At 41.2% G+C, this 72089-nt stretch overlaps 3 protein-coding genes across 3 annotated transcripts; all 3 read right to left on the bottom strand.

The window, feature by feature from the left end:
• Window positions 1–21176: 21176 nt before the first annotated feature.
• Window positions 21177–24800, bottom strand: LOC306888230 (extracellular calcium-sensing receptor-like; the record flags this gene model as incomplete). Its single annotated transcript, XM_079446434.1, has 6 exons — window positions 21177–22099; window positions 22264–22387; window positions 22962–23189; window positions 23345–24100; window positions 24215–24497; window positions 24595–24800. The coding sequence occupies 6 exons, from the start codon at window positions 24798–24800 to the stop codon at window positions 21177–21179; spliced, it is 2520 nt and encodes an 839-aa protein (XP_079302560.1).
• A 13266-nt stretch (window positions 24801–38066) lies between these two features.
• On the bottom strand, window positions 38067–41511 carry LOC306888530 (extracellular calcium-sensing receptor-like; the record flags this gene model as incomplete). The annotated part of the gene is made up of 6 exons (XM_079446884.1): window positions 38067–38965; window positions 39122–39245; window positions 39547–39774; window positions 40083–40838; window positions 40919–41207; window positions 41378–41511. The coding sequence occupies 6 exons, from the start codon at window positions 41509–41511 to the stop codon at window positions 38067–38069; spliced, it is 2430 nt and encodes an 809-aa protein (XP_079303010.1).
• A 6001-nt stretch (window positions 41512–47512) lies between these two features.
• Window positions 47513–51172, bottom strand: LOC306888528 (extracellular calcium-sensing receptor-like; the record flags this gene model as incomplete). Its single annotated transcript, XM_079446883.1, has 6 exons — window positions 47513–48417; window positions 48587–48710; window positions 49346–49573; window positions 49691–50428; window positions 50499–50787; window positions 50964–51172. The coding sequence occupies 6 exons, from the start codon at window positions 51170–51172 to the stop codon at window positions 47513–47515; spliced, it is 2493 nt and encodes an 830-aa protein (XP_079303009.1).
• Window positions 51173–72089: the final 20917 nt, after the last annotated feature.

Genomic DNA, 72089 nt, shown 5'->3' with positions numbered 1-72089 from the left:
ATATATTTTTGTAATAACAATAAGCTTCTGTTTCATAAACTGATAACAGCTTAACATTATTTACCTCAGCCTACATTTTGCGTCTTTGCTATTATATTCCAATATCATTATGCCTCAATTAGCTAGATATAAATTAAGAGTTGATGTTTTATATTTACAGATGCTCACTGTTGTGTTTAATATTTATTATAAAAAGTATGACTTGTAATAAAAGTACAATTTTGATTAATATTTATGTTGTTAAAATAACATTCTGTTCTGTAAATGCATTGTCTGCTGGTTTATTTAGCTACTTTTCAGCACATTAAGTATGCCACTTAATACTTTAACCCCCGGTTTCTTGTTTCACAGACAAGACTTAAGCCTATTCCTAGACTAAAATGTAAATATGAGCTATTTCAACTGAAAGAAACTTGCACTGACTGATCTTAAAACGTGTCAGTGCTTTTGTTTTGTCTTATGATGAACACCAGTAATTATTTTTTTTCTAAGGCATGTTTATAAACATCACTTAAATGTCCTAATTGAACTATGGTTTAATCCTGGCTTAATCCTGGTTTAGTCTGTCTGTGAAACTTTGACCTAAGACTTTGAATGTTAAAGTGAAAATTAACACTTGACCACTGTTGTAAGTTTGCAACTATTACAATTATAAATCACAGAAAGGGTAAAAACATGCAGTATGATGTAAAAGGAAAGGGAAGTGGTCTGTGGCCAAGTATGGGGACCCATACTCGGAATTTGTGCTCTGCATTTAACCCATCCAAGTGTACACACACACTGTAAAAAAAAAAAGTTGACCTAACTCACAAAAATAAGGCAACTTATCACATTCAACTTTTTAAGTTAACTCAACTAGCAACCGACAACTTAAAAACTTCAGTTCATCTAATGCATAAAAGTCAGTTTACTGAGTGTTAAAAGATCTGTTAGAGCAATCAAAGATGTTTTAGCATTTAGCAATGCTATTGTTAATCGTGTTTAACAATCCTCTTTCTTTTAAATAAAGAAAGCCTTCTTTTCAAAGCCTTCTATATAATATAGGTAGCATTTGTTTCTTAAAACGAAAGGCAAACATTTATGATAATAGACAAATGTAATTAACAAGTTGCAATGAGATGCACATATACAGTACCTCAGCACACGATTCTCAACCATGGTGAGGATCAACAAATTTTAAATCAGTAAAATATGAACTCTAATCCACATGACAGCTAACTGACAGTGACAACAGCAGCAGGAGCATACATTAAGCCAGTAAAATGTAAAACAATGATAATATTTTAGTAATAATTAACATAAAATGTTTTCAAACTGCAATGCATGCTGGGAACTTGTGCAATGTTGTTCAATGTAAAATTGTTTGTTCAGATGACTCAATTTGAAAAGTTGGGAGAACATTTGGATATGTTGTGAATACTTACAACAAATACTTGAGTATCTAAGTAAGGTAAACAAAACAACTTTTGCTAGCGACATGCTTAGAGTATTTTTGTTCAGCTCACACAAAACATTAAACTGACTTCTCCTACTAAAAATTCTTTGTTCAGGCTACTTTTTTTACATTGGTTAGTAGAACTTTTCGAAAGTTGGATTTTTTACAGTGCAGTAGTGAACATACACCCGGAGCAGTGGGCAGCCAATGCTGCGGCGCCCAGGGAGCAGTTGGGGGTCCGGTGCCTTGCTCAAGGGTCTCACCTCAGTCGTGGTATTGAGGGAGGAGAGAGTGTTGAGTATTCACTCTCACCCCCTACAATCCCTGCTGGACCCGAGACTCAAACCCACGACCTTCAGGTTATAAGGCCAACTCTCTATCCATTAGGCCACAACTGCCCCCTAAGCAACACAGCTACAACAAACACTGATAATGGGTGTGTTAGATTTATAGTGTGTGAATAATCAAGCTTTGACAATAACCAGTCATATTGGCGGCACCAAGGGGCCCCCAAATAAAATTCTGCTTAGGGCCCCATAAAGGCTTGGGCCGGCCCTGATTGCAGTAATAATAAATAATAATAAAAATAAAATAAGAGCGACAGGCGCACAAACATCTCAAAGCATCAATAAATCCACAACCCTACCTAGTATGTTTTCCTCCATGTTTGTAATTTCTGTGTCAATCAGCTGCTCAAAGATCTTACCATTGGAGAGGATTGTTGATTTTACTCGAAAAATGTAAGTATTACTACTTAGAAATTACGATTCCTTCAGAATGCATTGGTTGCCCAACACTTATGAACAATAATAATGATAAATGCTGACCAATAATTAATTATATTTTTTTAGTGAAACAAGCAAAATGTAATTTTCTTTTTCATATGCCATAGCTATGCATGACTGTACACTAGACAAATGCAGCCAAGGTGAATACATCTCAATTTTCAGTCAAGTCATGAATTAATGCATATGATAATGAAACAATTATATTTTATTTACTGACAACAAGAAACATGAACAAATGAGTAAAATGTAAATAAAAGTAACCATGACAATAAATAAACAAGTCAACAACACATGAAAAAGCTTTATTCAAACAACATTGTTCTAAAAAATCACGTATTTACAGGCAGTGAACCACATCTACTGCATCTCAACACAGCTGAGCCAGTTCTGCAGCTTTATTCTGATGAAGACCACCGTGTCCAGCTTCACCTGTCTCTGCTGTCCATCACGTCCCTCACTGCAGCAGTCAGACTTTATATTTGTGTTATCCTTTTTTTCCCACAAATACCGCGGTCATCTGCTCCACCACAAAAACTCTGCATCAAATGCACAGAAATCAAGAATCAGGAAAGCGCTGTAACAGCTTCGTTTGAAATGACAATAATTAAAATAAACTAAACCTTAAGATTTAAAATAATTTGTTATTCATTTCAGTAACTGAAAGGTTTTCAGCTCACTGTGAGCCTTTGAATATTCTTGTAGAATATGTTCCTGTCTCTTATTAAATAGACATTTAATGGTCTTTAAGATGTAGTTATAAGGTTTATGTAAATGCACTTTGGAGACGCAAGTGTTTACTGGAGCTGTTCACTATAATAATACACTGTAACCTTACTGTCTAGCATCTACACCTTCAGCAAATCAACAGTTTACTATACAGTAGCTCAAGAAATGCGATTTTAACACATGTAACCGTGTTTTTGATCGATAATACTCACATTTGTAAGCACCCGCGTCGCTGATCTCCGTCAGGTTCGATGATGACGTTTCCTCTCGCGGGGGCTTCTGGGATAGAAAAGTGTGCATCCGATGAACACTTCAGAATCTGGGCAGAAGCAGTAGGACATCCGGGAACTTCTCGACTACTCTTCTATGAATACTGAGGTTTCGGACATACTTATTCGTTCACCTACTGCTTTTCCCCTACTATATAGTAGAGAAGTAGGCATATTCGGACGCACTTTAAGTAGACGCACGTCCGAATCTCGCGAGAATTAGTACGTCACCCAGGTACTTCCTGCCTACTTTTTATGAATCCGAAGGATTCGGACATACTTATTCGCTCGCCTACTGCATTTCCCCTACTATATAGTAGAGAAGTACGCGGTTTCGGATGCAGCCCTAGGCCGTTTCTCAATATGCGTACTTGTCTGTACTTGTGTTCTTGTGGACTTGTGAAACGTCATCAGTCGCTGCCCAAGTACTGTTCCAATTCGAAGTTCACATCTAGCCAAGTCCAGTTCAAATCCCCGGATGTGTTCTTGATCCGCCCCTTTTACCGAGGATGCATCGAGAGGTGACTTGTGCGGACTTGATACGGGCCATAACCCAGAATTCAGTTCGTCCTCCCGTCCTCGAGAGTTCGTTCTTCTGAGTCGAACTTGGCAAGTCCAAACTCGAAAGGACGGAAGTCCAGACTCTGCGAACTTGGTATTGAGAAACGGCCCTAGTGTAACCGAATGAATGAGAGAAGTAGTGGTGATTGACATTGGCGAGCACCTATCAGCGAGGAGTTCCTCCTATTTAAGAGCTGGTTGGCTATAGCCTGTGATGTCATGTCCGGCCCCTCCCCTTTCTGTCGTTGACAGTAGCTGCAGGTATGTACTGTTAGCATGTACTGCTAGCAGTTTTGCTTCTAGTTGTTGTGCGTGTGGCATTAATGATTCATCATTGCGTTCTAGCTCGTCGGTCCGTGTACGTTTTGATAGTTTGTTTTCCAATTTGAAACGAAATAAGCAGAAACGAGAAAACGGCACCTTTATTCGTTTTTTCGTTTTTTTTAAAAAAAACGAAAAAACGAGATTTCGGCTTGATTTTTCGTTTTTTAGTTCAGAGGCATAAAACGAATAAATAGGCTTGTTTGAGATGCGCCTTGCCTCGCCTGTAATTTAGTCGAGAGTAGGTGGCTGCAATGAGGGGAGGAGTGAAAAAAGTGCAGGCAAGCCTCGTTGTGTTGTTGGACTGCAAACGTCAGCAATGGAAGAGATCGCGTTCGCGTTCTTTATCGCACTTTGTGGATGCCTTTTATAATCAAAGCCATAATGAGAAATGAGGAGCACACAGATGCTGCACTAAATTTACACTGTTATCCCTAATTATGGGCTAAACATTTCAGAGTGGGATATGGCACAGCTGATTAACCTAAGTTAATTATGTGTATCCTACTTAAGGGACAGTTTACCCCCCCAAAAAAAATCTTTGGGTGAACTATCCCTTTTTTTACATTAAACATATTCCATATAAATATATTACACAATTGTTTGTCACCTTAATGTAAATTTGAATTTCATGTTTAATGATTAGGAAAAGTGTGTACAGCAAATTATTATTTAAAATTAATATGAAACAAAAACACATTCTAAATTAAGAAATTAGCATGCATGTGTGGGCTTTGTTTACTGCACTCCTGAAATAAGACATACCCAGATAAAGATCTCAGATAAAAACACACAAACATGAGGCCTAATTGCAAAACCGTCACATTAGATGTAGCCTATGCATGCATGTATTGATGGATTGACTCATTTATTTAATGGAATAATGTTGTACAAAAATGTAAATGTACAAAATTAACACCAGCATACAATACATAAAGAGAAAATTACAACAAACAGAACTTCAAACCAAGAAAATAAAAATAAAAGGGTAAATAAATAAAGCACATGTCCTAATTACTAATAAATTACTATAGAAAAAGTAAATATTATTAGGCTATAGCTAATGGACTTCTTAGGATTAAGGGGGAAAAAATATCAGATGACATTCGCAGCCAATGAGCATTAAGCTGTGTCGTCAGCAAGTCGTTTCCCATGATGCTTTTGATCAGCGCAGTTGGTGGAGAGCAACTGCGCTCGACTGCAGAATCCGACACGTGCGCCTTGCGCTCGCGAGAGATTTTTGACATACGTCAGCATAACATCAGAGTAAGGCGGACCGCACTCGGACACATTTCTAACCGGCATGCATCTCGCGCTGATCACCGGTGATCGGTTCTGCGCAGATTTTGCTCATCTCAAACAAGCCTAATGACTTCCAAATTCGTTTCCACATGTGGGCGGTCCTTAGACGCCCCCTTCCGCCGATTGGTCAAGCAAATCTGAGCATGTGACGTCATCAGTAGTCGCTCAGGTCTGTTCAACAAAATAATAGTCCTCTAACGTTACGATGGCTACCGATTCTTAAACTGTACAGGGCAGGTCCTGTTGGGCTTTCCTCTGTGCAACTTTACGCGTTTCACAGAAATCTGTACATCAGAAATATTAAATATTAGTCTGCCACCAGCCCGTTTTATTTAGCTGTGCAGAGTTAAATCTGTGTGGTGAAGCTGCGCTAGACAGCGCCGAGCGAGAGAGGATCACTGACCAGTGTTCAGTCAGCAGTCAGAACTTGGGTACCTATGATGGTGAAATACATGTTTACTGAAAATGACCCGCGAGTATGATTGACAGGACGATAGCGGAGGCAATTAAAAGCACAATATAACTTCTGTTAACAAAAACATATATATTTTTTTTAATATAAGTGGCTATGTCTTTGTTTTAATCAAATAATTGTGAACCACAAACCGAGCCTTCGTTTTAAAGGGCGATTTCCAAATATATTTTATTTATTTGTTATAATATGGGTATTTTATGTCACCCGTCTTATTAGTTTGATTATAGTAGGCTATACGGGAGTTTTTTATTGTACTATTTTACTGTTGTTTTTTAATTAACAATATATCATAACAACTTATAAAGATCAAAATCTACAGAAGAGATTAACAAATAACATTGGTGTTGTCATAAGTTAACTAATCAATGGGAAAATTTCCTCACCGGCACAACCCTATTCTTAATGTTGGCTACATGTTACAGATTTAATGTTGAGCACATAATGTTAAAGGCTTCTTAAATACCATTATACTCGGTTAAAGAGTCAAGAAGGATGTGTTAATTTACTGTAGATTTCAATCTGTCATTAGTTGGTGACCCGGTGTAATTATAATAGCATAAATAAAAACAAATACACGTAATAGGCTATGTATGCCAATAGGCAAAACACATCTGCTTTTCCTCTAGATCACTTTACTATGGAAGCCCGTTTCCGCCAATGAATAAAAAATAAAACAAGGTAATTGCGACTTTTTATCTCACAATTCGGACTTTTTTTCTCGCAATTCTGACTTTATAACTCGCAATTCTGAGATATAAACTCGCAATTCTGACTTTATATATAAAATCTTAGAAGCATATTCAGGAAAACGTTTATGAAAATGTCCAAACGCCTATATTCCAGATAAATGCAATCTAATTCAGGGGTGCAAAATTCAGTTGCTTGAGGACCACAGCCCTGCAGAATTTAGTTCCAACCCTGCTCAAAAACACTGTTTTTTTTTTTTATTCAGATTTATAGCTGAACCGTGTGTATTTGGGTTGATGCTAAACTTTGCAGTAGCTATAAATGAAGTATGAATGAAGTATTATGCTCTCGAAGGACAGTCGGATTCTGCTGTACCAGCACATAAAGGGATTTCTGGAAATAAAGCTGCCGATGAGCTATCAATAATAGTGTTACAATAATACGTTTTTGACTTGACAGCTGTTATTAAAATAACGCAATAGAAGCTGCCTCAAACTCAGAACTATAAAGAAATGAAGAATGTTGTGTCTGAAAGCCCGGCGGTAATGGGCTACTGTCCAACCGCGTCCAAAAGCCTTACACGGAGAGTGGTTTGCTATGGTGCGAGAAAGTCAGAGTTGTGAGATATAAACTCGCAATTGTGAGAAAAAAAGTCAGAATTGCGAGTTTATATCTCAGAATTGCGAGTTATAAAGTCAGAATTGCGAGTTATAAAGTCAGAATTGCGAGTTATAAAGTCAGAATTGCGAGTTTATATCTCAGAATTGCGAGTTATAAAGTCAGAATTGCGAGTTATAAAGTCAGAATTGCGAGTTTATATCTCAGAATTGCGAGTTATAAAGTCAGAATTGCGAGTTTATATCTCAGAATTGCGAGTTATAAAGTCAGAATTGCGAGTTTATATCTCAGAATTGCGAGCTATAAAGTCAGAATTGCGAGTTTATATCTCAGAATTGCGAGTTATAAAGTCAGAATTGCGAGTTAAAAAGTCAGAATTGCGAGTTTATATCTCAGAATTGCGAGTTATAAAGTCAGAATTGCGAGAAAAAAAGTCCGAATTGTGAGATAAAAAGTCGCAATTACCTTGTTTTATTTTTTATTCATTGGCGGAAACGGGCTTCCATAGTAAAGTGATCTAGAGGAAAAGCAGATGTGTTTTGCCTATTGGCATACAAAGCCTATTACGTGTATTTGTTTTTATTTATGCTATTATAATTACACCGGGTCACCAACTAATGACAGATTGAAATCTACAGTAAATTTAACAACCTTCTTGACTCTTTAACCGAGTGTAATGGTATTTAAGAAGCCTTTAACATTATGTGCTCAACATTAAATCTGTAACATGTAGCCAACATTAAGAATAGGGTTGTGCCGGTGAGGAAATTTTCCCATTGATTAGTTAACTTATGACAACACCAATGTTATTTGTTAATCTCTTCTGTAGATTTTGATCTTTATAAGTTGTTATGATATATTGTTAATTAAAAAACAACAGTAAAATAGTACAATAAAAAACTCCCGTATAGCCTACTATAATCAAACTAATAAGACGGGTGACATAAAATACCCATATTATAACAAATAAATAAAATATATTTGGAAATCGCCCTTTAAAACGAAGGCTCGGTTTGTGGTTCACAATTATTTGATTAAAACAAAGACAAAGCCACTTATATTAAAAAAATATATATGTTTTCGTTAACAGAAGTTATATTGTGCTTTTAATTGCCTCCGCTATCGTCCTGTCAATCATACTCGCGGGTCATTTTCAGTAAAAATGTATTTCACCATCATAGGTACCCAAGTTCTGACTGCTGACTGAACACTGGTCAGTGATCCTCTCTCGCTCGGCGCTGTCTAGCGCAGCTTCACCACACAGATTTAACTCTGCACAGCTAAATAAAACGGGCTGGTGGCAGACTAATATTTAATATTTCTGATGTAAAGATTTCTGTGAAACGCGTAAAGTTGCACAGAGGAAAGCCCAACAGGACCTGCCCTGTACAGTTTAAGAATCGGTAGCCATAGTAACGTTAGAGGACTATTATTTTGTTGAACAGACCTGAGCGACTACTGATGACGTCACATGCTCAGATTTGCTTGACCAATCGGCGGAAGGGGGCGTCTAAGGACCGCCCACATGTGAAAACGAATTTGGAAGTCATTTATTCGTTTTATGCCTCTGAACTAAAAAACGAAAAATCAAGCCGAAATCTCGTTTTTTCGTTTTTTTTAAAAAAAAACGAAAAAACGAATAAAGGTGCCGTTTTCTCGTTTCTGCTTATTTCGTTTCAAATTGGAAAACAAACTATCAAAACGTACACGGACCCTCGTCCTTTCCCCTCCTTGCTTCCTTCGGCTTGTTTCGTTAAGTGGATTCTAAGACTGCTCACCGGTCCGTGTACGTTTTGATAGTTTGTTTTCCAATTTGAAACGAAATAAGCAGAAACGAGAAAACGGCACCTTTATTCGTTTTTTCGTTTTTTTGAAAAAAAAGAAAAAACGAGATTTCGGCTTGATTTTTCGTTTTTTAGTTCAGAGGCATAAAACGAATAAATGACTTCAAAATTCGTTTTCCACATGTGGGCGGTCCTAAGACGCCCCCTTCCGCCGATTGGTCAAGCAAATCTGAGCATGTGACGTCATCAGTAGTCGCTCAGGTCTGTTCAACAAAATAATAGTCCTCTAACGTTACTATGGCTACCGATTCTTAAACTGTACAGGGCAGGTCCTGTTGGGCTTTCTTCTGTGCAACTTTACACGTTTCACAGAAATCTTTACTTCAGAAATATTAAATATTAGTCTGCCACCAGCCCGTTTTTTTAGCTGTGCAGAGTTAAATCTGTGTGATGAAGCTGCGCTAGACAGCGCCGAGCGAGAGAGGATCACTGACCAGTGTTCAGTCAGCAGTCAGAACTTGGGTACCTATAATGGTGAAATACATTTGTACTGAAAATGACCCGCGAGTATGATTGACAGGACGATAGCGGAGGCAATTAAAAGCGCAATATAACTTCTGTTAACAAAAACATATATATTTTTTTAAAATATAAGTGGCTTTGTCTTTGTTTTAATCAAATAATTGTGAACCACAAACCGAGCCTTCGTTTTAAAGGGGCGATTTCCAAATATATTTTATTTATTTGTTATAATATGGGTATTTTATGTCACCCGTCTTATTAGTTTGATTATAGTAGGCTATAGGCGAGTTTTTTTATTGTACTATTTTACTGTTGTTTTTTAATTAACAATATATCATAACAATTTATAAAGATCAAAATCTACAGAAGAGATTAACAAATAACATTGGTGTTGTCATAAGTTAATTAATCAATGGGAAAATTTCCTCACCGGCACAACCCTATTCTTAATGTTGGCTACATGTTACAGATTTAATGTTGAGCACATAATGTTAAAGGCTTCTTAAATACCATTACACTCGGTTGGAGAGTCAAGAAGGATGTGTTAATTTACTGTAGATTTCAATCTGTCATTAGTTGGTGACCCGGTGTAATTATAATAGCATAAATAAAAACAAATACACGTAATAGGCTATGTATGCCAATAGGCTAAACACATCTGCTTTTCCTCTAGATCACTTTACTATGGAAGCCCGTTTCCGCCAATGAATAAAAAAATAAAACAAGGTAATTGCGACTTTTTATCTCACAATTCTGACTTTTTTTCTCGCAATTCTGACTTTATAACTCGCAATTCTGACTTTATAACTCGCAATTCTGAGATATAAACTCGCAATTCTGACTTTTTTTCTCACAATTGCGAGTTTTTATCTCACAACTCTGACTTTCTCGCACCATAGCAAACCACTCTCCGCGTAAGGCTTTTGGACGCGGTTGGACAGTAGCCTACCATTACCGCCGCTTTCAGACACAACATTCTTCATTTCTTTATAGTTCTGAGTTTGAGGCAGCTTCTATCACGTTATTTTAATAACAGCTGTCAAGTAAAGCGCGTATTATTGTAACACGAGCGTGGATATATATGAATGCACGCAGGTGGATTTCCTTCACTCTCGCATAAAGCGCGCTTTCATCTCTATCTTGCTATAGAATTATCTTATCTCCTGTATTTCATGTTGTAAGATATCAAGCAAGACATCCCCAATGAAAATTATAAATAAATTATAAATAAATGACAATTATTTAGTCAATTATATATGAAGAGTTCAGATGCAAAAGCTTAAATGCCATCTGAAATTCTCTTCTAAAATTAGTATTTTTCGTTTATATTCAGTTATTTTAATTTAACCCTCTGATGGTTTAAATCTCTGTACCCTATAGTTTTTTTGGGGTCTCCAGAGACCCCAGACAATAACATTTAATTTTGTAACAAGATAATAGTTTTTTTTTTTTTTACAAATGTAATTTTACTCTGTTTGTTAATGTTTTTACTCAACATTTGTGCAGTTTTTGGAGGATTTATGATATATTTTAAATTTCTATAAATAAATAAATATTTATTTAAATTACAAATTTACAAAAAAACAGCATTTGATGTAAAATTCACTTTATAAAAGGCCCAGATTTCTAACTTTCATTCTTGGGGATAACATGGATCATTTTAAATGATTTAATGTAACATTTATACCCATTTTTTGGAAAATGCAGTTTTAAAATAAAAAAATATCACTTTAACCACTAGATGGCCATAGAGCTCCACTATATGCTATTTGCGAGACCTGAAAGATATCTTTTCACAAGTTGGATTCATTTGGATTCATATCTAAATATTATAAAATCACAATTATAACAAAAATAAAATATTTTTTGTCAAAGTTTAGTATTTTTTGTACTGAAGAACCCCCAGTTTTTCAATAATGTTACATTATGATTAGAATCAAACCTGAACAAAATGTTACAAAGAGAAATGTTGGAGTCTTAAGATTTTATCATTTATTTCAATTATCTATTTTTAATATAATTCTACAATTTTAATCAATATTTCAGTTACTAACTGTAACAGAACAAAAATGCACAGAAATTAACAGTTATATTACATATGAACACATGAACTGAACAGCAATAACAAGTGAGCAAATAAAGCAGTAAAAAGATAAAATTTAGTAAAAATCAAACAACGAGGAACAATAAGTGTGTGTGTGTGTGTGTGTGTGTGTGTGTGTGTGTGAGTGTGTGAGTACACATTGTCGGTGTCAGTGTCACCTCTTTATATTTGTGTTGGTTCTGCATTTTGGATGATTTTATTTGACAAATTATAGCCTTACAAATGTGTGTGTGTGTGTGTGTGTGTGTGTGAGTGTGCACATTTTCAATGTGTCAGTGTCACCAATTTATTTTTGTGGTGGTACTGCATTTTGGATGATTTTATTTGACAAATTATAGCCTTACAAATGTGTGTGTGTGTGTGTGTGTGTGTGTGTGTGTGTGTGAGTGTGCACATTTTCAATGTGTCAGTGTCACCAATTTATTTTTGTGGTGGTACTGCATTTTGGATGATTTTATTTTACAAATGATAAGAGAACAGTTTTTATAGTCTCAAAAATGTGTTCCTCTATGTGTGTGTGTGTGTGTGTGTGTTGTGAGCAATATAATTTAGCATTGTGGATGTTTTTTGCATTGGTGGAAGTGTGCCACTTTATTTGTGCCATTTCTGTCGATGTGTTCTGCGTTGTTTCTGATTTTGATGATGAATTTTGTCTATTTTGATTGCGGGGTCTCCAGAGACCCCGGAAGCCACGAGTGTCACAAATTTTGTCACGCTAACATAAAAACAGATATCATTCCAATTAATTTTTTTTTTTGTAGATTTAGAAAGTGTTGAGAGCCATAGAAGGTTTCATATATACCATTTGGACAAAGGGAACATTTTTTAAAAATTGAGCAAAAGTCATTTGGGGTAAAAAAAGACCCCGTAAACAATCAGAGGGTTTTAATGACAATGAAAAGAACCTGTACCTGAGAAAAATGCTCATTTTAGAATAAAATTTCAGATGGCACTTAGAGGCTTTTGCATCTGAACTCTTCATATATAATTGACTAAATAATAATAATAATAAAAAAAACTTATTTCAAATTAATGAATCCTTAATTTATTTATAATTTTCATTGGGGATGTCTTGCTTGATATCTTACAACATGAAATACAGGAGATAAGATAATTCTATAGCAAGATAGAGATGAAAGCGCGCTTTATGCGAGAGTGAAGGAAATCCACCTGCGTGCATTCATATATATCCACGCTCGTGTTACAATAATACGCGCTTTACTTGACAGCTGTTATTAAAATAACGTGATAGAAGCTGCCTCAAACTCAGAACTATAAAGAAATGAAGAATGTTGTGTCTGAAAGCGGCGGTAATGGTAGGCTACTGTCCAACCGCGTCCAAAAGCCTTACGCGGAGAGTGGTTTGCTATGGTGCGAGAAAGTCAGAGTTGTGAGATAAAAACTCGCAATTGTGAGAAAAAAAGTCAGAATTGCGAGTTTATATCTCAGAATTGCGAGTTATAAAGTCAGAATTGCGAGTTTATATCTCAGAATTGCGAGTTATAAAGTCAGAATTGCGAGTTATAAAGTCAGAATTGCGAGAAAAAAAGTCAGAATTGTGAGATAAAAAGTCGCAATTACCTTGTTTTATTTTTTTATTCATTGGCGGAAACGGGCTTCCATAGTAAAGTGATCTAGAGGAAAAGCAGATGTGTTTAGCCTATTGGCATACATAGCCTATTACGTGTATTTGTTTTTATTTATGCTATTATAATTACACCGGGTCACCAACTAATGACAGATTGAAATCTACAGTAAATTAACACATCCTTCTTGACTCTCCAACCGAGTGTAATGGTATTTAAGAAGCCTTTAACATTATGTGCTCAACATTAAATCTGTAACATAGCTAACATTAAGAATAGGGTTGTGCCGGTGAGGAAATTTTCCCATTGATTAATTAACTTATGACAACACCAATGTTATTTGTTAATCTCTTCTGTAGATTTTGATCTTTATAAATTGTTATGATATATTGTTAATTAAAAAACAACAGTAAAATAGTACAATAAAAAAACTCGCCTATAGCCTACTATAATCAAACTAATAAGACGGGTGACATAAAATACCCATATTATAACAAATAAATAAAATATATTTGGAAATCGCCCCTTTAAAACGAAGGCTCGGTTTGTGGTTCACAATTATTTGATTAAAACAAAGACAAAGCCACTTATATTTTAAAAAAATATATATGTTTTTGTTAACAGAAGTTATATTGCGCTTTTAATTGCCTCCGCTATCGTCCTGTCAATCATACTCGCGGGTCATTTTCAGTACAAATGTATTTCACCATTATAGGTACCCAAGTTCTGACTGCTGACTGAACACTGGTCAGTGATCCTCTCTCGCTCGGCGCTGTCTAGCGCAGCTTCATCACACAGATTTAACTCTGCACAGCTAAAAAACGGGCTGGTGGCAGACTAATATTTAATATTTCTGAAGTAAAGATTTCTGTGAAACGTGTAAAGTTGCACAGAAGAAAGCCCTACAGGACCTGCCCTGTACAGTTTAAGAATCGGTAGCCATAGTAACGTTAGAGGACTATTATTTTGTTGAACAGACCTGAGCGACTACTGATGACGTCACATGCTCAGATTTGCTTGACCAATCGGCGGAAGGGGGCGTCTCAGGACCGCCCACATGTGGAAAACGAATTTTGAAGTCATTTATTCGTTTTATGCCTCTGAACTAAAAAACGAAAAATCAAGCCGAAATTTCGTTTTTTCGTTTTTTTAAAAAAAACGAAAAAACGAATAAAGGTGCCGTTTTCTCCATTCTGCTTATTTCGTTTCAAATTGGAAAACAAACTATCAAAACGTACACGGACCCTCACCTCTCAGGTATGTGTGAACCGTTCTGTGGAAGGCAGATTGTTTAGCTTCGGCTTGGCTGATGTTTTGAGTTATGTGCAGTACCCCAGTTAAACGGCGGTTTATATGAATGCTGTGTACCCGTGCTTGTGAAGGGATAATAGATCCCATTGACCTTTCCGGTAAGTGTCGTCGTGCATGTAGTTATGAGCTGAGAATTTTAGCAGGTGATGCATAAATTTTAGTAATCGTTTTGTTTTTCTTTTGTTTGTGTTTGGCTCAGGATCCTCTCTCTTGTTCGTGGCGATTGGTTTCTCTGCCGTCATTGTAGTTACAGCTTTGTCGCTTCTCTGCTGCCACACGGTGAGAACGTTACTTTTCAACTAATATGGGATTGTTGCTGTCTGGTTTCATTGGTTTATAGTTTGTTTTTATTTTTGGGGTTGACGCTCACTGATTTTTGGAACGGGAGCACGAAACTATGTGTTTGCTCAGTGCAGCTTGTCTCCCCTGTTGTTTGCGTTTAATTATAATTTTTTTTCTTTATCGTTTGAATATTTCTATATTGTTTGTGATTCTGATTTGTGACTGCTCGTTCATTATTATTATTATTGTTTGTTTTATGACCATACTGAGAACATCAAACTGTGGTTTATTGTAACTTATGTTGTGAAGTTTGTTTATTTATTTTTGATTTCCTTTCAGAAGCTGGGGTCCCACGGGTGAGGGGATCTCTTGTGGTGGTGGTTTTCATTCAACGTTTGCCATGTGACACTTTTGAAGTGCTTTGATTGTGTAATCTGAGGGCACGGTGGTGTGTGTGAAAGTGTGCTTTTGGATAACTAGCTCGGTGATCACTCCTCCTGTGGTAAACCTCAGCCCTGTAAGTGTGTGTAATTTGTGTTTTTGGGAGTTGTGTAAATATTAGTTACGTAAAGTGTTGTGTACGTTTCTTTTTGTGTCTGTTTATTTGATCCCGTGGTCAGCCATGTCCCTCTAACAAGCCGACAGATACTGCCTTGTACCACGCCACTATTTTAATGTGACTTTGTTCTTTCTTTAAATTTAACTTTGTATTAATACAATTTGTATATTTTTATATGATATCCACGTTTCTGCCTACCTTCTTAAGAGTCGAACCTGTGTGACCTAATTATCATCTTTTTAGGTGTCATTCATATTTCCCTGGGTGAAATTCCCAAGGGTGGCGTAGTCGAAATTTCTGGTGTCTGAAAACTGTACCACTCCGTCACACTAGCTTTGTTTAACAAACTAGTTATTCCAAAATTATTTGTATTGTAAACCTTAAATAAAAGTTAAGAAGTGAATATTTGTTTCATGTTATTTGTAATGTTTTCGGCTTTCCTATACTCTTAAAACCATTCCACAGATTTTTCAAAAACTTCTGCACAGAAATCGCCAAAAAAGTCTGCAGATTCCGTCTGGCCGGGGTTATTACCATTTCAATGTTGAATTTTTGAACTGGTGGTGGCGCTATAGAGTTGGATCTAGAGACCCCAAAGTTGGTCCGATCACTATTCATGTCCATCTCTACAAGTATGCCAAATTTCATAATTTTCCTCTGTTCCGTTCATAGGGCTGCCATAGACTCCCATTGGGGAAAAATAATAATAAAAATAAAACCTACAATTACAATAGGGGCTACAGCCGTTTGGGCTTGGCCCCTAATTAATAACCTTATTAATAGCATTACTATCAATAAAGCAGATTGCCATGAATGCAACGTTAAGCTTTTCCTCCCCAATAGAAAACGCTTAAGGGAGGCTATAATGGACGAAGACGGTATAAAACCAAAATATGATAAACGGTTTATTAATAAAATATAGCCTATTTTGCACAAGTAGAAAAGCCCAGAATAGCTATAACAAGCCAAAACCTAATTTAAAGCGAAACTGAATGTATGGGCTCATATTGCGCTCATTCAGCACAAATCCAAATGTTTCCGTATTCGCAATGTATTTGAAGCTAAACCATTATTTATAAAATGAACTGGGCTTTGTACGCTCCAATATCGTGGGAAAAAAAATCATAATGAACAAAAATGTGCTTCAATTTTTAACGCGTACAATCACACCGGTGTGGTCAGTCTTGCCTGGTCCCTGAAGCGGTGGGAACGTTCAGTCCGTCGCGTCATCAACTGCAGAATTCAAATCTGCTTTCGCGCGGAGCCAGATCAGACGCGCGAACGCTTGTCATTTTATCACAACTATTCAGTGTTTTCAACCTCATAATGCTTATTTTAAGTTTCAGACATTTAAAGACACATAAGTACTAGCGAAACTATTTATAGTTTAAAATATCGCTTATGTCTATGGAAGCAGCAATAATGTTCCTTACAAATATAATCTCACCACATTATTAATAGGCTATAATATACAGATTTTTGTAGGTAACTTTAAAGTTTACTCTGCTCTTCTCCAGATTTTACCGGGTGAATTTACATGTTTATCCAACAGCTCGGATTCAGCGTGAGCAAACATGGCAGCGCCCTTCACCCGGTATAGATCAACTAACACGGTCATTATAAAAGTGTTTAAACTACCCAATACATTTACTTGCACATATTTCAGAATCAGAATATCAGATGTTTCATAATATAGTGAGTATGTTTGTGAATATTAATAATAATAAAGGAAAAACAAAAAAGCGATCCATATGTCATACAGCGCTATTGTGGCTGCAGTGTGTCACATGACAAGCATGTCGCGTCGCCATGGAAACAATAAGGCTATACACTCTAAAATAATGGTCGCCTAAATAACTCACGCTGAGGGTTAATGGAAAAGATGTGACTGCAGTCTAAGTGGGGGTACTCAGAATAATGTTAGGCTAAATGCCCTAGGGGGTACGCCACTGTAAAAAGTTTGAGAATAACTGGCTTAATGGATTACTTCATTGATTGCCTGTAGTATATTTGAATGACAGCATCTAAAAGTGTATGAGAGATGTCCTTTTTTGCACAGTACTGTGTGTGCTTTATTTGCTAGTGTAAGCTATTTTAAGATATTGGTAATTGACTAAGAGGTCAAGTCTCATTTATTGTTATTGCTATTTATTGCTATCTTAATGTTGTTTTACATTTCATGAAGTATTTTATTCTACTTGAATCTGATACTCAGTTTAAATTGGAACATTTTAGTTTAAGACAGTTGTTTAGGCCTTTCAAAAATGTTTAACCAGAATACCTGTTTTGTGCATTGAATTTTCTTATACTTGAGTTAAACATTATATAATATTGCTTTACACTACTTAAGTCTGATAAGCTTTTTATACTAAATGCACATTACACAGATATTGATGCTTCAGAATGTTTAGCACTGTTCTACTTGATTATACTAAACTATTTGAATCGGATAAGCTTTTTTTATACTATTTGCACATAGCATGTTATGATAGTGGTGGGCATGGGGAATATTGATGTTTCTATTCAGACTGTTATTTTAAAGTTTACACACTTCAAAAACGTGTCTTGAGTATTTATCAGAATGTTTTGCACTGTCCCCACATACATACTTGATTACACTGTTTTTTAAACAAAGCTTATTAGATTCAAATAATGTTTGCAATGTTTACTTTGTTCTACTTGAATCTAAATCCCAAATATCATAAATTACACTAGATTGTTAAGATTTTATTAATGTCAATTTAATGTTATTGACTTAATGCACTTACTTGACAGATGTATGTATTTGTGTAATGTCTGTTTTTTGTTGTTAAAATAAATATGCTGCCATTTTGTGCCATTGTGGTTATACTATGTGAATATTTTTTGTTTTGTTTAGTTTTTTTTATATTTTTTGGTGGTTTTTGCCTGTATTCAGACTGGGCAGATTGGTGACTGTGGTGGGATTGGCAAATAATCCCAGATCTAATTTAACCCCCATGTAAAGAGGTTTGTCTACTGTTTAGTTTTGAAATGATTGTTCTCTCTTCTTTTCCAGGGTTTCTAGTTGCATCTTCAGTGATTTTTCAACTAATGTCTTGTCCCAAAGAGGTGGATTTAGAGGTTTTTGCAAAGAAAGCACAAGGGGATTTAGCTGGTTTTGACACAAAAGAAAATCTAACTTGTTAAAAACCAATAAATTGTCTAAAGTGACATTTAAAAAAAAAAAAAAAAAGTAATTTTATTCACTAACTAATTACCTTATCATAACCTTTACAATTAAACGACTAAACCTGATCATAAGAGCCTGATAGAAAATTTTCATTTAAAAGAAATGAAGTCTGATGGATTTAGTGGGTTTTGCATCCGAACTCTTCATATTTACTTTGAAAGCTGAAGCTTGTGATTATGGTAAGGGGCGTTACATTTCCGATGTGCGCTTGTGGTGTTTGGCCAATCAAAATGCACTGTCAGCTGGCCAATCAGAGCAGACTGCACTTGTCGGAAGGCGGGGCTGTGTAGAAAATGACACATTTGAGAGAGGCGGGGCATAGAGGAACTACAGTAATGTACAGTATTTGAAAAATGTGTTTTCTGAACATTAAAGCATGTCAACATGTTCTGTTACACCAAATACACAAAATAGTGATCTTTAAAATAGCATCATATGACCCCTTTAAAGCTGCAGTCCGTATGTTTTGCCTCTTTGTCGAAATGTCTGTTTGAAACCTGCAATTGCAGTCAGTTGTGGAATTATTTTCTTCACCTATATACGATATAGACTACTAGCCAGGACTCCTTCATGTTTACAAACGTGACATAATAACGCAGCGGCATGCTTGAATTTTCTGTGAAAACCTACCAGTACCACTCAAATTAGGGAAAAAAATTAATAAAATAATAATAATAATAAAAAAAAATATATGTCACGAATCCGGTCTATGAACTTCCGTTAACTCACCACCAGAGGTCACTTGCTCACCACATGGACTCTTGCACCACACTAACTGTTGCACCCCACCTCAGACTACAATTCCCATCATCCATTGCACTGACGACACACACAGCTGATTGCACTGATCACACACCCTACATAAACCATGGACTTCCTCTTCTTCTCCGCTGAGTATTGTATAGCGTATATCACTCTCCTAGCGATAGCTACTCTACGGAGCCCACGCAGTTATCATAGTCATGCCTTGTGTGTTTTCTCGTGTTTTGATATCTGTCCGTGTTTCCTGGATTAACCCTTTGCCTTGCCGTTCTGACTCTGTTTACTTCTCGTTTGGATTATTGCTCGTGTACCTGGATTATCTCTCTGTTTTGCCCTGTTGGATATTGTCTATGTCTCGTCTATGTCTGTTTGTTGTTTACCGACCAATGCTTTTTTCATGACCACGCCTTCTAATAAAGCCTTGCAAATGGATCCTCATGCCTCACGTCTCGTTACAATATATATATATATAGGGGTGTAACGGTTCACAAAATTCCTGGTTCGGATCGATACGACACAGTGGTGCCACGGTTCGGTATGTTTTTGATACGGGGGGGCGGGGTAATTGGTTACGTTGCAATGTTGGAAATATTTCTGTTTTAAACCATGAAGGCGAGCCAATGGATATCACAAAAGCACATGTTTATACCAGGGTTTGCACATGTGCAAACTTTGCGCAAGATTTATGCCGGTGAACATCTTAATCTCAGTCAATTCACTTTAAACAGAAAGTAAAAATGGAATGTCGGAGTAATGACGGAGCTTTCGGCATCTGACACCGCTTATTCTCTCAGAAAGACGAATCTACTTCAACATATGCTGATAACAGTATAGCCTGTAGCTGTTTTCATTTATTTCCTTTATATTTCTCTTGTGGCCCATACATAGTTTTTTTTTTCACTATTTTGTGTTAAACAGGTTGTTTTTGAAAGTTGATGTTTGAAATAAAAGCTTTTTATTTTATTGATTTCTACTGATGACTGCAGTGTTAATATTTTAATTATAGGACTATAATTCATCGTAGGTAGCCTAATAGACCTGTTTTAAAATACCTTTTTCAAAAACATTTTAATTGAGGAGTAAATATAGCCTAATCTTATCCTAGCAGCACATCAGTTTTGCGTTAATTATTGTAGGGCAAATTAACTGTACTTTTAATTTAATAATAAAAGTAACTTTATAATAATAATAGGGCTAAAAAAATAAAAATGTGACAGGCCTACATTAATGGGAAATGCCAAGTCCTCTTAAGGTTGTCAATAATTGCCAATAATGTTTTTGACAATATCTCTGGCTATCGTGGATACAAGATCATCATCTTTTGACACACTCCAGCTAGAGGAGGTGATCGCGGGGCAGACAGCACGCTGCCTGTTACGTTGTTTTACGTCACTTTACATTGTGAGGGGGATCTACTCAACCACAACCAATGAGCAGCATCCAACTGGATGATGCGAAGGCAGCCACATTGCACAAGAATGCACCATACACCAACTTATTGGTGGAGAGGAGACAGAGCGAAGAAGCCGAACAGTATATCGGGGGGCCATGATGGTAAGAGGCCAATGGGCAAATCTGGCCAGGATGCCAGGGTTACACTCCTACTCTTTTTCGAAGGAGAATCAGGACCTTGATTTAACGTCTCATCCGAAGAGAAATAAAATTTACATCATTTTTTTTTTTAAATGAAATGTTTCAGTGTTTATTATAAATGATTTAGCCATACACATCATTGTTTATGATAAAAAATAATGTACCCTCAAAATCTTTATTCAAAAACAGTAACTTCCGCTTTTCCCTTCCCATTTTCGACTTATAGATGCATGACATGTAAGTGTTTACTTTCACACTTTTTGAATATAGACATGTTGTATCATTTTTTCAGAATGGTTTTAGTTGGTGCTTTACCCATCATATGTTGTTTTGAATTTTGTTCAGGCTTAAACAGGATGATATGACATTTAGGTGCAAATATGCAGAATAGTAAACCAAAACTTGAGGCTACAATGGCAAATATCTCCACAGCTACAGTAAATTTTCCAGGAGAACTAACATAAGCTGGTATAAATGTGATCCATACGGCACAAAATATCAGCATACTGAATGTGATGAATTTAGCTTCATTGAAGTTATCAGGCAGTGTGCGAGCCAGAAAAGCTAGAATAAAGCACAAGAAAGCCAGTAGGCCAATATAACCGAGCACAGCAGAGAAACCTATAGTAGAACCCAGGCAACATTCAAGAATGATTTTTTCTTGATAATATTTTATGTTTTTGTTGGGAAATGGAGGATGTATTGTTAGCCAAAGCACACAAATAAGAACCTGTATTAGTGTAAAGGTAAGAACACATAGTCGTTGTTGTGCAGGTCCAAACCATTTCATGACATTACTTCCTGGAAGTGTAGCTTTGAAGGCCATTAACACCACTATTGTTTTCCCAAGAACACAAGAAATACAGAGGACAAAAGTGATCCCAAATGCTGTGTGACGCAACATACAGGACCACTCAGTGGGTCGACCAATGAAAGTAAGGGAACAGAGGAAACACAGAGTTAATGAGAAGAGCAGCAGGAAGCTTAGCTCTGAGTTGTTGGCTTTTACTATGGGGGTGTCCTTCTTGCTGTAAAACAGGATGGCCACAAGCACAGTTAATCCAGCTCCAAACAGTGAGAAAAACACTAACACTATACCCATAACTTCTGTGAATGACAGAAACTCTACAGCCTTTAATATACATTTATTTTTCTCAGCATTAGACCAGTATTCCCCTGGACACTGCTTGCAGTTATTTGAATCTGGAAAGGAAGTTGTGATTACTAGTTAGAGAAAAAAGGACAATGGTTTATTTATTGTTTATGAACTCCTTTGATAAGAAAATTCACCCTGAATAGTAGAAGAAGAATACAAAAAGAACAACTAACCAGTTTTCTTTGGGAATGTGAGATGGGTTGAAGATTACCTGTCTCATTACTGATTTCTCCTTCTGCACATGGAATGCAATTATAACAGCAGACAGGTCTTCCTTTCTGTGCAGCCTTCCTAGTGCCTGGAGGACAGCTCTCACTGCATACAGACTTTGGCTTCTACATGGAAAAACATACATATAGTTATTTATATCTACTCTGAAGAATAAAATGCATACATAAATATTATTGAAAGAGTACAGCAGCTTTCATGCATAACATTTGCAAATGTGCAATATGAGCTATTGTAGCTGGTTGTAAATACTTCTTGAGAATAATAATAAAAAATTATAATAATAATAATAATATTTAATTAAACAATAAAATGCTGTTATACAAAATAAGCAACATTACTCAGCACCGAGACCCTCAAACTTTGAATTGATTCACTTTGTCACTAATTGCTCAGAATTTCCAATGGTAATCATTTTCTTAAGGTTTTCTTAAAGTGAATTCTCAAAAATCATATCAGAAATAAATATTATCCCCGACATATAGGAATTAATATGTGTCTGTTAATGTTTGACTTCCAATTGATTCACAGAGTTCACTAACAAATGTATATCACATTTTCTTCTTACAAGCCAACCTTCAGTCATACAATATTGAAGTTTTTTTTTTTTTTTTTTGCTGCACCAGTTAAAACAAATCCTGCAGGATAAAGAGATGCCATTTACAAACAACTGCCATTTACCTCCAGCTGTCCTCCAGCCCAAACTATGTTTTCAGTGTTGAGTACAATGCGCTTGTCAGGGGGGAGTGATGCATCATAGTATCCCACTGGGTTAAATTGGATTGATCCATCAGAGTCCTGCTGCCAGTTCACAATTTCATACTGGGCCACTGCACCACCAGTGCTGTCAAACCATACATGATCTCCAAACTTTACGGTGAAATTTACATTTTTCAAAGCCTCAACCACCTAGCAAAAGACGGATTTGTATTATCTTCTAATCATTTAGCACATTTCCAGACATATACTGTAGGTTTAAACTCTTGCTTTCCCTCCCTGCACATCTAGTACTGCATTTATTTATTTATTTATTAATTAATTAATTAATTAATTTATTTACCTACCTGCTGTGGTTGTATTGCCACACCTTTCTCACACCTTTCTTGTTCTCTGCATTTGATTAGACTGTGCACTGAATGAGCCACAGCATAAACTGCTTTATAGACATTGCTTGCATATCTTTGTTCTGGCACATCTTCATTAAAGTCTTTCAGTGGAAGCAGATCCTGATATCCACTGCAATTTAGTGCATATTGAGAGGAATTCCTCTCAGCCTGTGAGCATGGAAAAGCTGTGTCCCAGAATTCTTTTATAACATAATCTGAAAACCCTTCAATGTTGATTTTTCTCACCGCAAATCCCAGTGACCCTCCTAAAAATCGAAAACTATTTGGAGTGATCAAACTCTTTGCAGTTATCCATGCTTCCACACCAATCATTTGTAGGCCTGTAATGTTCTGAATACTTAACTGTTCAAGTAGGTTGTTCATCTCAAAACTGGTAAGAAATGCAACAATAACTTTCGCAGTGCCTTGTTTTATTATGTCTACCACTTTTTTTATTTTTTCAATCTCTGTTCGGTAGAATTTCACAGAGTACTCCACACAAATTCCCTCCTCCTGGGCTGTATTGAGGAATATATTCATTCCATAGTTTCCATAATCATTGTCAGTGTTCACAGCTCCCACCCAAGACCAGCCAAAGTGCTTGACTATATATGCAAGTGCTCTGCTCTGGTGGTAATCACTAGCAATAGTCCTGAAGAAAGAGGGGTAATCTTTCCTATTACTGAGGCATTCACATGTGGCTGACTGACTTATCTTACAGAGAAAGAGAGGGAAGGAAGGAGAGAGAAAAGAAAAGAAAGAACAAAAAACAATGAAATAGTCATCAGAATGGTAGTTGTGTCAAAATGTAGTGTTATTGCTCCTTACCACAGGAATTTTAAAAGGTCCTGTGGTTCTTGACAGAATTACTGTGGCCGAAGACTCTGATTCTCCTATGATAGCATGAATTAGTGATCCATTGCATGTATCCATGACAAACCCATGACCATTCATCAATGCCATAGTTGAATTCATAGAAACCAGTCTTGAACCACAGTTATCATAAATTTGGTAGCCGATAGAAACATTTGGGAGCAAACTCTCACTTCTATTAATTTCCTCAATGGCAAAGATCATAATCTGAGCCATCCGGAAATCTCTTAGATTTACACTGTGAAAGCAAAAAAAAAAAGAAAAGAAAAGAAATGCAGTAAATATATATAAAAGGTTAATAATATTTTCAGTACAAAGTTTTCAATATAACAAACCTGGAGCATGACAGAGGCTGAGGTTTTTCTGTAAACTCAAATGAAGATAATGTTAATTTACTGTGTACTGCAAAAATTCCTCCAATAGTTACGTCTCCGTCCTTGGAAAGTAGTGGGTAGTTGGGGTATCCCATCAATCGGCAAAGTGTGTTTACCTTTGTCGGAAGGTGATGGAAAAGCAGGAGTGTGTAGAGAAAGAGAAGCATCCTAAAGATTGAGCTCCTGTCACGGTGCACACACGAGGGAGGAACCAGGAACACGCAGACGAGGATATAAACTCAAATAACATACTTTACTGAAGAACATCAAGGCAGGGCAAGACAAGGCAGGACCAAAACACAGACAGGAACACCGGGGAGTAACGAGTCGACCAGACAAAGTTTAACGGAACAGACAGGACTAATATACACCGGTAAATCATAGCTAACGAGACAAACACAGCTGAACAGAATGAACTACTAATGACATGACAGGAAACAAACCAAATATGGACACAAGGGGCAGGAACACATGACAGACACACAACAGTTCCCTGACATAACTCCCCCCTCCCGAAAGGCTCGTCCCGAGCCTTAACAGTTCCATCGGGGAGGGGGGGGGTGGGCGCTCTGGAGGCCTCTCAGGACAGACACGGACCACAGGACGGGGACCTCCAGAGCGGAACAGACAGACAGGACCCATGGCGGAGCAGGGAGCTCAGGAGGCCATGGCAGGTGGTAACTGTGGCCATGGCATCCTTCTTCGGCCCACCCACTCCACCCAGAGCTCTACTACCCCCCCCCAAAATTTCCATGGGGAATCCAGGGGGTATCAGGAGCCCTCCGGGGCTAGACAGACAAAACAGTACAAGACACGACAGAAACCCTCCAGGGTCAGACAAACACGACAGGACATCCCACAGGAACCAGAAGCCCTCCTGGGCTGGCTAGGAAGCTGAGTCTTCCTCTGGGCATGACGAGGAGTCAGGGGCCCTCACAGGGTCCCTCAGCGACCTCCTCCACTTCTGCGACAGGGGGGGCAAGCGGCTGCGACTGGCCTCAATGGCCACAATTCAAGGAGCCGCCTGCCCCAGACGAGTCTCCATGGACAAGACAAGACATGGCATGACAAGGTGTTTAAAATGTTCCTGTGGGCACAACGAACACAAACACGGCTCTCCTGGCCGTGACATGTGGACTTGATCCACGGAGAGGGTATCGGCGACCGGCAGGCTTGAGTCAGCGGCAATCCGGTGGGCTTGAGTCAGCGGCAATCCGGTGGGCTTGAGTCAGCGGCGGACCGGCGGGCATTGAGTCAGAGGCGGACCGGCGGGCATTGAGTCAGAGGCGGACCGGCGGCGTGAACAGGGGGAGCCGCCGACGGCGGCGTGAACAGGGGGAGCCGCCGACGGCGGGTTGGCTTTCCCCGCGGACGGCAGCGTTGATCTCCCGCGAACGGCGGGCACGGTGAAGCCGCCGACGGTGGGTTGGCTTTCCCCACGGACGGCGGACTTGGGTGAACCGCAGGTGGCGGCGTGAACTCCCGCGAACGGCGGGCTCGGTGTGCCGCGGACGGCGGCGTGAACTCCCGCGAACGGCGGGCTCGGTGTGAGCGGCGAGGTTGGGATAGCCGCGGGCAGCGGCGGACATCTCCCGCGATCGGCGGGCTTGACTCAGCGGCGATCCCGCGGGCTTGACTTCAGGGCTCGCGGCCAGCGGACTCGCGGCACTCGCGGTGATCCCACCAAACTCCCACGCCCACTTGACGCGGGCTAAGGCAGGATGACGAGCGGCGACTTCCATGCCGCGAGGGACAGACAAAACAGGAACAAACAAAAGACTTTTCAAAAACTGAAAACAAAACGAGGTGAAGGGGCGCCGCTTACTGTTTTGGTCTGGTCTTCTGTCACGGTGCACACACGAGGGAGGAACCAGGAACACGCAGACGAGGATATAAACTCAAATAACATACTTTACTGAAGAACATCAAGGCAGGGCAAGACAAGGCAGGACCAAAACACAGACAGGAACACCGGGGAGTAACGAGTCGACCAGACAAAGTTTAACGGAACAGACAGGACTAATATACACCGGTAAATCATAGCTAACGAGACAAACACAGCTGAACAGAATGAACTACTAATGACATGACAGGAAACAAACCAAATATGGACACAAGGGGCAGGAACACATGACAGACACACAACAGTTCCCTGACAGCTCCACTGCGCCTACCAATGCAAATGATCTGATATAGTATTTGAACTTTTATAGACACAATTAATATGGATGAATGATTTTGAACACAACCACTAAACTCATAGGACTTACAGTGGTAATGAGATGGAGAATCAACATATTCTTAAAATTTACACATATAGATTGCTCTACAGTAAGAACAAGCTGCAAATTTTAGAACTCAAACCTAGTTGTGTAAAGTATTCAAGGGAATTTAATTAGTTACTGTACTTAAGTATCTTTTTTACCACTTAGTAGTACTTAGTAGTACCAATGTATAAAATATATTAACAACATTTACTCAATAATTTTATCTAAGTATATGCACTTTTTTACTTCAACATTTGTGATGAGTAATGCAGTTACTGCATGGCACCTTTTTTTTTAGTAGTGATATAGTTGTAGTAGCAGGTAGTTGTGAGTCACAGATGTTTTATATATGAATCAAAGTCTTCTAAGGGGTAATTAAATGTAACAATTAATGTAAAAAATTATATTTTATTATATTGTATTAAAGATTTGTATTAAACTTCGATTATTGCCTTAATCTTTCACACAACTGAGCTTTCAATTTCAGTGAGTGAAGAACAAATTTGTGCTCATGAAACTGATGAATCAGTAGCTTTTAGACGTTGATTTATTGTCATTTTGAGGTGCCCAGTTTTATTTTTATTTTAGAAAATTAACATTTGATTGCTCTCCTCACAAATCAACTGTTTCTTGTTTTTCAGTAGCATTTCTCTCAGGTGTTAAGGACTAGTGCATGTTTGAGGCTGCATTAAGTACAAGTAAAATACTTAAGTACTTTTAAAAGCAGATACTCTTTAATAAAATAAAATACTCTTTAATAAAATACTTTTACTTAAGTCGTATTGGCGACTTGTAATGGTGTCATATTTGCTCTATGCTATCTGTACTTTTACTTACGTATGGTTCCTCTTCAGGAACTCGAGCTGCGTCGAAGAACTATGGGAACGCCTCCAGCGTGACCGCGCTCTGAATTACATGTTGTGACGAGCATCCCAAGTTCTCATCAGCGTTGCCCTGGAAACGCACTCGGAACACCTGCACCTGCTCATCAAGGCTGAAGCGGCTGCACCTGTTCCCCATTTGCCCGCGACCAGATAAGCCGCGTGAGGCCAGGAGACAGGAAGAAACCTCTCCGCTTCAGCTGAGAAACTAACTGTCTACCTCTCCGTTCTCTTTTTTTCCAGACACGAGCGTTTGAGCGACCCAGCCTGCACCCTGACCCGCGCTGGTCCACCACGCCTCAGAATCACACGGAGAGCACCCAGAGTACCTCAGCACTTACCTTCACCTCTCACCGCTTCAATTGTGAATAAATCCACCCTCCAGGGTATTTATTTGAGCCCTCCTTGTTGTGTGATTCTTCCACCCCGCCACACTGTGTAATATGTCCAATGGATGGGCGAGACGTCATGGGCAGGTGACGTAATCAGCCAGGAAGCATAAAAGTATGTGTGGTGGAACCAGCGTCAGCTTTTTGTCATTCTGCAACCGCTACTCTGTGTGTGTCTTTCGATCTGTGTTGTGAATCTTATTTAGTGTTGTTTGTCCCTACACAATCACTTGAAATATGCTCCACAATGTCTAAGAGTGCAGAGAAAACGAAGCACTTGGGCGAGAGTAGATCGCACTACAGGCTGCGTGTTCCTCCCTGCAAACGCTACACATCACTGCTGGGGATACAAACAGTCCATGTGTAGTTAGCTTAAGAGCAGAGCACGCAGAGCCCGCTTTGTAGCGTTTATCACTGTGTATGCTTGCTCTCAGAGGGCTCTCCTTGAGTAGGGAGCTTTCACCAGCGTTCCTCACGGTGCCGGCCCCGCTTTCGCCGAGGCGGAGCGGCAGCTGCGCTCGTGGGAATCGCAGATGGATCAGGTGGAGGCAATGAAGATGGGCAAGCCCCTATCTTCTTCCTTTCCCATCAGATCAGCGCCCGCTCTCTGGGATCGGAAGCCCGCCCTGCGGTTTCTTCTCCCAGGGAGAGAGGGCTCGACGCTCCGCCTGTCTTCCTCCTAGGAGGTGGACGTGAAACACATCGATGAGCTTTGTAAGCTGCAGTGTTTGCACAAGCATATTATGAATGAGGATATCATTTTAGCAGCGTTCCTGCATAGAAACAGAGTTCACGCTGTCAGCTCTAAAAAAGGTCTCCTTACAGGATGTCAAGCGTGTGGAGCGTAGTAGACCTCCTCTCGATTGGAGAGTCGGTATGCAGAGGTCTTCGCTCTGAGAGCTCGACTGTTTGGCGAGTGTCATCAGGTCTCCTCTCGCTTAGAGAGTTTTAGAGATCTCCGCTTGCCAGAGCTCCGCTAGGACAGTTATGTGAGTGGTAGGCTCTAGGTGAGTCTCCTTACAGGATGTCCAGCGTGTGGAGTGTAGGAGACCTCCTCTCGATTTAGAGAGTCGGTATTCAGAGGTCTCTGCTCTGAGAGCTCGACTGTTTCGGCGAGTGTCATCAGGTCTCCTCTCGCTTAGAGAGTTTTAGAGATCTCCGCTTGCCAGAGCTCCGCTAGGACAGTTGTGTGAGTGGTAGGCTCTAGGTGAGTCTCCTTACAGGATGTCCAGCGTGTGGAGCGTAGTAGACCTCCTCTCGATTAGAGAGTCAGTATGCAGAGGTCTCCGCTCTGAGAGCTCGACTGTTTCGGCCAAGCACGAGGCCAGAGAGCTTATGCCTGTGGTGGATGAGGGTGCTTTCAATAGCCTCGAGTCCTATGCTCTCCCCTCTCTTGGGGAACATGACTCACTTCTCAGAAGTTGGCCTTCTGGACGCAAACCCCACCCACTTAGCCTCTCGTGGCCCCTTTTTTCTCTTGCCCTAACTGTGCTCCATCCACACTGGGCAGGGATTTGGAAGTCCGGCGTCATGGGCATCTCGTTCCCATAGCGCTTTGACGCAGCTCGAGTTCCTGAAGAGGAATGTCTCTTGGTTACGTATGTAACCCTAATTCCTCGAGGGAACGAGACGCTGCGTCTCAGGGCCATACTTCCGGCATCCCTGCAAGCGGTTGCTTTATTTCCTGAAGCTGACGACGGTTCCACCACACGTGCTTTTATGCTTCCTGGCCGATTATGTCACCCGCCCGTGACGTCTCGCCTATCCATTGGACAGATTACACATGTAATTCAGAGCGCCGTCACGCTGGAGGCGTTCCCATAGTGCTTCGATGCAGCGTCTCGTTTGAAACGATGTTTCAAAATGACTCTCTTGTGTGCTTTTCCTAGGTACCAGCACGAACAATAAATGCAAATGAACTATAAACGTGGATAAATGCACAAATGCAATGACTGTAGATTTTCGCTTAATAGATTACATTTTCGATTTGTTTAGGCAAACCCTATCATATGCCTTAAGAACACTTGGAATATGGAACGAGTTGCATGGGATAATTTTTATAACATATTAATCCTTTTTGGGAAAATATTGAAGAAGTTTACAATTCATTAAATGGACAAGTGCAAGCATTTTTTTTATACAATGTCTTGTTATCCGAAAAAAATAAGGTAGCTTAATATGGCTTTAGAACAGCATTAGGTTGACTAATTATTTAGGCTACTTAAGTTGTGAAGGGGTAATAGTTACAATAAATTATATTTATAGCTATAATGAGAGCTAGTGAGCAAAATAAGGGTTACGCGTAAAAGAGCAATATAATTGTGTTGGGGCCCCTACCTGAAATTTGTTTGGGGCCCCCAAATCACTAAGTCCGCCCCAGTCTTTGGGTGCTTCTCAAATGGAAGGCTGCATCCTACCGAGGCTGCGTCCTTCCTGGTTCAGTCCTTCAGAGTCTTGTAGGCTAGAGTCCTCCTCAGCATATAAATGCTAGAATAAGATGGTTTAGTAAGTGCGCGTGCTACGTCACATATGTTCCCGTCCTCACCATCATGACACGAAAAATACTAAAACTTAGTTTTGGGAAAATACTTTGTATTACAAACCTTTATATTATTTGTCTTTCTATTAATGAATAACAGCTGAATTTACAGTCTCCCCGTGGCAAAATCATTTGGCAGTTTAGCGTTTATTGAGTAATTTACACCAAAACAAAAAAATAACATCTGTTTTCATGTCCGAAAACAATCTTTTTGTCTAACATTTCATATTAAATTCAGACAAGCTCATTAATGACTCGTTTTTCGTAAGTTTATTTTCATGAAATGGAATTGGTACAAAGGATTGTGAGTGATTGAAGGTCGCAGAGTATCGCTTTCTCCGGAGGTAATTCCCCCGTCAAAAATGCCTCTAATCAACACTCGATCTCTGGTGAATAAGACCTTTCTGTTAAACGATTTCTTCACTATGCATTGTCTGGATATTATGTTCATCACTGAATCCTGGACCAAGGTTGGTGATTTAACTCCCTTCTCCGAGTTAGTTCCGGCTGACTGCACCTTTTGTAATTCTCCCCGCCCGAATAGGAAAGAGGGTGGACTAGTAAAATACTCCTTTCTTGAACGCTGTCACTCTCCACTTTTAATTACGCCCCGACTGCAAGCGGCTACTCTCGCCAGCCAGTGGCAGGCTAGTATAGTTAATCTCGAACAAGCATTTTGTCTTAGTGCGGAGGTGAGTGGTGATGAACAAAAGACTATGCTACCTAACTATGCCTTGAATTTACAGCCAATTATCCAAAGGACAAAGGGGAAATATAGTTAATTTGTCTTGCTAACATCCATGACTGATGATAGCTACCATGGATGTAAGTAGCTAAAGTTTAGCTATAGTTAAGCCAATAGGAAGTCTAGTAGACCTGTGTGCTGTAGCAAATTAGCTTAAAAGGGGAATATTAATAATTAATCAAAACTTGTTATAATTAATTATAATATTTGGATGAGTTAATAGAATTAGCTTGATAAAGTAGAGTTTACAGTACAATCAATTGGCCAGACTGTCTAGCGAACGCTCAGTATTGATTAATTATGAATTCAAATAAATCTTCATTTCCAGGGTAAGGGAAATACCCTTTTTAAGGTACTGTACTACTCAGAGCATGTAACAAGATCAAAATTGTTAAATTGAATCAGAAACCAATACTGATATGTATTGTACACAAAGTTTTATCAACCTGTTAACCTTTGCCCCCCATTGTGGGCCTCACAGGTGAAAATAACCTACGTAAATTAAAATGGTAACAGTTCCTGACAAAGTGTGCTACACAAACAAATGAGGCATCTTTGGAAAGAAGACACTAGGCTTTACTATCTATCATCCAGAGTTGATAATGTTCAAAAAGATAAAAAGTTATAGGCACTAACGTGCCTTGAAAAATATTTTTCCACACTGAATGTTTGTATACGAATATCTCGTATACAAATACATGAAATAAGTCCTGGAGCAATCCAGAAAAGTAATGGATTGAAAGCCACATGTCTCATGAGTTCATATTTCAAATTTGAAGAAGATACCATGAAAAATTAGATTCCTGCAATATTTTTTTCTGAAACTATTTATAGTCCTCCCACCCGCCTGTTTGAGGAAAAATAACCACCAAATGGATTGCAGAATTATACAAGCTATTTTAGTCATTATACATATTCCTGCATAGTTTTTCAATTATAAAATAATAGACCGATTTATTTGAGCACTAAAAAATACAAAAATAATTATTTGAGTAATAAAAAAGGAAAAAAAAATAAATAAATGCTTTGTATATAGTATGTATACTGAAGTATTCTGATTGCCAGACATGAAGTGATATTGGCAGACATGGTCATAAAGTCAGTAATCACACGCTCATGTGCTTCCATTCAGATGATAATCATACAGATGGGCCATATAATCAATAATAGCTGATCATTGAATCACAATGATAGCCGTCAGTAATCACACGCTGATGTCCGTCCATACAGATGATAATCATGCAGATACGGCCACAAGCAGCAATAGTACCCCCGCCAACCCTAAAAAGGCTTGTACCTGTGTTTTGGTTTTGGGTCTCGGGGCGGAGCGTACCGCTTCCACCTTCTTCTCCTGTGGCAAGGTGGCATTTGTGAGGGTTGGCGGTGAGCCCAGCCCTCCGGAGCTCCGGGAGCACCCTCCATAACCAGTCCAGGTGGTCTTCCCATGCCTCGGAATGGATTACGACGTCATCCAGATAAGCGGCGGCGTAGGACTGATGGGGCCGCAATAGGATGTCCGTAATCCACTGGAACGTGGTGGGTGCCCCGTGAAGGCCGAAGGGAAGGGTCCGGTACTGTCAGTGGCCACTAGAGGTGGAAAAAGCAGTCTTAGGTTTGAGGCATTCTCAGAGAGGGGTACCTGCCAGTAGCCTTTGGTGAGGTCCAATGTCGAGATATACCGGGCCCTTCCCAGGCGGTCCAACGGCTCGTCTACCCGAGGCATGGGGTATCCGTCGAACTTGGAGACCTCGTTGAGGTGACGGAAGTCATAGCAGAAACGGAGGGTGCCGTCCGGTTTCGGGACCATCACGATTGAAGTTAGGGGTGGTTCTATGCTGCAGGACGCTGGTCCGCCCAGGGAGAGACGAACTGACTGATCAGGTGCTGCAGCTCCCCCTTCTGGGCAGCCGAGAGATGGGAGTTGACGTCAACCACCATGGGATCAGAGGTTCCCTGACTAACTTCCCTGTCGATCCTTTCCCTCATTTGTTTCACGTGCTCGATCACAGAGCGATGGGCTGCCGGCTGTTGTTCCCAGGCCTCTTTCGCCACATCCAGGAGGCCGCGGGGTTGCCGACCAAAGAGGAGCTTGAAGGTGGTAAAGCCAGTGGAGGCCTGGGGAACTTCGTGGATCCCGAAGATCATGAGGTCCCAGTCGCGCTTGTCCTCCGCGACCACCCGTCTCAGCATCTGCTTCAGAGTCTGATTAAAGCGTTCGACCAGTCCGTTGGTCTGGGGATGGTAGACGGTGGTCCTTAACTGCTTCAACCGCAACAGTCTGCAGAGGTCAGCCATTAGTCGGGACATAAAGGGGGTACCCTGATCGGTCAGGATCTCCGCTGGGATGCCAACTCTGCTATAGAGCAGGAAGAGTTCCTGGGCGATGGCTTTGGCAGTGGATTTTCGGAGGGGAACTGCCTCTGGATACCGGGTGGCATAGTCGACAATCACCGGGATGTGTTCATGTCCCCGGGCAGACTTAGGCAACGGCCTCACAAGGTCCATCCTGATGCGCTCGAAAGGCACCTCGATGATGGGCATATCAGCGGACTGGGGGAGGCGTCCTGGGTGACATCACCTGGCAGGTCAGGCAGGCTTGGCAGAGCCCCTTCACTTCGGCTTCGGCACCAACAATAATTTTTCCTCCCCCCTTCGCTGGGCGACACAATAGAGCAGGCTGTTTTGGACAATGGAATGTGGGAGAGGATGGGGGGCAGGCTGAGCTTCCTTGCCTTCGATGATCCGGACCTGTGTCCAGCAATGCTTCAGCCTGTCGTCCTCTCGTTGTTCCTTTCCAAATGAGCCCCCTCCCGTCTCCTGTTGAAAGACATCATAGAAAAGGTTAGTATTTTTGGAGGGGGACTCACCATCTCTCCCGCTGTCCGAGGCCAAAAGAACGGGGCGCTGACGAGGTCCTTTCGTGGGCCTCTGTCTCCGGCGGTCCCCTCGGGGGCTGGCAGGCTGCGTCGCCGTGGCCAGTAGGCGGTCAAACCCGGGCCAGTCTCTCCCGATCAGCACGGGCACGGGCACGGGAAGATTCTTCAGCACCCCGACTTCCATGGACCAGGTGCCGGGAACGGCAAAAAATGGTTACTCTGCGAGAGGGAACTTGTCGGGTATCCCCATGGACACATGTTATGGGGAGGATGGTTTTACACTTCATGCGTGGAGCGAGAATGTGAGACTGCACCAGACTGACTGCACTGCCGGAATCCAGGATGGCCCGGAATGGCTTTCCGTTAATCTTCACGTCCACTTCTGGAGCTCCAACCGGCAGGTCGCAGTGTAAAATGCAGCCTGCCAGCCAGGTCCGTGCGGGAAGCACGGGAGCCTCTGTCAGCATGGGTTCATCCCGCTGAGAAGGAGTCGCTGGCCTGCTCAGTGGTCGCTGGGCGCCCTCTGGCACGCGTTGCTCCTGAACCACCCTCCGGGGAAACGGCGGCGCTCACTCCCCAGCGTCCCGATGTTGGGCTGCATCCGCCAGCTCTATAGCCTCCACAAGCTCCAAGGTGGTGGTTGGGTTCCTCATTCCACCGCCTGTCGGTGAGAGCGGGGAAGGGCTCGGAGAAAACAGTGAGTTCAGCAGCCTGGGCACGGGCTGGCAGACAGGGCTTATACTCCCACTCATAGAAGTACTGAGCGTCACAGATAGGGAATAACCCCAGGCAGGCGAGGATCTCCTTCTTGACCTCCACATACTGATCGGCGGAGGCGGTGGGAAGAGCAAAGTATGCATGCTGAGCTTCAGCCGTCAACAGGGGAGCCAGTACCCGTGCCCAGTCGTCCAGATGCCACCCTTCAGAGGTTGCCGTTGTATCAAACATCTGTAAGTAGGCTTCTACATCATCATGAGGGATCATCTTGGGGAGCAGTTTAGCGGCTTGTACTCGTGGGTCCGGCAGCGGAACTCGCTGAGCGGCGGCGGTTTGAAGAGCCGCGAGCCCCTGCTCCGTCTCTCCTTGACGGGTGGCGAGTTGCTAAACGATCTGTTGCTGGAGGATGCTAAACTCGACGAGCCGCTGGAGGATTTTGTCCATGTTGGGGGAGGAGCGCTCGCCTGAGACAACAAGGGAAAAAAAAAGAAAAAAAGATAAAGTGAATGAGATCGCTTGTCGGTGATTCTTCACTAATCTGCATTCTCCAACTGTGTCACGGGGTGAGGGATCACATGACAAGGATTGTTTAATAAATGTCGCGAAGGGTGGATTTATTTTAAAGGAGGGATGTGAAAAAAGGGGGAAAAATCCACTTGGGTTCTCCGGTGCTGTGAGTGCTCTCGTCCTTCTTTCCTGGTGCAGTGAGTCCATGCTGTGCTCCAATGGGGCTGCTCAGTCACACGCTGCTGTCTGTGGGAGAAATGAGAGGGCGAGTTAATGCTTGGTCTCAGGGAGAAGTCTCCTCATGTGTAGGGCCTGCGTGGCTTATGTAGCCGCCATGTGATGAGGACGGGCAGGTGTTCCTCGCTTGTTTCCAGGGCGACGCTAATGAAGCTTCGGGATGCTAGTCACAATACACACACACACATGGGAAGGGTAAGTGAGATTGAATGAATGAAACCGGAGAGAAACTGGGGGAATGAGGCTGAGTTGAGCATCTGAAAGAACCATCAGTCATCAAAATTCAAAGCACAGTATACGATAGCTTACAACAAACCTCTGTGTGGTGAAAGGAACAAATCTTGCATTTGACTGTGGAACGAGAGTCTTGTGAAGCCTCTGAAGAAAGTCTGGTTGGTTCCATTCGATGGCCGAAGTTGCAATTTCTTGAAACTCCAAGGTTGTTCTTGACTCTGTGGTGGTTGAGAGAGTCCTCTCTCTCCTAGATAAGCACATGGCTGGATGTAAAATGGGGCCTACTGGACCTGTGGGCTGCAGTGGAACTGCAGGCCGCAATCCGGAGATAAGATGCAGAGGCTACCAGGAGCGGGGAGAGAGAAATGTCTGTTCAAGGGCATTTCCATGATGGTGAATTCCAGGTTTGAGTGAAGACGAACTCCAGTGGTGTTAGTCTGACTTAGTCTGACTTTGTGGTCGAGAGCCATCTCCCCAGGCAAGGGAGATAGCACACGGCTCTATATGTTGGGGACTGCCCGGCACACCCGCACAGGCCTAGGCTCTCCGTGAGTCCAACCACATGGACAGCAATTGGGAGATTTAGCAGAAGAGAGCACGAACCTGTGTGTGAGCCCCTTAAAGTAAGGGAAGCAACCCACCTCTCAGGATGGGCTTGACCAATGAGAAAAGCTGAATTTCCAAACGGGAGGCTGGAAGTATTGGGGGGGGGGCATGGTCTGAGAGCATGGTTCGAATTTTGTCTGAGAGCATGGTTCGAATGGCTCTGGTAGTCTATACTTTAATTAAAATACAAACACACATAGCATTCTATGAGGAGGTGGTGTACACCAAAGTGTGCATCATCAAATGAGCATTACTTTGGTAGGAGACACAATATAGGTGGGGTTACATTAACTAGTACTTCACTCATAAAGCAGGCATACAACAAAATACAATACAAGACAGTTGAAATCATACACACAATGTCCTGGGATGCATGTTTATTCGTAGAAAGGTTTGTCAATGAGTAAAATTAGGAAAGTTCTCTTTTTATAAGCATTGCATGGGTTTCAGAAGGGTCTGTTCTTACTGCACTTTGCATCTCACATACTTTTGAGCAATAAAACAGTCTTATCAGATGGTTTCCCTGGTAACGGAGCACTTTAGGGTGCTCTCTCGGGGGAAGGGTCCATAGACCCTCACAGATTGTTGAATGAGAGGGTTTCATTATTAAATATAATTAATAAATGTGTGTCTGATTGGTCCAAACGCTACAGTGCGTTCTTTCACTGCATGGTTCAGTTTATTAAAATGCATTTAGAATGAACACAAAATTGAAGATATGGGGGCTATGGGGGAAATGATATTTCATATAGTTAATCAGTATCACACAAAGACTGATGTTTTTTCCACCAAAAAGCAGCATGATTACAAATGTGATATTGATTTTATACAGCAATTACACTGCAGCCTTTGTATCAGCCTGTTTTTCAGGTTAAAACCTCTCACAGCCCTCTGTTTTTTTTGTTTTTTTTTGTCACTTTGGCTTGATCCCCATCCCTTAATTGCAAACAAAGGACAAAAAGAAAGTGAACAAATACAGACACAGCCAAAAGTGTAGCAGCAGGCCACTAGGTTCTTTATTTCAGCCCTTCACAAGAGCCATGACGTGGTAAAACACTTGTGAAACAATAATTGTTATGAATGGTTAACAGTTAATAAAAATACAGTGAAAATAATTCCTGTTACACACATACACACGTTTGTTTCTGTGAATTGTGGGGACTTTCCATAGACTTCTATTGCTTTTATACTGACCAAACAATCTTTTTTTTTTTTTATTCCCTAGCCCTAAACATGCCCCTTACAGAAAACCTGTTTGCATTGTTACACATTCAGATAAGCATCATTTACGTAGGGACCACACTCTCAGTCACACTCATAATAATAATAATAATAATAATAATAATATCACTGTTAGATTTTCCTATTTGTTTCATTGTATAATTTAGTGTTGAAATAGCCACATTACTGTGGTTTATTTCTAAATAGGACTGGATTAAATCTTTCCCATCACATGTTGCTTTGTATTTTGTTCCGGCTTAAGCAGGATGATATAACATTTTGGTGCAAATATACAAAGTAATAACCCAAAGCTTGAGGCTAAAATGGCAAATATCTCAACAGCTACTGTAAATTTTCCAGGAGAACTGACATAAGCTGGTATAAATGTGAGCCACACAGCACAGAATATGAGCATGCTGAAAGTGATGAATTTGGCTTCATTAAAGTTATCAGGCAGTGTGCGAGCCAGAAAAGCTAAAATGAAGCACAATACAGCCAGAAGACCAATGTAACCCAGAACAGCAGAGAAACCTATAGTAGAACCCAGACTGCACTCAAGAATGATCTTTTCATTATAGTATTTCATATTTTTATAGGGAAATGGAGGAGATATTTTTAGCCAAAGCACACAGATAAGAACCTGTATTAATGTAAAGGCAAGAACACTGAGTCGTTGTTGTGCAGGCCCAAACCATTTCATGACATTCCTTCCTGGAAGGGTAGCTTTGAAGGCCATTAACACCACTATTGTTTTCCCAAGAACACAGGAGATACAGAGGACAAAAGTGATCCCAAATGCTGTGTGACGCAACATACAGGACCACTCAGTGGGCCGACCAATGAAAGTAAGTGAACAGAGGAAACACAGAGTCAATGAGAAGAGAAGAAGGAAGCTCAGCTCTGAGTTGTTGGCTTTTACTAGGGGGGTGTCCTTCTTGCTGTAAAACAGGATGGCCACCAGCACTGTTAATCCTACTCCAAAGAGTGAGAAAAAGACTAGCACTATACCCATAACTTCTGTAAATGACAGAAACTCAACAGCCTTTAAGACACATTTATTTTTCTCAGCATTAGACCAGTATTCCCTTGGACACTGCTTGCAGTTAATTGAATCTGGAAAGGAAGTTGTTTTCACTACAGTTAGAAGACAAAAGTTAAATTATTATTATTATTATTATTAACTCATTTGATAGAAAAACTGCACCCTGAAAAGTAAAATAAGAATACAAATGGAGCAACTAACTAATTTTCTCATGGGCTGAATATTACCTGTCTCATTACTGATTTCTCCTTCTGCACATGGAATACAGTCATAACAGCAGACTGGTCTTCCTTTCTGTGTAGCCTTCCTTGTACCTGGAGGACAGCTCTCACTGCACACAGACCTTGGCTTCTGCATAGAAACATTATACTAATGTACACATACAGAATATTGCAGCTTTGAAACATTAAATAATTCAAGCTCTAGCAATCTGCTGTATTGTGAAAATTTTTTGAGCTCAAAAATCTTTAAAGCGCTGTTATTAAAATTTGGCAGCGTTATTAAGACTAATCAGCATGGTAGCCTATTTTCCTACTGGTCAATGTCCTCTAAGCCTTGATTAGGCCTGACTGTCACTCGGCTTTATTGCTCTAAATTTTCAGTGCCACAAACAAACTTTGTAGAAAGGTTATATTATTATATTGCACTTTACCTTGAGTTGTCCTCCAGCCCAGATTATGTTTTCAGTATTAAGCACAAAGCGTTGATCAAGGGGCAGTGAGGCATCATAGTATCCCACTGGTTTAAATTGGATTGATCCATCAGAATCCTGCTGCCAGTTTACAACTTCATATTGGGCTACTGTTGCACCAGTGTTGTCAAACCACACACGATCTCCCATCTTTACAGTGAAATTGACGTTTCTCAGAGCCTCAACCACCTAGCAAAAATTTAGATTTAGAATGATATGGATAAGGCATTAACACATTGGCAAATAACTACAACATAAACAGGTTAGGCTTGTGCTCTCTAACATATCCATTTAGCAATTGTTTTACCTGGATGGATGGATGGATGGATGGATGGATGGATGGATGGATGGATGGATGGATGGATGGATGGATGGATGGATGGATGGATGGATAGATCGATGGATAGATAGATAGATAGATAGATAGATAGATAGATAGATAGATAGATAGATAGATAGATAGATAGATAGATAGACCAAATTTGAAAGATAGATACCTGCTGTGGTTGTATTGTTAAGTTTTGCTTGCAGCCTTCACGTTCTTTGCATTTGAGTAAGCTATGTAGTGAATGAGCCACAGCATAAACTGCTTTGTACACATTACTTGCATATCTTTGTTCAGGAACATCTTCATTATAGTTTTTCAGCACAAGTAGATCCTGATATCTGCTGCAACTTAATTCAGTTTGAGAAGAATTCCTCTCAATCTCTGAGCATGGAAATGCTGTTTCCCAGAATGCTTTTAGAACATAATCTGCAAAACCTCTGATATTGATTTTTTTCACTGCAAAGCCTAGTGACCCTCCAAGCACACGGAAACTGTTTGGAGTGATCATACTGCTTGCTGTTATCCATGCCTCAACACCAATCACCTGTAGGCCTGTAATGTTTTGAATACTTAGCTGATCAAGTAGATTGTTCATCTCAAAACTGGTAAGAAATGCAACAATCACTTTTGCAGTGCCTTTTTTCATTGTGTCTACCACAATTTTTAGTTTTTCAGTCTCTGTTCTCTGGAATTTCACAGAGTACTCCACACAAATGCCCTCTTCCTGGGCTATATTCAGAAATATGGCCATTCCATAGTTTCCATAGTCATTGTCACTGTTCACAGCTCCAACCCAAGACCAGCCAAAGTATTTGACTATGTATGCAAGTGCTCTGCTCTGGTGATAATCACTAGCAATAGTCCTGAAGACAGAGGGGTAATATTTTCTATTGCTGAGACACTCACATGTGGCTGAGTGACTTATCTGGGGAAGAAAAACAAAATTAAACAGTTATACAGTAATGTGCATGGTGATGTCAAACATTTGCTTTTATCTCTCCTTACCACTGGAATTTTAAAAGATCCTGTTGTTCTGGACAGAATCACAGTGGCAGAAGATTGTGGTTCCCCTATGATAGCATGTATAGAAGACTGTCCATTGCATGTCTCCCCTGCTGCAAACTCTGGTTCATTCATCAGTGCCATAGTTGCACTCATAGAAGCCAGTCTTGAACCACAGCTATCATAAATTTTATAGCCAACAGAAACATTTGGGAGCAAAATGTCATTATTGTTAATTTCATCTATGGCAAAGATCATAGTTTGAACCATCCGGAAATCTTGTAGATTCACACTGTAAAAAACATTACACCAGTAGGCTACGTTTCAACTAAACAAATAAACAGACATAAAGTTGAAGGTATTTGTTTTCCTTTGACTTTTTATCACATGTTTTTCATAACAAAAACACCATTAAATATTGCATTAAATACATTAAAAACTAGGGCAGACAATGTAACAAACCTGGAGCATGATAGAAGCTGAGGTTTTTGTGTAAACTCAAATGAAGACAATGCTAATTTACTGTGTATTGCCAAAATTGATCCAATAATTATGTCTCCATCCTTAGAAAACAGCGGGTACTTAGGGTCTCCCATTATTCTGCAAAAAAAATGTTCAGCTGTCACATTAAGGTGATAGAAAAGGAGGAGTGTGTAAAGCAAGTGAAGCATCCCAGTGATTGAGCTGAACTGTGACTGCCAAATTCAAATGACTTAATACAGTATTTGCACTTTTATAGGCGTAACTAATAATGAATAATTTCTTGTAGACGTTAAAAGTGACCTCATAGGGCAGGACATGAATCAGGCTGAGCAGGAGTAGAATAGAGTCAAGCTAATTTGAGTGTCTAATGTTATCAGTCTATCAGAAGGTAGCAAAACTGTAAACACTTGCAGTACTTTTTACCTAATAAAGCCTATGGAAGCCTACCCAGTTTAATATTTACTACATATTCTTTGTTTCATCTTTTTTGCTTGTATGCTTGGTCACTTGTCTGTAGTTTATTTTTGCATCATAACCATTTCTCCTCAATAATAATAATAATAATAATAATTAATTACATTTATATAGCGCTTTTTTAGGCACTCAAAGCGCTTTACATTATGAGGGGGGATCTCCTCATCCACCACCAGTGTGCAGCATCCACCTGGATGGTAGAGACGCGACAGAGTGATGAAGCCATTCGGCAGATATGGGGATCGTTAGGAGACCATGATGGTCAGAGGCCAGTGGGCAAATTTGGCCAGGATGCCGAGGTCACACCTTTACTCTTTTCGAAAGACATCCTGGGATTTTCAATGACCACAGAGAGTCAGGACCTCAGTTTAACGTCTCATCCGAAGGACTGTGCTTGTTGACACTATAGTGTCCCCATCACTATACTGGGGTGCTGGGACCCACACAGACCACAAGGTGAGCACCCCCTGTCGTCCTCATTAACACCTCTTCCAGCAGCAACCTAATTTTCCCAGGAGGTCTCCCATCCATGTACTGACCAGGCTCAACCCTGCTTAGCTTCAGTGGGAAACCAGTCTTGGGCTACAGGGTGATATGGCTGCCTTTTTTGATATTTTGCCTTTCATCTTTTTTGCTTGTATGCTTGGTCACTTGTCTGTAGTTTATTTTTGCATCATAACCATTTCTCCTCAATAATAATAATAATAATAATAATAATAATTGTTAGTGGATATTCACCAAAACTATTCTCTGTTCTCTTGTGTCTATTTTATTTTGCTAACAGCATTGATTATTGCCTAAGAATGGACATTATGTTTGTCTAAATCAAAACTGCTGATGCTTGCCTGGTGATGGCACTCAGTAATCACGGGCAGGACATGAATCAGGCTGAGCAGGAGTAGAATAGAGTCCAGCTAATTTGAGTGTCTAATGTTATCAGTCTATCAGAAGGTAGCAACACTCAGTAATCATGCACACAAATAACAAATATTCCATGTGTCAGGGTTCTGTCGTGTCTGTCATGTGTTCCCGCCTCATGTTTCCTTATTTGGTTTGTTTCCTGTGCTTGTGAAATGTTATCATTAGTTAATTCTTGTCCAGACGTGTTCGTCTCGTTATCTATGATTATCCCCTGTATATTAGTCCTGTCTGTTCAGTTAGATTGGGTCTGGTCTACTTGTTACTCCCCGGTGTTCCTGTCAGTGTCTGCCCTGCCTAGTCTTGTCCTGATGTCCAGTAAAGACTGTTTTTGTGTTACCTCCTCGTTTCCGTGTTTCCTGTGTCCTCCCTGCTGTGTGCACCTAACATAGTCTCATCCCAACTAGTCACATATTGACGCTAGGTTTTTGCGTCGCTTTTTGACGCTCAAGGTACCCCTTTAGCGTCACTTTTCGGCGTGAAGGGAAGGTAATTTTTTTAAATAGGAAACACTTAGCGTATATTAATCATTTTTAAATAAATTATGCCAGTACTTGCATCTGCCTCCTATATCTTGCGTTTTCTTCACAGATGGTAGGTTTGGGGGCAGGGGTTGGGTAAGTCATATAAATAAAACTATTTTGACTGTTTACATTGAAAAATCACACCCCTACATATATGCAATAATGGCAACCTTATTTTGACGATAAAATTCCCAATACCGCGTTAGCATATCGACGCCGAAAAGTTACGCTAAAGGGGTACCTTCCCTTCACGTCGAAAAGTGACGCTAAAGGGGTACCTTGAGCATCAAAAAGCGACGCAAAAACCAAGCGTCAATATGTGACGAGTTGGGATGAGACCGGGTTGGTGCACCGTGATAGAAGACCAGACCTAAACAGTAAGCGGCGCCCCTTCACACCGTTTTGTTTTTTAGTTTTCAAAAGTCTTGTTTTGTTCCTGTGTCTGTCCGTCCCGTGGCAAGGAAGTCGCCACTCGGCATCCCGCCTTAGCCCACTGCAAGTTTGCGTGGGAGTTCGGCGGGATCACCGCGAGTGCCGTGAGTCTGCTGGCCGCGAGCCCTCCAGCCCGCCGATCGCGGGAGATCACGCCGCCGTCCGTGGGGAAAGCCAACCCACCATCGGCGGCTCCCCCAAGTCAAGCCCGCAGGATCGCTGTGGAGTCAAGCCCGCCGATCGCGGGAGATATCCGCCGCTGCCCGCATCTATCCCAAGCCTGCCGCTCACTCCAGCCCGCCGTTCGCGTGAGATTGACGCCGCCGTCCGTGGGGAAAGCCAACCCACCGTTGGCGGCTCCCTCATGTCACGCTGCCGTCTGCGGCTCACCGAGCCCACCGTTTGCGGGAGTTCACGCTGCCGTGCACGGCACACCGACCCCGCCGTTCGCGGGAGTTCACGCCGCTACCCGTGGCTCACCCAAGCCCGCCGTTCGCGGGAGATTCACGCCGCTTCCCGCGGCTCACCCAGGCCCGCCGGTCTGCCTCTGACTCAATGCCCGCCGGTCCGCCTCTGACTCAATGCCCGCCGGATTGCCGCTGACTCAATGCCCGCCGGATTGCCGCTGACTCAAGCCCGCCGGATTGCCGCTGACTCAAGCCCACCGGATTGTCGCTGACTCAAGCCTGCTGGCTGCCGCCATTTCCTAGTTCCGGCCAGGAGTGCCGGATTTGTGTTGTGTCCACAGGAACAGTTTTAATCATGTCTTGTCATGTCGGTCTTGTCCATGGAGACTCGTCTGGGGCAAGTGGAACTTGTCGTGGAAGTGGAGGCGGTTGCTGAGGGTCCCTGTGAGGGCCCCTGTGAGGGCCCCTGACTCCTTGTCATGCCCAGGAGAAGCCTCAGCTTCCGAGCTAGCCCAGGAGGGGCTTCCTGTTGTCCTGTCCAGTTCTGTTCCTAGTCCTGTCATGTACTGTTTTGTTTGTCTAGCCCCGGAGGGCTCCTGATTACCCCTAACTTCCCCAGGGAATTTTTTTTTTGGGGGGGGGTAAGAGGGATACGGCTGTAGGGGCCGGGCCGAGGGGTCTGAGGCCAAGGCCCCGAAGACCATCTGCCATGGCCTCCTGAGCTCCCAGCTCCTCCGTCTGTTTCACTCTGGAGGTCCCCGTCCTGTGTTCCTGTCCTTGTCTGTCCTGATGGGCCTCCAGAGCGCCCACCCCACCTCCCCGATGGAACTGTTAAGGCTCGGGACGAGCCTTTCGGGAGGGGGGAGTAATGTCAGGGTTCTGTCGTGTCTGTCATGTGTTCCCGCCTCATGTTTCCTTATTTGGTTTGTTTCCTGTCCTTGTGAAATGTTATCATTAGTTAATTCTTGTCCAGCCGTGTTCGTCTCGTTATCTATGATTATCCCCTGTATATTAGTCCTATCTGTTCAGTTAGATTGGGTCTGGTCTACTCGTTACTCCCCGGTGTTCCTGTCAGTGTCTGCCCTTCCTAGTCTTGTCCTGATGTCCAGTGAAGACTGTTTTTGAGTTACCTCCTCATTTCCGTGTTTCCTGTGTCCTCCCTGCTGTGTGTACCGTGACACCATGTGATCTCTCAATTAAAATTAAATCATAACAGATTATACAAGGACATTACAATAAATGAGTTAATGAGGTAAAATGTTGCATGTCATGCTGCAGGAAACTGCTTGACATGTCATATTAACTATCCATATATGAATTAATAAACTGCGGAAGACATCTGATTTACACACTTTTTTGTACATTTCTCTTTCTTTTCTTACTTTATTATACAACACAGATTCCAGAAATGTTGGGACATTTTTTAAATTTGAATAAAATGAAAACTAAAAGACTTTCAAATGACCTCATTTCAAATTTGATGCCAAATTTGGCACGGGGGCAAGACAGGGCTGAAAAAGCAAGCAATTTTGAAATGATTCAGCTGTGAGAACATCTAGCAACTAATTAAGTTAATTGACATCAGGTCTGTAACATGATTAGCTATAAAAGGGATGTCTTAGAGAGGCAGAGTCTCTCAGAAGTAAAGATGGGCAGAGGCTCTCCAATCTGTGAAAGAGTGCATAAAAAGATTGTGGAATACGTCAAATTGGCTTTTCAAATCTCATAATCTACAGTGCATAACATCATCAAAAGATTCAGAGAAAATGGAGAAATCTCTGTGCATAAGGGAAAAGTCCGAAGACCTTTGTTGGATGCCCGTGGTCTTCAGGCCCTCAGATGACACTGCATTACTCATCGGCATAATTCTCTCATTGACATTACTAAATGGGCCCAGGAATATTTCCAGAAACCACTGTCGGTAAATACAATCCACCTTGCTATCTTCAGATGACAAATAAAGCTCTATCATGCAAAAAGGAAGCCATATGTGAACATGGTCCAGAAGCGCCGTCGTGTCCTGTGGGCCAAGGCTAATTTAAAATGGACTGTTTCAAAGTGGAAAAGTGTTCTATGGTCAGAAGAGTAGAAGCAGTAGAAGAGTCCGGGTGCTGAATTGGCCTGCCTGCAGTTCAGATCTTTCACCTATAGAGAACATTTGGCGCATCATTAAACGAAAAATACGTCAAAGATGACCACAAACTCTTCAGCTGGAAACCTATATCAGGCAAGAATGGGACCAAATTCCAACACCAAAACTAAAGAAACTTATAAACTCGATGCCCAGATGTCTTCAAACTGTTTTAAAAAGAAGAGGAGATGCTACACCATGGTAAACATGCCCCCATCCCTACTATTTTGAGGCCTGTAGCAAGCATCAAATTTGAAATGAGCTCAATTTGTGCATAAAATTTTAACATTTTTCAGTTTAAACATTTGTAATGTTATCTATGTTCTGTTGCGAATAAAATATTGGCTCATGTGATTTTGAAATTGTTTTAGTTTTCATTTTATTCAAATGAAAAAAAAAGTCCCAAAATTTCCGGAATTGGGGTTGTAAAATTAAATAAAACTCCCTAAACTCATTTAAAATAAAGCACCTCATATTTTTCAGAGACTGTAAGTTAAATGAATAGATAGATCTAATTGAACAGTAGGCTACATCAGTTGTTTGTTCATTGCTTTGGTTGTTGAAATCAATTAAATCTGTTTTTGACACTACTGGGTGTAGCTCCCAGCTGTTCTTCAATTAAAGTGTTTCTTATTTGCAGTTTTTGTTTGTCATGACTCCTGTCTAGCTTCTGGGCAAGTACAAGTCACTGGAGTCTTTGCGTCAGCCTGTTTTTCAGGTTGCAACATGTCACCAATCCTTTTTTTATGTTACATCAGTTTGACCCCTACCCAATGATTTAAAACTAAAGACAAAAAGTAAGTGAACAAATACAGGGACAGAGAAAAGAGTAGCAGGCCACTAAAGTCTTTATTTCAGTCTTCAATAGTCAATAAGCTGTACAACACTTGTGCAGCATTAGTTGTTATAAATGATTATTAGCTAATGGGGACAAAACCAATAAATAAAAATCCTGTTTTCCCTTAAATAACATGAAGTTTCCTTTACAGTTTCTATCAAACACACATATTATTTGATTTCCATGAATATATACTACTGAATAAATATACATACATTTGTGATGGACAATTAATAATAATAATAATAATAATAATAATACCATTGTAAGACATATGGCTTATCCTGTGTACTATGCATTCCCTATGACATCAAGTTATTATTTTGTTTCTTTTTGTAATGTTGTAGAGTATCAATTACACAAACAGGAAGCTATTTTATTTCTCAAAATTTAGCTGGATGTTTTTCCCATCATATGTTGCTTTGTATTTTGTTCAGGCTTGAGTAGGATGATATAGCATTTAGGTGCAAATATGCAGAATAGTAAACCAAAGCTTGAGGCTAAAATGGCAAATATCTCCACAGCCACAATAAATTTTCCAGGAGAACTGACATAACCTGGAATAAATGTGATCCATACAGCACAAAATATGAGCATACTGAATGTGATGAATTTGGCTTCATTGAAGTTGTCAGGCAGTGTGTGAGCAAGAAAAGCCAAAATGAAGCACAAGACAGCTAATAGGGCAATATATCCCAGCACAGCAGAGAAACCTATTGTAGAACCAAGACTGCACTCAAGAATGATCTTTTCCTTATAATATTTCATATTTTTGTTGGGAAATGGAGGAGATATTGTTAGCCACAGCACACAGATAAGAACCTGTATTAGTGTAAAGGCAAGAACATTGAGTCGTTGTTGTACAGGCCCAAACCATTTCATGACATTACTTCCTGGAAGTGTAGCCTTAAAAGCCATTAACACCACTATTGTTTTCCCCAGAACACAAGAGATACAGAGAACAAAAGTGATCCCAAATGCTGTGTGACGCAACATACAGGACCACTCAGTGGGCCGACCAATGAAAGTAAGTGAACAGAGGAAACACAGAACCAATGAGAAGAGCAGTAGGAAGCTCAGCTCTGAGTTGTTAGCTTTTACTATGGGGGTGTCCTTCTTGCTGTAAAACAGGATGGCCACCAGCACAGTTAATCCTACTCCAAACAGTGAGAAAAAGACTAGCACTATACCCATAACTTCTGTGAATGACAGAAACTCTACAGCCTTTAAGACACATTTATTTTTCTCAATATTAGACCAGTATTCCCCTGGACACTGCTTGCAGTTGATTGAATCTGGAAAGGAATTTGTGTTTACTGTAGTTGCACGTAAAAATAAAATTGTTTTATTTATGAACTTGTTTGATAAGAAACTTTATTCTGAGCAATAGAATAATAATACAAAATGAGCCACTAATCAGTTTTCTCTGAAATCTTTGAAACTGTGAGATGGTCTGAAGATTACCTGTCTCATTACTGATTTCTCCTTCTGCACATGGAATACAGTCATAACAGCAGAAAGGCCTTCCTTTCTGTGCAGCCTTCCTAGTGCCTGGAGGACAGCTCTCACTGCACACAGACCTTGGCTTCTACATGGAAAATCACATTATACATTAATGTATCATTTATTCTGAATATAAAGTGAAAATTAAATGAAGGACTGTGAAATTACTCAGAAGAGACTAGTGCCTTTTGATGCATAAAATGGCACAAAATATTCAGTGTAATATAAATACATCTCCGGACCGAAACACACGTATGAAAGGTCTGTTTAGAACATCTTTATTAATGCTCAGTCTTTTTAGCAAAATGTTGCCTTTTAGCTAAACACTCAACACTTTCTACAGCTTTTTTTTGTTCGCTAAATTCTTATAATCTGATGTAATTTATCTAAAAATGTAGCCTGTTATGGACTATAGTTATTTCCTTTCCACCTTAGGTAGGGGCTTTAATCTTTAAACCAATTTTATAATTTCAACAGTACAGAAATGTAAACCATTTGTGTGGGAAGCCAACATAAACTGTTCTGTACTTTCGTAGGAGCAGAGCTTTGTGGATGGCAATGTTTTTATTTATTTTTTTCCTTTTTTTAATACATATTTGCCCACATATTGTTGTATTCATTATTTACTTCATAAAGATCAGAACAATGTTTTAGGATTTTGATATTACATTCCCTCAGTTTAAACAAACCCTGTTGCACAAACAGATTATTGCCATTTACCTCCAGTCGTCCTCTGGCCCAGATTATGTTGTTAGTGTTAATCGCAAAGCGCTTATCAAGGGGCAGCGAGGCATCATAGTATCCCACTGATTTAAATTGGAATGATCCATCTAGGTTCTGCTGCCAATTCACAACTTCATACTGGGCCACTGCACCACCAGTGCTGTCAAACCACACACGATCTCCCATCTTTACAGTGAAATTTACCTTCTTCAAAGCCTCAACCACCTAATGAAATAAGATATAACTATATTATAAGATTATAACTAAGGCATTTTAACACATTGAAAGGTAAAAATAGGGCCTCTTGTTTTTTGTTTTTGTTAGTTTTTTTTGTTTTTTTACCTGCTGTGGTTGTATTGTCAGGCCTTTCTCACAACCAACTTGTTCTTTGCAATTGAGTAGACTGTGTAGTGAATGAGCCACAGCATAAACTGCTTTGTAGACGTAGCTTGGAAATCTTTGTTCAGGCAAATCTTCATTATGATTTTTAACCACAAATAGATCCTGATATTGACTGCAATTTAATTCAGCATTAGAGGAGCATGGGAAAGCTGTGTCCCAGAATGCTTTCATAACATAATCTGCAAACCCCTCAATTTGAATTTTTCTCACTGCAAAGCCCAGTGACCCTCCCAACACATGAAAACTGTTTGGAGTCATCAAACTTTTTGAAGTTATCCATGCCTCCACACCAATCATTTGGAGTCCAGTAATATTCTGAATACCTAGCTGCTCAAGTAGACTTTTCATCTCAAAACCGGTAAGAAATGCAATAACTACTTTAGTGGTGCCTTGTTTGATGATGTCTACAACATTTCTAATTTTTTCAGGCTCTGTCCTCAGGAATTTCACAGAGTACTCCACACAAATCCCCTCTTCTTCAGCTGTTTGTAGAAATATGGCCATTCCATTGTTTCCATAGTCATTGTCACTGTTCACAGCTCCAACCCAAGACCAGCCAAAGTGCTTGACTATGTATGCAAGTGCTCTGCTCTGGTGGTAATCACTAGCAATAGTCCTGAAGAAAGATGGATAATCTTTCCTATTACTAAGACAGTCACATGTGGCTGAGGGACTTATCTATGAGGGAAAAAAACATCAGTATATCAGTATAATATCAATATTATATTTTACTGTGCTTGCTACTTACCACTGGAATTTTAAAAGGTCCTGTGGTTCTGGACAAAATCACTGTGTTGGAAGACTCTGTTTCTCCTATGATTGCATGTATAGGAGGCTGTCCAATGCATCTGTCTCCTGTTGCAAACTCTGGACCATTCATCAATGCCATAGTTGCACTCATAGAAGACAGTCTTGAACCACATGTATCATAAATTTGATAACCAACAGAAACATTTGGGAGCAAACTTTTACTTTTATTAATCTCCTCAATGGCAAAGATCATGGTTTGAGCCAGCCGAAAATCTTTTATATTCACACTGTGAAGACATTAAACCATCAGGGTAAAAAGTAACTAAATAAAGAAACAGATCAATAAAAAGCAATGAATCAATAAACTATGTATAAATACATTATTTGGATAAAGGTACCTGATAAAACAATACATATTAAAATGTAAATGTAAAATGCTGTTTTACAAAATAAAGAAACATACCTGGAGCATAATATTTGCTGAGGTTTTTGTGTAAACTCAAATGAAGGTAATGATACTTCAGTGTGGATAACAAAAAGTGCTCCAATGATTATGTCTCCATCCTTGGAAAGCAGTGGATACTTAGGGTCTCCCATCATTTGGCAAATAGTGTTTTCTGCCTTTGTATTTATATGATAGAAAGGCAGAAGTGTGTAAAGATAGATAAACATCCCAAAGACTAAGTTTTACTGCACTTTCCAAATTCAAGTGACCTGATAAAGTATTTGCACTTTATATACATAATTGGTATGGATGAATGATTGTGAAATGCAGTCAGTTACTTAATAGGGCAGGAAATGAGGCGGGTCAAGCAAATAGAGTCAAGCTAATTTGACAATAGTAATAAACTGTAAAAATGTTTATGCTGGAATTTTAAGCTTAAGCTTTAAGCTTAATGTTATGGTTTTGTTATTAAATTGTCAACATTTTCAAACAAAGTCATTTTAATTGTTATAAAAAACAAAGTATTTAATTGTATAAATAACTGTTTAAATAACTCGACTAAATAATTTTGTACTCTGATTTCCCTATCAATACAGAACAAGTTTACTTATTTATTTATTTTTTAATATATGAAGAGATAAAAAGACAAATGTCTAAGAGATTTTGGGACTTCGTCTTAGACTTTGTCAGGGTCCATTAGCACATTATGTACAAATAAAACCATGTGGCCAGTCATTTATGTGTCAAAGCTTTTAGTGATGTCACTGTCTGTTCTTGTCTAAGAAATGACTTTACATGTCTGTCAAAAAAAAAAAAGAATATTCGTCGAATTTAAAATATAATTCCACATTCTAATGCAGAAATGTTGCATTCAAATTTTATGTGTCTGTCAGGCAGCCTTATCAGTGGCGCACGAAATGTGATGATAATCAAGTGTTGTTGCTTTTTAATGTTTTTGTTAGCCTATCCAGTTGAACCCAATAGATGTGGCGAAGCTGCATTGTTCATTCAAAATATTGCAGAAAAAAAAAGAACATCAATGCGGAGAAGATCTTGTTTACAGTAAACAAGAGCTGCTAAAATGTTAAAACTGTAACTTGAATGCAATGTAAGTCGCTTTGGATAAAAGCGTCTGCTAAATGCATAAATGTAAATGTAAAACTGAAACCAAGCCATTCACACAGAGTGTATATTTTGCACATTTTCAAGAGGGACATCTATCACCGTTGCACTTGCGTCTCGCACAAGAGAACCATATGTTTAAATATCCATGTAAAATGAATGAAAGTTCAACATTTAAAAAACATGTCTCCAGAATTTATGGCATTTTTTTCCCCATCCCACTACATCTCATATTTTTTAATTAAAAATGTAATCTGTGTGATTGGCTTTCGTCCCTTTGTATTAAACTATGCATACATGATGCTGTTTTGTTCATAATTGTTTAAGCAACTTAATTAATTATATTTGGTTTATAAACATTATGCATTGTTTCACAGATAGTCACAGATAGCTCCCTAGAGTCCGCGCTTCCAGAGCGCTCCCTAGAGTCCGCGCTGCCAGAGCTCCCCCAAGAATCCGCGCTTCCAGAGCGCCCCCGAGAGTCCGCGCTGCCAGAACGCCCCCGAGAGTCCGTGCTGCCAGAGCTCCCCCGAGAGTCCGCGCTTCCAGAGCACCTCCAAGAGTCCGCGCTTCCAAAGCGCCCCCAAGAGGGGAATGGTCACTATGGTTCCTCGGTCTGACCTTCCCGAAAAAATAGATCCGCCATGGCCGTCCAAGCCTCCAGTCCCGCCATGGCCGTCTGAGCTCCCAGACCCGCCATGGCTCTTTGAGTCTTCTGATCCGCCATGGCTCCCCGAGCCTCCAGTCTCGCCATAGCTCCCTGAGTCTCCTGATCCGCCATGGTCTCCCGAATCTCTGGATGGGTGCCCCCCCCCCCCCTCTCCGATGTAATTATTACGGTGCGTGTCACACCTTCCGGGAGGGGGCGGTAATGTCACGGATCTGTCTGCTTTCCTCTTCGTTAATGCGAAGAAGACTGCTATTGCTTCACAGCTCTATGCCTACTACTTACCCGCAGTGTATCCTCCCGAGTGTATTCTCCGACGTCCTCCAGTCAGTCTGCTCCCGAGCTCCTTCCAAGTCTGCAATTAGTGCAAGGTGTGTGTCATCTCCAGTTCCCAGCATCCTGTCGTAAGAAGAATATTCAATTACCCTTCTGCTGTTTTCCGAAGACCTCCAAGAGCTATACTTATCTGATTCACTCATCGTTCCTCTCTTGTTGTCAATAAACCTCTGTTTACTCACTTATCTCTCTGTCCGCGCCCTCCTTCCGTAACAATACTATTTTATTGCTTTATTAAACATGCATTAGTAATATTTTTGTTGAAGCGCCCTCAGAAGAGAAGCCAACACCCCCCCCCCAACAATAAAATAAATAAATAAAATAAAATTGTGCCTTTACATTTGAATATAATTTCAATATTGATAATATTTAAGTGCAAAATTTGAATTTAGTTTTTCAGCAATTTTGACAGCCCTAAAGCATATCACTATAATATCAATTCAGCATATACAAAATACATGCTATTTTCTCTTTCAATAGGACTTAGGCAGGACTTTTCCCATCATATGCTATTTTGTATTTTGTTCAGGCTTGAAAAGGATAATGTAACATTTTATGACCAGGGCGGTAGGTTACAGTGAATTTGAAGCGTGTGAAGAATAAGGCCCATCTGGCTTGTCGTGGATTGAGGTGCTTTGCTTCACGAAGGTATTGAAGATTCTTATGATTGGTTATTACTTCAAAGGGGTGTTGAGCCCCTTCCAACCAGTGCTGCCACTCTCCCAGTGCGAGTTTGATGGCCAGTAATTCGCGGTTCCCGATGTCATAATTTTGCTCCGCCGGGGACATCTTTCTGGAGAAGCGCACACAAGGATGGAGTACTGGGGGTTCACCCTTCCATTGAGATAATACAACACAAACTCTTAGAGTGGAAGCATCCACTTCCACCAGGAAACGACGGTTCGGATCTGGATGAGTCAGGGTAGGAGCGGTGCAGAAAGAGGATCTTAGTTGCTGAAAGGCCTGTGTGGCTTCAGGCCTCCAGGAGAGGGTCTTCGTCTTACGCCGGAGGAGAGAGGTAAGTGGAGCCGATAGCTGACTGTAATGGGCTATGAAGCACCGATAGAAGTTTGCAAACCCCAGGAATCTCTGCAGCTCTTTGACCGTGGTGGGCTGTGACCAATTCCTTACGGTGTCCACCTTGTTCTGGTCCGTTTGCACTCCTTCTGGTGTCATGATGTAGCCCAGGAATTGAATGGTGTTTAGATCAAATTTGTACATCTAAATTTGCCTAGCATCCATCTGGCGAATCTCCGCTCTCTACCCAACAAAACGGAAGAACTCCTTCTGCTCTCCCAGACAAACAAGGACTTTTCTAACTCTGCTGCCCTGTGTTTCACGGAAACCTGGCTGAATGGCGACATACCGGACAGCGCGATTCATCTGCCTAATTATCAGCTGATTAGAGCAGATCGGGACACTGAATCAACGGGGAAATCGCGCGGCGGCGGAACGTGCTTTTACATCAATGAGAGGTGGTGTACAGATGTAACTGTGTTAAAGAAGATGTGCTGTTCAGATCTAGAAACGCTCTTCATTAACTGCAAGCCTTTCTATTCGCCGCGGGAGTTCTGCTCGTTCATTCTCTTGAGTGTCTACATTCCTCCGCAAGCGCACGTGAGCACAGCTTTACAGAAACTCGCTGATCTGATCACAGAGAGTGAGCAACAACACCCGGACTCTGTTTTAATCATTCTCGGGGACTTTAATAAAGCAAATCTCTCCCGTGAACTGCCAAAATACAGACAGTACATCACATGTCCCACCAGAGACAGTAATATATTGGATCACTGTTACACAACAATAAAGGACGCATATCCCTCGGTTCCACGAGCAGCTTTAAGACTCTCTGATCACTGTTTGGTTCATCTTATTCCATCCTACAGGCAGAAACTTAAGTCTGCAAAGCCTGTGTTAAGATCTGTTAAAAGATGGACTAACGAAACAGAGCGGGATCTACAAGCCTGTTTCAACCTGACTGATTGGACTGTTTTTGAAGCTGCTGCAAATGATCTGGATGAGCTCACAGAGACTGTAACATCTTATATAAGTTTCTGTGAGGATATGTGCATTCCTACCAGGACTCATTTCATCTACAACAATGACAAACCATGGTTCACTGCCAAACTCAGACAGCTCCATCAGGCTAAAGAAGATGCTCACAGAAAGGGGGATAAAGTCTTGTACAAACAGGCCAAATACACACTGGAAAAGCAGATCAGAGTGGCAAAGAGGAATTATTCTGACAAGCTCAGGAACAAATTATCTTCCAGTGATCCTGCTTCAGTGTGGATAGGAATGAAGGACATCACCAGCTACAAAACACCACCCCCCAGCACTCTGGAGAATCAACACCTGGCAGACGACTTAAACGAGTTCTTTTGTCGTTTTGAACGATCACCCCTCACCCGCCCAGATCACCTCATCACACAACCTTTCACACCTCTAGCAACCCCTCTCTCCCCCACACCTACAATTCAAATCAGTGAAGATGATGTGTGCCAGGTCTTCAGGAAGAACAAAAGAAGGAAAGCACCTGGTCCAGATGGTGTGTCACCAGCCTCCCTAAAATTCTGTGCTGATCAGCTGGCCCCCATCTTCACACAGATCTTCAACAGATCACTGGAGCTGTGCGAAGTCCCCTCATGCTTCAAACGCTCCACCATCATCCCCGTCCCAAAGAAACCCAAAATTACTGGACTTAATGACTACAGACCTGTGGCCCTTACGTCTGTAGCCATGAAATCATTTGAAAGACTGGTTTTGGCTTATCTGAAGGACATCACTGGACCCCTACTGGACCCCCTGCAGTTTGCCTACAGAGCAAACAGGTCTGTGGATGATGCAGTCAACATGGGACTGCACTTCATCCTGCAGCATCTGGACAGACCAGGGACTTATGTGAGGATCCTGTTTGTGGACTTCAGCTCCGCTTTTAACACCATTATCACGGAAACCCTTCAAAATAAACTAACTCGGCTCTCCGTCCCCACCTCCGTCTGCCAGTGGATCAACAGCTTCCTGACAGACAGACAGCAGTTAGTAAAGCTTGGTAAATTCACATCCAGCACTCGAACCATCAGCACTGGAGCTCCTCAGGGCTGCGTTCTCTCCCCACTGCTCTTCTCCCTCTACACCAACGACTGCACATCTAAAGTCCCCTCTGTCAAGCTCCTGAAGTTTGCAGACGACACCACACTGATCGGCCTCATCCAGAACGGTGACGAGGTTACAGACAGGAGGTTAAGGAGCTGGCTGTCTAGTGCAATCTCAACAACCTGGAGCTTAACACGCTCAAAACTGTGGAGATGATTGTGGACTTCAGGAGAAACCCCCCTGCACTCCCCCCACTCACCATCATGAACAGCACTGTGACTGCAGTGGAGTCATTCAGATTCCGGGGCACCACCATCTCTCAGGACCTGAAGTGGGACATTCACATTGACTCCATTGTCAGGAAGGCCCAGCAGAGGTTGTACTTTCTTCGCCAGCTGAGGAAGTTCAACCTGCCACAGGACTTACTGAAACAGTTCTACTCTGCCATCATCGAATCCATCCTCTGCACCTCAATAACTGTCTGGTTCAGCTCAACTACCAAATCTGACCTCAGAAGACTACGGAGGGTAGTCCGGACTGCTGAGCGAATCATTGGTTCAACCCTTCCACTGTCCAAGAACTGTACTTATCCAGAGTGAGCAAAAGGGCTGGCAAAATCACTCTAGACCCCTCACATCCAGCACACAACATCTTTGAACTGTTACCGTCTGGTCAACGCTACAGAGCTCTGTGCACCAGAACGACCAGACACAGGAACAGTTTCTTCCCTCAGTCAATACATCTCATGAACACTCAATAATAAACGTGGAACACACAACTAATACATTATCCATTCACCACACTCACTTATTTTATTTTTATTTTTCTAATTTCTAATTTGCACATACTTGACCTGTATATGCATAGTTGGCTATATTATATATTATATATTGTGTTTTTTTTCTTTTTTGCTGCTTTGTACATTGGTTATTGGCCATTTCTTGTTATTTTGTTTTTATTACCTGTGTCCTGTCCTGTTACTGTCTTTCTGTTGCACTGTGGAGCTTCTGTCACTACAACAAATTCCTTGTGTGTAAACATACAGTACTTAGCCAATAAAGCTCATTCTGATTCTGATTCTGATTATCAGCGTTCCGACATGGTCTCAACCCTTCAATCAGACAACAAATGTCGATTTATGAAGACACCGTAGGTCTAGAGAGCTTTCTGCAAAAAGCGCTGCACATTTCCCAACATTTCACTGCTTGCCACACCGAGAATTCCTCAACCACCACTGTCTCACCGGATAGTACTCCACCAGTATCTGAGCCGATGCAAATGGACCGTTATCATTTATCGTCAGCGGAACGAGCTCGCTGAATCACCCAAGGCCTCTGCTTGTACTGCGGATCCAAAGATCATCCTCTGCCTTCCTGCCCTGTTCGCCTCACACGCTCACGGTCCAGCTCCATCCTGATGTCTCTAGTATACCTCACATTGATGCTCAGCTAATGTACATAAACCGATCTTTTCCAGTCAAAGTCCTGGTTGACTCAGGCGCTTCAGGAAATTTCATCTCCATCAGTCTCATCCAAATCAAGCTCCCTCGCCTTCACTGTACCACCTCATATCAAATCTCTAATATCCAAGGTAAACCGCTGAGTAAGGGGTTGGGTGTGCCATCGCACCACGGAAGTCACTGTCTGCATAGGAAATTTCCACGAGGAGCAGATCTCATTCCTGGTGCTGGAGGAGGCTACAGTGGACATTGTCCTGGGACATCCCTGGCTGGCTAAACATCATCCCGGCATATACTGGAACTCTGGCGAGGTACTTCGGTGGAGTGAATCCTGTTTCAGGAAGTGTTTAGCAGATCTCCCTGCTTCAGGCTGAGCCATTCCCTCCTTACCGGTCTGCTCAACCACTATTGAAAGTCCAGCTTCCCAAAATTCCATCCAGATTCCAGCAGCTTACAGGGCAACGTCTGTAAAAACTGCAAACTATGAAAGTTCAAAACTGCAACATAACTATAGCTCATCAAACTGAAAAGTAACAGTCCTTATCTTAATCCTTTTCAGGGAGATCCAGCAAGACGGCGGGAGACACAGAGTCACAGAGATCCAGAGTGGTGAGTAGAAGCGTGAGGAAAGGTATGTAACCTTGAGACCAGCCGACGAGGGACTGAGGTGAGTAGCCTGATATAGTGCCATGGTAAGTGGAATCAAGTATTCGTAATCAGTAATCTGATGATTGTGAACGGGTGTTGGCGGCTGGTGTGGCTGGTGAATCTGTGACACTGTCACTAAATATTAGTGAAAGATGAAAGTTTTAAAAACAGTGACTGACAAAACTTGAGCTTTGTCTAATGTTTAATGGCCTATATGTTTCATTCATTTTGTAATTTTTTCTGCAGACATTTTTTACACCGCAGGCAAATATATATATCCCTAACAGCACACATTCGTCGGGCTGATGTCGACCCGATGTACAAAATTCCATTGGCACGATGTCGCTCAGGGGAGCATTTGCTAATCGGAAATGCATTGCCGCAACGTCGGCCTCTGATCGCAAATGCTCTCTGGCCAATGTTTGGACGATGCAGCTGCAAGTCCCAGTCACTCTGCATGGGCGCGATTCACTGCCGTTTACTCATCGTTACAGACCACCCGTTGCGCAGCCGCCGCTGGTTTATAATAAAACAATATTCACTACTCTCAATAACAGTTGCAACTTTATTAATATTTTCACTTAACACATTACGGTAACACTTTATTTTGATAGTCCACTTTAGACATTCTACTAACAGTAAGTAACTTTGCAACTACATGTTAACTAGCAGTCATTAGAGTATTAGTAGACTGTCTGCTTCATATCTTCTAACACTTTATCTCGATGGGTCCACAACATACAACATACTGACTATCAGAAACTTTGCAAGTATATGTCAACTTACTCTAATAACCCTAAACCTACCCTACTGAGAGTTAGTAGACATGTAGTTGCAAATTAATGAGAATTAGTTGGCATGTAGTCACTAAGTTACTTATAGTAAGTAGAATGTCTAAAGTGGACTATCAAAATAAATTGTAACCCACATTACATATACAAATACATTTACATTTATCAGATGCTTTGATCAAAAGTTGATAATTCAAAATTATTTGTAGTCTTTTAAAAATTAACCATGATTTTACCACAGCATTTGCAGTAAAACCATAGTAAGTACAAAAATATCCATTACTACAGCATTTACAGTAGTAAAACCATAGTAAAAATTAAATCAACCATAGTTTTACTACAACAACCATGGTTTAACTATGACTGTTGCAGTATTACCATAGTAACTACAAAAATAACCTTTACTACAGCATTTGCAGTAAAACCATAGTTACAACATTTACCATGATTTCAAAAACTATGGTTACTATAGTCATGGTTACCACAGTTTTACTGAACTATTACTACAATATTACTGTAGTAGAATACAGCATCAAAACTATGGTTTGAAAAAAAAAACAAAATGAAAAAAAAACACATGGTTACTACAGTCATGCTACTACAGTACTACAGTTTTACTATAGTAAAACCATGGTTAAATGTTGTATAAGTATAGCACTTTTACAGAAAGTTTACAGAAAATGCATATTTCAAGGTTACAATTTAAAAAACATCCTTTAATCACCCGTGACTGAGACTCACTGGGGAAGACCATCTCCTGGCGACAATGTCCATATAACAGCAGTTCATAATACAAGTCATGTGTTCAGTGCTGTCAGTATCAAAGGCAAAAACTGAGTTACATAAACAAAATAAAATCAGGCCAACAATAAATAAGCAGTTAAAATGTTTTAAATTGCATGATAAAAACAATCTTACTAAACAGGTCTCTAGTTATGTGTGTGACATCTGTATTTTCCCTTGTGACCTAGTTTTTCCCGTTCTGTTTAATTAGTCATTGTGTTCACCTGTCGAGCCCTCGTTAGCTTCCCTATATTAGTTCCTGACGTTTGAGTTTGAGTTTGTCGGTTATTATTTAATGTCTACTTGTTTGTGCAGATTGACTCCTGAGACTTCATGTATCTTCTTCTTGAATTGTATATTAAAAGACTGATTTGTTCATATTCTCCTTCATCGTGTGCCTTATTCAGCACCACACGTAACAGAATAACCGACCTAAACAGGAAAGTATAGCGACGTGTTTCCACTCGTTTTATTTCCTGTATTTGTCCGTTTTATTTTTAGCTACGTGTGATCCTGCTGTCCTCGTCCTCCTGCTGGAGCAGGGAGACCGCTCTCTCTATGACCACACCGAGGATTTCTCACCGTGGACATTTCGGATAATGACACCAGCCCCACTCGGGACTCAGAGCCCTGTCATCTACCACCCTGCAGCGCGGAGCTGCCTGAGCCCACCGCAGACGGAGAGCCAAAGCCTTCCGTGGTCATTGAGCCATCAGGAGCGACAGAGCTGCCGATCGTCCTGGAGCTCGAGCCCCTCGTCGATAGTCTTCCACTCGGATACACTCGTCCTTCAGCCATCTCCTGAATTGTATGCCTGGGAATATATCCCACCCAACCTCCCTCTCCCACTTCCTCTCATAGACCGTTTCCCCTTGTCAGAACCATCTTCGCTGGATTTTGACAGCCTCTCTTCTCACCCTCAGCTCACCATCTGTGGCATGGGCTCGCCGCTGGTCTGCCGATCTCCAGCTCTGTTGGCGTTGAGTCTGGAGGATCTCTCGACTCCGCCTTCAGCCTCCGAGACCCAGACTCCACCTGGGTCCTGCGACCCAGCGGCTCCACCTTGGCTTCCAGCTCCCTCGTCTCCACCAGAGCCCGTCAGTCCATCAGCTCCACCGGGTTCCCTCGTCCCTCCGGCTTCGCCTTGGTCAGTCGTCCCCCTACCTCCACCTCGGGACTACAGTCCTCTGGCTACGCCTCGTCCCTTCGTCCCTCTGGCTCAGTTGGGCTCCTCCTTCCCTCCGGCTCCTCTGCTTCACCCCGGCTCTTCGGCTCTCTGTCACCGCCTCGGGCTCTGCCGCCGTTGGTCGGCCCCATGGAGTCGGCAGTCACTCCTCCACCATGGCTCCTCCCTCTGTCGGCTCCTCCGTGGGCCAGCATCATGACTGTGGCCTGGGTCTTCATCTGGCTCCTCCTGCTCCTGGTTTCCCCTTGGCTCCTCCCACCCTCCACGGACTTTAATTTTGTTCTGTTTTTGGTTTGTCCTCTCTCCTGCTCCACTCCCACCCTCCCTCCTCAGTTGGACTGTTACGACGCGAGGACGTGCCTTTCCGGGAGGGGGCGAACTATGACATGTCTGTATTTTCCCCTGTGACCTAGTTTTTCCCGTTCTGTTTAATTAGTCATCGTGTTCACCTGTCGAGCTCTTGTTAGCTTCCCTATATTAGTTCCTGTCCTTTGAGTATGAGTTTGTCGTTTATTATGTCATGCCTACGTGCAGATTGACTCCTGAGACTTCATGTATCTTCTTGAATTGTATATTAAAATCTGATTTGTTCCTATTCTCCTTCGTCGTGTGCCTTACTCAGCACTGCACGTATAGAACTCTCCTGGACCCTTAAGTTTTTGTGCCAGGCTTTGCGGCCTTGACTCTCCATTCAACAAAGGATCCTCAGATCTCAGTAGATCTCTTTCTTAGCTCTTTTTCCCTGTTAACTTGGGAAGAGACTCCCAATTACCGCCGAGCCGGAATAACATCTTTTGGAGTTCCTCACCCTTCAAGCCCAGAAGAACTTGAAGAACTCCAACACCACCAAACCCTCAAACCATCAGAATTTTCATCCGAGACTGCATCTGGACACTCGTTCAACGACCAAAGGCATTGCAAGTATCGTACATTTAACTAAACGAAACAGAGGTTTAGTATAAGCTATAGACCTCGTTATAAATGGCGCTGATGCTTTTATTCAGGTGGTTAACCTGTTAACGTTCACCAGAGCGACGTCGCACTGAACACTCTTTGTTTGCATGTGTCATTGTTTTCTAATAGAATAAATGAAACGGGACAAAGTTAATCTTGTCAAACTATATATCATTCTGAGGGTCTAAGCCTCAAGCATCGACGACAGATCGCTGTTTTTCGATGGAAAGCTTATAAGGAATTAGTGGCACAAATTTGCTACATTTGTGTAAGCAGTACACATCCAAACACGCAGAGTAAAAAAGCAGTACGTACCTTTATCATTGTAATAACGAGCCACAAACGCGTCCACTGCTGAAATCCCAGTTTAGTTAGAGAGGTAAGGGTCCACAGAACAACATCCCAGCGAGCACTTTTAGTCCAGCGAAACAATAACGTTGTAATAAGGATGAATATTCCTTTGTTTACGTTTCATTTCTTCAGAGAGTTATTGTTCGCGTCCGTTATGGAATAAATTACGCTCAAAAACAGCGTCTTGGTGGTAAAAAAAACAAAACGGTGTTGCAGCATACGGTTTTACAAATATAATGAGACCGTCTACGGAAAAAAAAGTCTCAGAAAAGCGGAATATAGATTATTTGAATTTGGCGCTCCCTCCTGCCGGCAGTGACGCACACTGTCATCTGAGCGGGGCGTAACTTAGCGATCTGCTTTATCCATAAAAAACTTTTTTTTTTCTTCTACATTTTTTATATGTATGTGTGTGTATTGTGTGGGGAATGTGGCCGTGTCTGCATGATTATAATATGTATGGACGCACATCAGCGTGTTTATTAGCGACTCTATGACGGCTATCATTGTGATTCATTGATCAGCTATTATTGATTATATGGCCCATCTGTTTTATTATCATCTGAATGGACGGACATCAGCGTGTGTTTACTGACTCTATGACCATGTCTGGCAATATCACTTCACGTCTGGCAGTGATATTTATCATTGTAATAACGAATAACGAAGAATACTTCAGTATACATACTATATACAAAGCATTTTTTTCTATTTTTTTTCCTTTTTTATTACTCAAATAATTATTTTTGTATTTTTTAGTGCTCAAATAAATCTGTCTATTATTTTATAATTGAAAAACTATGCAGGAATATGTATAATGACTAAAATAGCTTGTATAATTCTGCAATCCATTTGGTGGTTATTTTTCCTCAAACAGGGGGGTGGGGGGACTATAAATAGTTTCAGAAAAAATATTGCAGGAATCTCATTTTTCATGGTATCTTCTTCAAATTTGAAATATGAACTCATGAGACACATGGCTGTAAGAGAACTGTTGTGTGTCATGTGTTCCTGCCTCTTGTGCCCATATTTGGTTTGTTTCGTGTTCTCGTTTCATGTAATCAGTAGTTTATTCGGTTCCAGGTGTGTTTGAGTTAATTTACCTGTGTATTTATAGTCCTGTCTGTGTTGTGCCATTTTGTCTGGTCTACTCGTTACTCCCCGGTGTTCCTGTCAGTGTCTGCCTTGCCTTGTCCTGCCCTGATGTCCTAGTAAAGTATGTTTTTGAGTTACATCCTCGTTTCCGTGTTTCCTGTGTCCTCCGCCGTGTGTACACCGTGACAGAAGACCAGACCAGTACAGTAAGCGTCGTCCCTTCACTTCGTTTTGTTTTGTCCAGTTTTCTAGTGTTTTGTTTTGTGTTTTGCCCGCCGCTGAGTCAAGCCCGCCGGATCGCCGCTGAGTCAAGCCCGCCGGATCGCCGCTGAGTCAAGCCCGCCGGATCGCCGCTGACTCAATGCCCGCCGGATCGCCGCTGACTCAATGCCCGCCGGATCGCCGCTGACTCAATGCCCGCCGGATCGCCGCTGACTCAATGTCCGCCGGATCGCCGCTGACTCAATGCCCGCCGGATCGCTGCTGACTCCAGCCCGCCGTTCGCGGGAGATCACGCCGCCGTCCGCGGCTCAAGGACCCCGCCGTTCGCGGGAGATCACGCCGCCGTCCGCGGCTCAAGGACACCGCCGTTCGCGGGGTATCACGCCGCCGTCCGCGGCTCACCGTCCCCGCTGTTCGCGGGAGATCACGCCGCCGTCCGCGGCTCAAGGACCCCGCCGTTCGCGGGAGATCACGCCGCCGTCCGCGGCTCAAGGACACCGCCATTCGCGGGGTATCACGCCGCCGTCCGCGGCTCACCGTCCCCGCTGTTCGCGGGAGATCACGCCGCCGTACGCGGCTCACCTAGCCCACTGTTTCGCGGGGAAGGCCAACCCGCCGTCCGAGGTCACTCGGCCCGACACTGGTTGGGGCTGCCTCCAGCCCACCGGTCCCTGCCGTTGAGATGGTCAGCCGGCTGCCGCCGTGATGACCAGTGACCGAGGTCTTTTTAACTTGTGTCTAGCCCCGGAGGGCTCCTGATACCCCCAACGTCCCCAGGGAAATTTTTGGGGGGGGTAGTAGGGTTCCGGTTGTAGGGGCCGGGCCGAGAGGGGTCCGAGGCCAAGGCTCCGTAGACCTTCTGCCTTGGCCTTCTGTGCTCCCTGCACCGCCATGGTCACCTGAGCCCCTGGCTCCACCATGGCCTCCTGGGCTCTCCTGGGTCTCCGCTGGTCTCGTCCACCTCTCCTGGGTCTCCGCTGGTCTCGTCCAGCTCTCCTGTGTCTCCGCTGGTCTCGTCCAGCTCTGCTGTGTCTCCACTGGTCTCGTCCAGCTCTCCGTCTGTCTGTTCCGCTCTGGAGGTCCCTGTCCTGTGTTCCGGTCCGTGTCTGTCCTGAGAGGCCTCCAGAGCGCCCACCCCCCCTCCCCGATGGAACTGTTAAGGCTCGGGACGAGCCTTTCGGGAGGGGGGAGTAATGTAAGAGAACTGTTGTGTGTCATGTGTTCCTGCCTCTTGTGCCCATATTTGGTTTGTTTCGTGTTCTCGTTTCATGTAATCAGTAGTTTATTCGGTTCCAGGTGTGTTTGAGTTAATTTACCTGTGTATTTATAGTCCTGTCTGTGTTGTGCCATTTTGTCTGGTCTACTCGTTACTCCCCGGTGTTCCTGTCAGTGTCTGCCTTGCCTTGTCCTGCCCTGATGTCCTAGTAAAGTATGTTTTTGAGTTACATCCTCGTTTCCGTGTTTCCTGTGTCCTCCGCCGTGTGTACACCGTGACAATGGCTTTCGATCCATTACTTTTCTGGATTGCTCCAGGACTTATTTCATGTATTTGTATATGAAATAAAAAAACATTCAGTGTGGAAAAATATTTTTCAAGGCACGTCAGTGCCTATAACTTTTTATCTTTTTGAGCATTATCAACTCTGGATGATAGATAGTAAAGCCCAGAGTCTCTTCTTTCCAAAGATACCTAATTTGTTTGTGTAAGCACACTTTGTCACAAACTGTTACCATTTTAATTTAGGTAGGTTATTTTCACCTGCGAGGCCACAAATGGGGGTGAAGGTTAACAGGTTAACTGACTCTTTGCATAGGTTCATTCTCTGGTTTCCTGATGGTTTTATCCATGAACTCTCATTTGCCCTTTCCCCATGTATGAGTGATTGTATGTTTGTTTGTCTGTTTGTTAGACTAGTTTGCATTAGTGATTAGTTAATAAAACTCTTGTGCACAAATTACAGGAGTTTCTGATTCTACCTTGCAAATTAATGTCCCTTTACGATTGTTGATTCTTACTACATGCGCTAATGTATTAATACTTAGGAAAGTATTTTCTGTGGCCAAGAAAATATCCTTTCTTAGAGTTAATATGAACTTACACTGAATGTTCGCTGGACGAACAGATTAGTTAATGGCAATTTATTTCTGCTACAGTTATTACTGTCAGCCGATATAAATAATTGTAATTAATCATAATTAATTGTAATTATTTATATACAATTCCCTTTTGAGCTATAAAATTTGCTACATTGGCAATATAAGGGTGATATTTGTCAGTTTTGTGTGTGCATGCACATTTGCCGTCATCTGAAGTCTTCACAAGTGAGGCTGGATCCAACCTGCAGCTGGCGTAATCTCTAGTAACCTTGGGATGGGCATCCTGAGATAGAAACAGGAAATCAAAAGAAGAAAGTTTAGCATAGCTGCTGTTCATATTATTTCAGACAAAAGATGATTTATTTCATCATATATAACTGGAGTGGATGGTTATCAGATGTGTTGTGTGAATACTTGGCTAAAATATGTATTTTAATCTAATTTAAACTAAAAGAGCGTGTCTGAGCCCCAAAAATTATCACAAAGGCTATTTCAAAGTAAAATACCACAAAGTTTTACTTCCTTTAGTGGACTTTGACAAATCCTTGGTATTAAAAATTTGTTACCTCACTACAGGCCAAGCGCCATAGCTGCTGCTGCCCCTATTTGTGCTTATTTTGCTATATATATATATATATATATATATATATATATATATATATATATATGGTTTAATCATATGAAGTTGTAATATGCGCACATCCAAAAACTTTAGGCAGGTGCTTAATCACATGAAGCACTTCACCTATCAATAGACAAAAATGGGCACACGGCAAGGCAAGTTTATTTATATGAATCAATTAAAGGAGAACAACTGCGCACTCACTTAAGCATAGGCTGTTTATTAAACAAAGTTTCAGCTAGTAGCCTTTTTCAAGCCTATGCATATTATTTTCCTTCAACTTGCACCTCATAAGGTGTTTACATTTACATTTATGCATTTTAGCAGACGCTTTTATCCAAAGCGACTTACATTGCATTCAAGTTAAAGTTTTTACATTTTATCAGCTCTTGCTTTCCCTGGGAATCGAACCCATGACCTTGGCGTTGCTAGCGCCATGCTCTACTATTTGAGCTACAGGAAAAGTGTGTGTTTGCCTTGCCTCACTTGCTCTATTAAAGTTTATTTATATAGCATATTTCGGTCCCACTTTATATTAGGTGGCCTTAACTACTATGTACTTACATTTAAATTAATCATTTGATACAATGCATTTATTGTGTACATACATGTTTTTACATTGTCCTTATATTTTTAAAATACCTATATGTAATTACATTTGTAATTGATTTCTGTAATTACATTTATAATTAAACTGTTGACCCATCCCTTACACCTTTACCCACCCTTAAACCTACCCAGACCACCAAACCTGTCCCTAACCTTACCCGTATCCCACCTCAATAGCAGCAAAAGTGTTTTGCAATACAATATGAGCACAATAAGTACATTGTACTTATATTTTGATGTAAGTGCATAGTAGTTAAGGCCACCTAATATAAAGTGAGACCCATATTTCATACACACTGGTAATTCAAAGTGCTTTACATAAAATAAAGTAAAATAGTCATTAAAGAAATAATCACAGCAATAAAAACAAGGAATTTAAAAACAAACATTATCAAGCTTTGTTCAAACACTCAGTGAATAAACCTTCCAAAACACCTAACTATTGCACTACTTTCAACTGATTAACCAACACACTCTCTTTCTTTGCCCACATTCTCTTTAGTGTCACAGCACTTACTTTAGCCTTCTGTTTAAACTTTTAAAATTATATACAAATTTATTAAAAATTTATTTAACCCATGTGCATCAATAAAAAAAGAAGTTATACTTAGGTCCATAGTGGACAAAAATGTCCATGTCAAAAAAGGTCATAGAAATTGGAAGCTTTGGAGCACAGACTTAAGTTTGGTCTCATTTTAAAGAGGACCCATGGCAGATTATTGTTGAAGTAAAAAAAATAAATAAAAAGTGAAAACAAAAAAAACAATTATACAGGTTTAAGTTTATGAAAATTATTTATGAACAATATTTCATATTTTATTTTATGAATATTTTATATATGAAACATGTTGAAATCTAAACATGCTAGAAAATCAAAGCCATAAATATAAACAAGTTGTGTTCCAAATTTGAGGTTGATGTGTCAAAAAAATGAGCTTTCAGTAAAATTGTTTGGGCGCAGTACCAAATTTTCCTCATTAGATGCCAGCAAAACTCTGCTGGTGCACACAGTGGTTGGATTTGTGATTTGCAGTTGAGTTTCTCTCTCTCAATTTTTACAAGAACGCACACGTACACACACACAATTTTTTTTTATGACACACATACAAACCACACTCTGACATCTATACCAACACACCCACACAATTATAGCTGCATTATTTTCCAATTGACTCTATAATATGCAGAAGCAGAAAACAGGAATAAAGCAAGTATTTGCTTTATAGACCCTTTATCGACCAAACCTGAAAAAATGGCACCATCTGGTAAAAAAATGGTAAAAACTTTAATTTTGAAGCCTTGCCAACAGAATGAAAATCTATTAACAAAAATTGCATAATTGTAAAGTTAAACGGCACTGCGATTAAAAATAGCAGTTTCAATGGGGACATTTTTGTCCAAAAGGACATAAATGACCTAATGTAAAATAGATTTATCAAAGGAAATGAGGGTGGAATATTAAAATTCCAATAAAAATACACACCTGATCCAAAATCTATGCTGTTAGCATCAACACAGGCAAAATTATCAAAACAAAACTAAACTAAAATGGACAAAAATGTCCAAAAGGTTGCACAAGGGTTAAAACTATGTTATATATAAATAATAGAAACTGATTATACATAAAATACAGTGCAGTCAGTTCAGACGTAGCACAGTGCTCATTCAACAAATGCACAGCTAAACAGATGAGTTTTGAGTCTGGATTTAAATGTGGCAAATTTTTTCGCACATCTGATCTCTTCTGGAAGCTGGTTCCAACTGTGGGCGGCATAATAGCTAAAAGCGGACTCCTCTTGTTTGTGTGAACCCTTGGTATTTCTATCTGACTCGATCCTAATGATCTGAGTGGTCTGTTAGTTTTATTCAGTGAGCATATCTGCAATGCATTTAGGTCCTAGCGTCTATTTCCGAGACACACGGCACTGTGGTGGTAAACTAGAGAGTGTCACGGTTTGCAGACCTAGAGTGCTGCTGGAAAGTTTGTGAACCCTTTAGAATTTTCTATATTTTTGCATAAATATGACCCAAGTCCTGAAAGTAGACAGAGAACCCAATCAAACAAATGAGACAAAAATGTTCTTTGTCATTTATTTATTCAGGAAAATGATCGAATATTGCATATCTGTGTGGCAAAAGTATGTGAATCTCTTGGATTAGCAGCTAATTTAAAGCTGAAATTAGAGTCCATCTGTGCAGAGGTGTTTTCAGTCAGTACAATGATTATGTTAGTACGTGACCTGTTTTATTCAAAGAACAGGGATCTATCAATGTCTGATCATGTTTGTGGAAGTGAATCATGTCACGAACAAAGGAGATTACGAGGACCTCAGAAAAAGAGTTGATGTTGCTCATCAGGATAGAAAAGGTTACAAAATCATCTCTAAAGAGTTTCGACTCCACAAATAAACAGTCGGACAGATTGTGTACAAATGGAGGAATATCAAGATCACCGTTACCGTCCAGAGAAGTGGTCGACCAACAAAGATCACTCCAAAGCAGACTATGTAATAGTCTGCGAGGTTGAAAAAGTTCCCTGGGTAACTTCTAAGCAACTAAAGGCCTCTCTCACATTGGCTAATGTTCATGAGCCCACCATCAGGAGAACCATCACAGAGACGGTAACATCTTATATCAGTTTTACATCAGACTTCAGCTCCGCTTTTAACACCATCATCCCGGACACCTTCAGAATAAACTGACACAGCTTTCCGTCCCCAGCTCCGTCTGTCAGTGGATCAACAGACAGGAAGCAGCTAGTGAGGCCGGGAAAATTCACATCCAACACTCGCACTATCAGCACTGGAGCTCCTCAGGGTTGCGTTCTCTCCCCACTGCTCTTCTCCCACTACACCAACGACTGCACATCTATAGATCCCTCTGTCAAGCTGTTGTATTGTTGACACTAGGTGTCGCTGTGGGGTAGTGGTAAAAAGGAGAGAAGAAAAAGGGGAAGAAGAGATGATAGTTGGTTGTGCTGTTGCATACGATATTAAAGAAAGATTCAACTGAGTTACATCGTTCTGCCTTGTGTTAATTTAGTCAGTTGAGGACATAACAAATTGGCGACGAGGATGCTGAACGCCTGCGCACAGAATTGATGCAGGATGTCTACATTAAATGCTCCGTTTCCAAGCCACTACCTTCCATGCTCGGGGGAGCCCGCCATACCATTTACAACATGGGAGAAAATGTTCCGCAACTATCTATTATTGATTAAGGCATCCGGTGATGAGTGGCCCGAGGCAAGGACAAGAGCTCTTCTACTTCACTGTCTTGGAACTGAGGGGCAACACATTTTTTACACTCTCCCTGACACAGGTGACACACTGGATTCAGCGATTGCTGCATTACAGACATACTTTAACCCTAAAATCAACGTCGTAGCGGAGAGACATGCATTTCGCAAACGTACTCAAGCAAACAGTGAATCAGTCCTACATTACGTTGCAGCTTTAAGAGACTTGGTTTCCAAATGCGAGTTTGGCGCTAATACAGATGATATGATCAGGGATCAGTTAATCGAACATGTTGCAAGTCACCGCATACGGGAGAGACTGTTGCTTGAAACTGATTTGACCTTGGCAAAAGCAATTACAATCGCTACTCAGATTGAGGCTGCGAGTGCACACGCAAAGAGTATTGCGGGGGACCAGGCCGCAGCTGTGCAAGCTGTACAGTCCAGGTCATGTGATGCCGCGGCCCGGAGGCGGCATAACGCATCACGCAAACCCGCTAAGCCTACATCTTCTGGCCATCTACTATCAACATCGTCTCGCACATGCTACCGCTGTGGGTCTGATAAACATTTGGCCAATGCGCAAAACTGCCCTGCTATCTGTGCAAAATGTAAAAACTGTCAGAAAACGGGACATTTTGCTCGTGTGTGTCGATCAACCGACACACGTTCAGTGCACGAGATTCGCTTGCCGGAGTATACTGTTCTTTACATGCATGACCAAGCAACGACAACTAAGATTGTGTGCCCTGTTTCCATAACAGCTTCTGATACGACTGTAGACGTTGAGTTGATGGTGGATACCGGCTCATCTGTCTCCATCCTGCCAAAGGCGATATATGAGGCCAGCTTTAATTCTGTGCCTCTTCAAACACCTACTGCTCGCCTGGTCACATACTCACGTGCACCGATTCCTCTGTTGGGTTGCTTACCCGTCACTGTGTCCAGAGACGCGGTTACATGTTCCGCCAAACTCTTCATAGTTGACTCAGGCACTGCATTGCTGGGCATGGATCTAGTAAAAGGACTATGTCTGCGCTTCGAGGGTCAAAAATTGCTTCCATCCCTCCCTACTACTAAATCCCAGATGTCCTCTGCTGCTGTGAGGTGCCTTTCAGCATCAGCCGCACCTTCGAACGCACTGGGATGCGCAAAAGGGTTCATTCACAAAGTTAAGCTCTTTGGAAATGTTGCTCCGGTCCATCAAAAACTGCGACGCTTACCCCTGTCGGTGCGCTCTGCTGTTTCCAAAGAGTTGGATCACCTGCTTAAAGAAGGGGTGATAGAAAAAATTGATGTGTCTCCCTGGGTTTCCCCGATCGTTGTCACGCAAAAGAAAACGGGTGGTATCCGGTTGTGTGTCGATCTTAGAGAACCCAATAAAGCCATAGTGACTGACAGCTACCCATTGCCACATATGGATGAGTTGTTTTCACTACTTAATGGGGTTACATTATTCTCGACCATTGATCTTCAAAGTGCATATCATCAGGTCATGTTGCACCCTGATAGTAGAGATCTAACTGCTTTCATTACGCACGACGGGTTGTTCCGTTTCTGTCGGGTGCCGTACGGATTGGCCTCGGCCCTGTCGGCGTTCCAGAAAATGATGCACCTGATATTGCAAGACCTATCGAATGTGGCAAACTATTTGGATGATATTATAATCTGGGGACGCACTGCTGAGGAGCACAAACTCTCTCTGAAAGCCGTTCTGCAACGGTTGCAGGATTCTGGACTAAAAATGAATGCATCAAAATGCCATTTCAGCCAGACCAGCTTACAGTTCCTAGGCCACACAGTTACAGCGCAGGGTGTAAAGCCGGACAAGCAACACCTGTCTGCGATTTTACAGGCTCCGACTCCTA

The sequence above is a fragment of the Barbus barbus genome (assembly GCF_936440315.1).
Source record: "Barbus barbus genome assembly, chromosome: 22".
Classification (NCBI taxonomy): domain Eukaryota; kingdom Metazoa; phylum Chordata; class Actinopteri; order Cypriniformes; family Cyprinidae; genus Barbus; species Barbus barbus.
The sequence above is the reverse complement of the archived record's forward strand: the minus strand, read 5'-3'. Positions and strand labels throughout refer to the sequence as shown.